This window comes from Oryza glaberrima, chromosome 6 (assembly GCF_000147395.1).
Source record: "Oryza glaberrima chromosome 6, OglaRS2, whole genome shotgun sequence".
NCBI lineage: Eukaryota > Viridiplantae > Streptophyta > Magnoliopsida > Poales > Poaceae > Oryza > Oryza glaberrima.
Window position 1 is genome coordinate 11,508,243 of NC_068331.1, and position 69,503 is coordinate 11,577,745.

General features: G+C 41.8%; 9 protein-coding genes and 1 pseudogene across 12 annotated transcripts in view; 8 read left to right on the forward strand and 2 right to left on the reverse strand.

Annotated features, from left to right (window-relative positions):
• The window catches only part of LOC127777837 (uncharacterized), a 788-nt gene extending 107 nt beyond the window's left edge, over positions 1 to 681 (forward strand). The window contains exon 2 of the mRNA XM_052304455.1: positions 212 to 681. Within this exon, the coding sequence (XP_052160415.1) occupies positions 212 to 585 (374 nt within the window). The 3' untranslated portion in view covers positions 586 to 681. The remainder of the gene's footprint in view (positions 1 to 211) is intronic.
• Positions 682 to 6,386: 5,705 nt separating this feature from the next.
• On the forward strand, positions 6,387 to 7,830 carry LOC127776036 (glycine-rich cell wall structural protein-like). The gene is made up of 2 exons (XM_052302353.1): positions 6,387 to 6,544; positions 7,280 to 7,830. The coding sequence occupies exons 1-2, from the start codon at positions 6,445 to 6,447 to the stop codon at positions 7,624 to 7,626; spliced, it is 447 nt and encodes a 148-aa protein (XP_052158313.1). The 5' UTR covers positions 6,387 to 6,444; the 3' UTR covers positions 7,627 to 7,830.
• Positions 7,831 to 14,231: 6,401 nt separating this feature from the next.
• LOC127776035 (uncharacterized) lies at positions 14,232 to 15,357 on the forward strand. The gene is made up of 2 exons (XM_052302352.1): positions 14,232 to 14,331; positions 14,836 to 15,357. The coding sequence occupies exons 1-2, from the start codon at positions 14,232 to 14,234 to the stop codon at positions 15,195 to 15,197; spliced, it is 462 nt and encodes a 153-aa protein (XP_052158312.1). The 3' UTR covers positions 15,198 to 15,357.
• A 9,109-nt stretch (positions 15,358 to 24,466) lies between these two features.
• On the forward strand, positions 24,467 to 25,520 carry LOC127777508 (uncharacterized). The gene is made up of 2 exons (XM_052304115.1): positions 24,467 to 24,613; positions 24,838 to 25,520. Exons 1-2 carry the CDS (start codon positions 24,514 to 24,516, stop codon positions 25,245 to 25,247), a joined length of 510 nt encoding a protein of 169 aa, XP_052160075.1. The 5' UTR covers positions 24,467 to 24,513; the 3' UTR covers positions 25,248 to 25,520.
• An 8,690-nt stretch (positions 25,521 to 34,210) lies between these two features.
• On the forward strand, positions 34,211 to 38,537 carry LOC127776709 (BTB/POZ domain-containing protein At2g04740). Of its 4 annotated transcripts, none has more exons than XR_008018225.1 (7): positions 34,211 to 34,791; positions 35,133 to 35,877; positions 35,960 to 35,996; positions 36,093 to 36,226; positions 36,308 to 36,697; positions 37,355 to 37,698; positions 38,271 to 38,537. XR_008018225.1 is itself a non-coding variant. In XM_052303232.1 (5 exons), exons 1-5 carry the CDS (start codon positions 34,278 to 34,280, stop codon positions 36,633 to 36,635), a joined length of 1,758 nt encoding a protein of 585 aa, XP_052159192.1. In that variant the 5' UTR covers positions 34,211 to 34,277; the 3' UTR covers positions 36,636 to 37,113. The 4 variants fall into 4 exon arrangements, 1 of the variants encoding a protein (XP_052159192.1); XR_008018227.1 differs by having other exon boundaries at positions 37,419 to 37,698; XR_008018226.1 differs by lacking the exon at positions 37,355 to 37,698.
• A 138-nt stretch (positions 38,538 to 38,675) lies between these two features.
• LOC127776710 (rho GDP-dissociation inhibitor 1-like) lies at positions 38,676 to 41,788 on the reverse strand. The gene is made up of 5 exons (XM_052303234.1): positions 41,353 to 41,788; positions 41,123 to 41,189; positions 39,420 to 39,641; positions 39,128 to 39,252; positions 38,676 to 39,020 (listed from the first exon to the last, which is right to left on the reverse strand). The coding sequence occupies exons 1-5, from the start codon at positions 41,671 to 41,673 to the stop codon at positions 38,940 to 38,942; spliced, it is 816 nt and encodes a 271-aa protein (XP_052159194.1). The 5' UTR covers positions 41,674 to 41,788; the 3' UTR covers positions 38,676 to 38,939.
• Positions 41,789 to 42,985: 1,197 nt separating this feature from the next.
• Positions 42,986 to 48,019, reverse strand: LOC127776906 (uncharacterized; annotated as a pseudogene).
• A 1,081-nt stretch (positions 48,020 to 49,100) lies between these two features.
• On the forward strand, positions 49,101 to 53,491 carry LOC127776907 (sodium/hydrogen exchanger 4). Its single transcript, XM_052303471.1, has 14 exons — positions 49,101 to 49,283; positions 50,281 to 50,399; positions 50,552 to 50,649; positions 50,848 to 50,907; positions 50,981 to 51,027; positions 51,119 to 51,313; positions 51,432 to 51,478; positions 51,569 to 51,635; positions 51,726 to 51,826; positions 52,050 to 52,151; positions 52,218 to 52,359; positions 52,468 to 52,530; positions 52,614 to 52,697; positions 52,796 to 53,491. Exons 1-14 carry the CDS (start codon positions 49,101 to 49,103, stop codon positions 53,114 to 53,116), a joined length of 1,629 nt encoding a protein of 542 aa, XP_052159431.1. The 3' UTR covers positions 53,117 to 53,491.
• Positions 53,492 to 61,937: 8,446 nt separating this feature from the next.
• LOC127778132 (carboxyl-terminal-processing peptidase 3, chloroplastic) lies at positions 61,938 to 66,201 on the forward strand. The gene is made up of 12 exons (XM_052304789.1): positions 61,938 to 62,351; positions 62,456 to 62,537; positions 62,662 to 62,792; positions 62,891 to 62,977; positions 63,059 to 63,137; positions 63,785 to 63,879; positions 64,036 to 64,077; positions 64,301 to 64,420; positions 64,918 to 65,004; positions 65,089 to 65,238; positions 65,336 to 65,443; positions 65,563 to 66,201. Exons 1-12 carry the CDS (start codon positions 62,004 to 62,006, stop codon positions 65,809 to 65,811), a joined length of 1,578 nt encoding a protein of 525 aa, XP_052160749.1. The 5' UTR covers positions 61,938 to 62,003; the 3' UTR covers positions 65,812 to 66,201.
• A 2,267-nt stretch (positions 66,202 to 68,468) lies between these two features.
• LOC127777404 (E3 ubiquitin-protein ligase makorin) overlaps positions 68,469 to 69,503 on the forward strand; it is a 5,774-nt gene continuing 4,739 nt past the window's right edge. The window contains exon 1 of the mRNA XM_052303988.1: positions 68,469 to 68,784. Within this exon, the coding sequence (XP_052159948.1) occupies positions 68,771 to 68,784 (14 nt within the window). The 5' untranslated portion in view covers positions 68,469 to 68,770. The remainder of the gene's footprint in view (positions 68,785 to 69,503) is intronic.

The window sequence follows — 69,503 nt, forward strand, 5'->3', positions numbered from 1 at the left end:
ATGACCCCTGTCTCCCTCTCTCTCCTTCCAATGGCTTAAATTAATATTCAAGCAAAGCTATCTATTTGAATAGATGATAATAAAACATGAATAATATTGTAAGTTCGGCACCAGTAATGTATGTGTTCGTATTGTTTATATTTAGGCAAGAGTCATTGTATGTAAAATATGACTATTAAACGACGAGTACTAAGAATCTTGTGTATGCAGAAATCTGAGGGGAAGAATGTGAAGCCTTCAGGGACGCCAGGGGTCGAGGATCAGAAGTGGGGAGGTGGATATCATCACGGTGGTGGGTATGGTGGAGGATATGGACGTCCTGGATATGGTGGTGGGTATGGTGGAGGATATGGCCGTCCTGGGTATGGAGGAGGATATGGCCGTCCTGGGTATGGAGGAGGATATGGCCACCCTGGGTATGGTGGTGGCTATGGAGGTGGATACGGTAGTGGATATGACGGCGGGTATGGTCATCCTGGCCATGGTGGAGGATATGGTGGTGGGTACGGAGGTGGTTACGGTGGTGGCGGTGGCTATGGTGGTGGTGGAGGCTACGGAGGAGGACAAGGTGGTGGTTGGCCTTGATAAGTAGCCGAAAAGAGACATATGTCTGTTAAATAAGTCAATTATGACAAACTTGTTTGAGTATGCATGTATCTTCCAACATGTATTCTAGCTTTGAGCATAATAATATGGTGTATTTGAAAATATTTATATCTCTCTTTTCTTTTTTCTTTCGAAAACATATATAGGAGAATTGCGCTTTATTTTATTAAGGAGAGAGCAAAATACATGTGCAAGAAAAAAGAAAAATAACAAAACCACTCACAAAGAGGAACTCATGTGACGCATGGGTGCCTGCTAAACACCACAAACTACTAGTCTCTCCGGACATGGCTGCCAAGACCACTGTAATAGTTGGGTTAGCTCCATCAAGCACACAGTTATTGCGATGCTTCCAAATTTTTTAAGCAACCAAAATGACCAAAGAGTTCAGCCCATTTCTCATCTCTTTAGGCGCTCTTTTGATCATTCTACATCAATCCTGCGAAGTTGACTCTGAAGGTTGAGGTGCAATAGCACCTAGGTTCAGTCTCCCAAGGATCAAGGCCCGTATTTGCCACGATAAAACACAAGAAACAAGAATATGCTGCATTATCTCTTCCTCTTGGTCACAAAGGGGGTACACGGCCAAATGAGGTAATTAAATTACATTGGGCTAAATGATTACTTGTCCAACTACTGATCTTACTAGCCAACCAAATGTAAAATTTGCAACGGAGGGGGTTGGGAGTTGCAACTCTTCGAAATTCTCCTCTAGGGTGCTAACATGATAGACCTGAGAAAATAAGCTTCATAGACCGACATACTTGTGTAAGAGCCAGCCCCTTGTCAGTTTCCATTTGTGCTCATCCAGGACCCCTTGTTGCAAGACCAATCCATCAAGTAAACACCAAATACCTAGGTACTCAAAAATAGTAATGTCTCCTCTAATATCCGCCACCCAAATCCTATTGCTCAAGGCTTGTGCTACTGTGCATTGTTTGCTTAGACTTCCTTTTTTTTTTGAACACGCTTGCACGTCAATATATTAGAAAGAAAACAGTTTTGTTACACAACGCAATCGGCCAGACTGGCCTATGCCAAGGAAAGGAAAAAAAACAAAACAAAAACCGAAGATAGGGAAGTACTACAACAGCTAAAAACCGAAGCTAGGGCAGAGCCATGCCAAACTCCCAAGAAATCCAGAACAAAGTATCCTTAGACTTCCTGGAAATCAAGTTGATAAGATGAGCCAATTCGGTGACAGTTCTGTCATTTAACCACCGCAAGTCCATAACAAAGTATCCTGGCCATAACGCTGAAGTGTTGAACAGTTCATAAGGCCGTGTACAATGGTGTGTAATAACAGTCTCTCTTCGTTGTCATGTAAGTAAAATTGATGATGTGGGAGAGAGAGGGGAGGAAAGAGAAAGATGGTTGCGCTATGCATGACAACAGCTTAGAATCGACTTTTAATTATTGAAGGAGAGAAGGATAGTAAAACAATATTTTGGTGCATTAATGGTTAAAACTTCTTGTTGTTTCAATTATTACAGGAGTATAGTCTCTAAGTGGTACGTATTAACTAAGAGACCTTACATCAGGTCTTACCTTTGTACATACCCTAAGCATCGCATGCATGGCACTTGAATAGGCAACCTTTCCAAGGTCGAGTACGGTCAGTAGTTATTATTATTATTATTATTATTATTATTATTATTATTATTATTATTATTATTATTATTATTGTTTGCAACCAAAGCCACCTAATACACAAAGCCCATCCAAGCCTTTCCAAGTTATGAATACCCAGGAAACAAGGCAGTACCACCATTCTCATTCTATTGCCCTTTCGATAGGAAACCCATGTGTCCCTTGTCAATAGCTTTGACAACCTATTTGGGTAGATCCATTGCCATCATCCATCTATCTATCTATCTATCTATCTATACCTATACTAATTGGGCACTTTCTACGAGCTTCCACGTTAACCAGAGAGACCTAGCCATTGATTTAGTTAATCACAAAATTAGAGCCACAGATCATGTTTAATATCATGGGCTTGAGTTGCAGGCCCGCATCAATCTGTTATTAAGACCTGAACGTATTGTACCTTTAGGATATTGTCAGTTTCGAGTTGTCTTGTTGGTTCTGGATGTTTCCTTCAAGGATTTGACTTCTAGATGATTTCTATTTATATGGATACTGTTGTTATGCTAATGTGAGTCAAGTTGGGACGAACTTGTGCTCAGAATATGGTTTCTTGGTTGTTGCATGTGTAGGTGTTGCTTGAGGCCTCGGGAGAGTATTGCCGATGATAGATCAGAGCCGGCTTGGGAGAAGTAGACGTCCAGAGATCATGTGACATACTAAAAGGCTAGAGACAAATGCATGTGGTGATGAAGAATCCAATGGTTTACAAGAGGGATTATGTACATATGAAAATATGAAAATAGTAGTCGAATTTGGAAGGGAGTCTGAATTCAGGAAGATTGATAGAGATAAGGAAATGGATAAGTTGTATACTTGCAAGAGAGGGTTTCTCGTGTGGTTGGCGGTCCTAAGTTGTGTTAGATTTGTGGGCTTTGCACAGCCTATCTTCTGTATAAATAAAGAGGTAGGGTGTGGCCTCCCGATATTGGTTTTAGAGATACTTGAGTTGAGAGAATGTTAGAGTTTTGAGTTTAGTTTGAGATTGCTGTTAGTGCACTTTGTAAACACTAGTTGATGCAATAAAGTCAAGATTCAATCTACATCTTCGAATTTGTCATCTACCAGTGTTTTCTAGATCCCGACGGGAGTGCGGCGGTCTAACTGCAGGTGCGCGCGTGGTCTGAGCGGCCAGACAACAGTGGTCTGGCCGGTGGGTAGTGGGCGGTGTGACCGGCGGTGACAAGACTTCGTCAACCACTCCGTTCGAGGTAAATCTTTTATTCCGTAAAAGATTTTGGGTTTTTGGTTTTCCCTACCATTCACCCCCTTTGGTAAGTTTGTTTGTTCTTATTCGATAAAAAAATAAATCAAGTGATGAAGGTCAATATGTCCTTGATTATTATTTTTTCCCTTTTTTTTTTCTTTACCGACGAATGGCCAGCTCAATCAATGGCTTTATGATTGTAGGAAATGTGAGATCAAGGACAACAAATTAGAAGGACTACCTAACAGGGAAAAGCTAGAGGTGCGATCGGATTGATAAATTTTAGAGAGGCTCGCTAGACACTTGAGGGGAACGTCAGTTTTCTTTCTCAAGTCCACAGATAACAGACTCGAACTACACGATTGAATTTCAAGATATATTTCGTAAACCTTTCATGATACATATGCTGCTCCCGCTGTTTCAAATTATTTAGCATTTTAATTTTTTTTATTAAGTCAGACATTACTAATTTTAACCACCAATTTGCAAAAAAAAATATTCTTTAGTATTATAAGGTTCATTTTTTAATTCACAATAAAAAACTATTTACATATTGTTAACCTACTTGATTTTTTAAGAAATTAGTGGTCAAAGTTAGACTTAATTCAAAACGCGGATATAGTACAGTCTAAAAGAGCGTGCGTAAAAAACACCAGTACATGGAAGTAATAATAGAAATGTCTCTCCGATCCTCGCTGTTAACTACACAAAGACATCACAACGCTAATGTTGATTAACGAGCAATATCGATTGATCGACGATTTAATTAACACTTCTCAAATTAACGTGTGGTACTAGTAGTGCATCTATTCATTTCACCTTTTGCCGACGCCGACTATTAATTTCAAGGAGGTAGCACGTACTTATACATCAGCCTTTTAGAGCAAGTTTCGTAACAACTAAAGTACACGGACGGTACATATAAACTTATGCCGGTGTAATCACCTAGTTCTCTAAATTCTCAGACTGCAATTTTGGTCTCTCAACTTGTCTCAGGTGTCATAGGTCTAAACGGACTCTAACCCGCTCCGTGTACTGATGTGGTATGTCATGGTGACGCCTACGTGTCGGTAGAACCATATATATATCAGTCACACATAGCAAAAAAAAATAAGAACATATTTTTTCTCCTCTCTTATTTATTTATTTTTCAAAATTTAAAACTTCATTTTCTCTTCCCTCCTTTCTTTTTAATTTTTTTTTCTATGTGACTGACATGTGGATCCCACTGACATGTAAGCGTCAGCGTCACATGCCACGTCATCTCACGAAGCGGGTTAGAGCTCGTTTGGACCTATATGATACCCGAGACAAGTTGAGGGACCCAAAAATGCATTTTGAGAGTTCAGGGACATAAGTGGCACACCTGCACAAGTTTAAGGACCACCGGTGCACTTCACTCTTTAATAATATAGCCAACTACTAGCTCCAAAAATTAAAACATCATCTATAGCTAACCTAATAGTCCACTCATACAATAGTTAGTTGTAGATATGTACTGCATAATTAATATCTAATCCACATATCTCTCTCACATAGTTTATTGGAGCTCGTGCTGTAGCTGGCTACTAAGAGCAAGTTTAATAGTAGGCTATAAGCCAACTATAAGCTTACGTGGAGGAAAGAGAATTTAAAAATGAAGAGGGTTGGCTATCATGTAAGAGCTAGCTATATATTCACATACTTCAAGATAAATACATTAAATGCATAGGTGAGATATAGAGAGAAGGAAAAAAATAGAGATAACCTAATAGCTCATCTACTATACATGTTAACTACAATATAAGCTATAATTAAGCTTATAGTTGGCTCTATTATTAAACTTGCTCGTATAGCCCACTACTAGCTCCAAATCATCTATATCCAATGTAATAGCCAATTTATACAATAGTTGCTTACTATACTATTAATATCTGGTCCCACCTGTCATACACATATTACGTCTTATAGTCCGTGATGCAGCTGGCTACAGATCTGTAGCCCACTGCTCTTCTCTTTCTTTCTTTCTCTTTAAATATATAGCTTGCTATTGTACCTGCTCTAATATGTAGCCATCTTTTCTTCTCTCTCCTCTCCTCTCTCCTCCATATAAGCAGAAATATGATGTGGCAACTTGTATAGTCCGCTTGCATCATCTTATTGTACTCGCCCTTATTTCATAGCATCATCCGATCGAGTATACTTATCAAAGTTATTAGTTATATGCCGTATGGTAAAGACCGTGGATGCAATTCATTTTTATCATTGAAAAAATCGATCGAGTACACGTATCTAATAGACTAATACACAGTCAAGCGCGCGTCGCACGCTGCATATGCAACTGAAACATGATTTGCATTCCCTGCATGGAATTTAATCAGAAGATTTAACTATTACATGCGACTAAAAATCAAACACTCCCTCCGTTTCACAATGTAAGCCATTCTAGCATTTACCATATTTATATTGATATTAATAAATCTAGACATATATATCTATGTATATTCATTAACATCAATACGAATGTGGAAAATATTAGAATGACTTATATTGGGAAACGGAGGAAGTAATTAATTAGTCTTTGTGGAAAGGGCCAGTTTACTGAAAGGGCCAGTTTACTGAAAGATATGCACTGGTTACAATCAGTTAGTAGTATCTAATGTGTCACTAGTTTGATAATTGACTTTACAAACAGATCAATTGTCTGTCATCTCAATCATCTTTTCTTTTTCCTTGTTTCGTCCTGATGACTTGCCTCGCTCACTATAATTGGCTACAAGGAAACTGAGTTGATGATGTGATATCTACCAAAAAGCAATTTGATCTCAATCCTAACGCCCAACTGTATTACTGAAATAATTATTGAACGTAGAAATTTTGGATCTGTTCATGAACCCACTGATAGGATCAAGAATAATGTGCATGCGTTGAAGCACCTATAAATAGCGCAGAGTGGCAGTGCATTCTTCTCATCACAGGCTAGCAAGCTCGACTGATCATCTGAAATGGCTCGCAAGAATCTCCTTCTGCTTGGTGTCTTCCTATCTGCTCTGCTTTTCTTCTTCCTGGATGTAGCTCACGCAAGAGAGCTCGCTGAAGTCAGTGGTTTGTATCTGTGACCCTTCTCTCTATCTCTTTCTCCCTCCTTCCAATGGCATAAATGAATACTCAAGAATAGCAATCTATTTGCATATGATAAATAAAAAATGAATTAAATTGGAAAAAAAGTATATGTTATTCCCCCCAATTATTTCACCAGAGCACTTAACCCCTAAAGTATTTTTTGACTCATTTTTACACCTCCAGACTATTGAAAATGGTTCACTTCAGTCCCGTAACGATATCTCTCTTTTTTTTCTCTCTGTATAAGTTATATTTTGCACTGAAAATTTGGTAGAATACAGACGTATTCACAACTTATGTCTCAACATTTTTTTTATCTTTTTTTCTCACTGTTTATGTAATTATGTAGGTTGAAAGCACATAAGACTTAAACATCAAAATTTTAAAATTCAAACAAACAAGAATGAAAAAAATGAAAATATTTTTGAACTTTGATAATGATGGCATCTATAGCTCTAACAAATTTCAGCTTAAAATACAACTTGTATAATGAGTATTAAGGAGTAAAGTGAACTATTTTAATAGTTTAGGGGGTTAAATGAGAAAAAATAGTTCAAGGGTCAAGTGATTCATTGAATTAGTTCGGGGGATTAATATGGATTTTTTCCAATTAAATTATATGTTCAGCACCAACGCATGTGTTTGTATTGTTTATATTTAGGTAGGAGTCGTCCTATAAAAAATATGACCATTAAAGGAAATTTCTTATGCACGCAGAATCTGAGGGGAAGAATGTGAAGCCAACAGGTGGGTCAGGGGTCGATGATCATAAGTGGGGCGGTGCTCATGGTGGAGGATATGGATATGGCGGCGGGTATGGTGGAGGAGGATATGGTCATCCTGGGTATGGTGGTGGCTATGGTGGTGGATATGACCACCCTGGATATGGCGGTGGCTACGGAGGTGGATACGGCCAAGGATATGGCGGTAGGTACGGTCATCCTGGTCATGGTGGAGGATATGGTGGTGGTTACGGAGGTGGTTATGGTGGAGGATACGGTGGTGGGGGTGGCTACGGTGGTGGTGGAGGTTATGGAGGAGGACATGGTGGTGGTTGGCCTTAATAGGTATTCGAGTCATCTAAGTACAACTGTTAAATAAGTCAATTATGACAAACTTGTTTGAGTATGCATGCTGCTAGTAGGAACATTGTATAGTAGCAAGAAACTAGAAGAGCATCATGTTTGGTCTCTTCTTATATATGTATGTTCCTTCCAACATGTATTCTGGCTTTAAGCATAATAATATGGTATATCTGAAAATATTTATATCTCTAGCTCTATATTTCTAGGCTATTGACCCTTTCGCTTATAATATAGTCTACTGGTAGCATAAGTTCATTTTTTTTAATCTAATGGGCCGTATCTCTTTATATTACCGTATCAACTACTGGTAGTAGAATATGTTTTTTCAATTGATAGTAGAACTTATAAATAATTAGTTGAGATTACTTCTACTATGATAATTAATACTGGTAGTAAAATAGTATCATTAGAGAGTATTGTAAAATTAGTCCTTTAGTTTTTGGATGAGCTTCAACATACTTAGATGTTCTTCAAAATATCCATCACCTCTTTCCAACCCAATCATTAATATTGTAGGACCTGTACATGGGTGTTCTCAGACAATGTATAGCAACCCCCACCCATCCTTCGATGGCAAAACATGAAACTGAAGCTGATTTGTTCCTCTCATGCCTAACCAAGGGTAGCCCACATTGCTAAAATCATTCGCCTTCCCCCATTTACCTCCTCTCACTATGCGATGCTTGGATGCCGCCGTACCCCATCAACCGGATGCAAGGGGGCAAGGATAATCAACAGCACTACAAGAAGTTTGAATTAGGTCCAACCAAGAACAGCAGGCCCTCTCCATGCAAGCATCTCTGCCCTGGGTGTGGGTACTTGGTGCATGTGCGCTAGGAACGAAAAGTAATGCACACCCATATCTCTTTATTCATCCACGCAAGTATGCGGCACATATAGTACCTCATCCAGCCTCATGGAGCCTAGCTTCCCAACTCATTCCGAGATAAAGGCGTACTCCGATTCTAAAATCCGCTCCAACCCCATGCATGATTTAGAACTCGCATCTAGTGCCTCAAACTTTTATCTCAAAAATCACAAACTTCCACCTCAAAAATATGAAACTTTCACAGAAAATCACAAGAACATTCAGTCGAAGTCAAAACTTTCATCTCAAAATCACAAAACTTCCAATTTGAAAATTTTGAAACTTTCATCTCGGTCACAAAAACTTTCAATTCAAATATAAAACTTTCTCTAATTAAAAATCTCAAAACTTTCAATTCAAATATTTTCAGGGTTTTTGTTGGAATTATTTGAGTAGTAGAAGTACTTTTAATAAATGAAAGATCATTTCAGCATTTATTGAAATTAAAAATCTAGTTATAATCCTCCTCAGCTTGGGCCGATTCCGGCCTATCTTTCCGCTCGACTCATCCCTCCTTCGTGAAGTCCAGTTTGCTTCCCCATTTCCCTCCTCTCTCTGTCATGTGGGAAACACGCACAGTGTCGTCCACCTCCAGCCATGCTCATGTGCACAGCCGTGAAGCCGATGCCGTGGCTTCCACCAAATCCAGCCTCCACTTTCCCGAAGTCGAAGACCCCTGGAAGTCACTCGTCACCATGGAGCAGATATATTCCAGCTTCAGCCGAGCCCTATTGGTTCCAGTCGTCGTTGGAGGTCGCTGTCATCACCATCGGCATCGCAGCATCCAGGAGAAGCCCGTCTGCCACCTCTCCTCCACCAAAATTCGCCAAAACGCTATCGTCGCCATCTTCCCAAACCTTCCATCACTTAGAGCTCATCACCAGCCATCTGTTGTTGCCGCTCGTCGTTGTCATTGCTTCGCCAAGGATCACCATGTCCTCCTCTTCCTCCCTATGCCCTTGCCTTTCGCCGTTGTGCCGTAGATCGCTGTCGCCCCACCATCCCGTGCTTGCCAGCCGGTGATCCCACATGGCATATCCACATCATCGCTTCATCATGCCCACGTCGATGCCACCTCACCTACCTTTGCTACATGGCATGCATCTAAACTCTAGATCAGATTCCATCTCACAAATTAGATCTCAGTCAACTCTATTCCAACAAATCCTAGTTGTTGATTCCCGTGGTCCGTTGTGGACTATCTCTGTGGACTTGATCCATGGTAGATCCGAGCCCCTCCTCTCTATGACATGTGGGTCTCACATGTCATTGACCTCGGTCTCCACTGATCAGGGCTGACATCATTAATCCTCTTTATCAGTATAAAAATAATTATAAATTGTATCATAAATATGTTTAATCCTTTTAAATAGGCCTTAATTGGAATAGATCTTCTAAAATTCATAACTAATTCATACGAAGTCGGAATGAGGCCGTTCAAGACTCCTAATTCATCTAAAATCAAGATCTCCATGCTTGTTTATTTTAACTATACTGTTAATTAGGTTTTTGTTAATATTTTTCCTCTTTTTACGTGTTAGCTTATTGTTTTCATTGTTTCGGAATATCGTGAGTGCGTCGGCAGAGATTCAAAGGATATATTGAACACCGATTATTACAAGGCAAGTCATATAAATCCCACAAATCCCAAACACAATCTCTTTGAGCATGTTGATCCTACATCTAAATTCTCTATTAATTTCAAATATGCATATATTTTTGAATGTCATCAGGTGATGTGAGCATATTCCTTTGTTATGGCCAATTTGCATTGATTGCACTATTCCTTGTTATCCTATGGGTTATAGTTTGACTAGCTTGGACCTTATATAATGGTTCGGCTAGATATTAGATATAATTTCTTAGTCGTGCTGAGAAACTCTAGTATCATTTTATGTGGGAATAATTAATGCTTCACTCATGATTAATGATGGTTAATTAAGGATATATCACGACAGTTGGTTGTGTTGGTCGTGCTCATGACAATTAAGGACCAGTTCGCGAGCTACTGTTGTGAAGCATTAACCATAATAACTACAAGGTACGTAGGCAACGATTGGACTTTACGTACATCATGATCCATTGTGGAGCACCAGATTCAGAAGTGGTAGATACAAGCCCACTGTGGAGCACCAGATTCAGAAGTGGCAGATATAAGCTAGCCCACGTTGGTCGTTGGGGAGTCTGTTTCGGGCTATATATGGAAAGACTACCATCCGGGAACGGTGAATGCTTTGAGTTGTGTTATGCGAAGGGTCTTGTCACAGTCTCTATTTGGGTACTTTTCGGTATCGCAACACGTGGTTGACACGATGTTAGGGTTGTGTCTTGTGGTTACAATGATACACCTTAAGCCAGAGTAAAACTATTCGAATAGTTGTGCCTGCGGTTATGGGTGAGCCTAACAATGTTTTTCATGATTAGTCTCACATTACTCATCAATGATAATAATCTGGTGATGGTAATTTGGTTGCTCCTGTAATGGAGATTGATATGTGCAAGATGGTTGGGCCTGTACAGCATTGGCAATGTTGTTGTGGTGATTGGTTAATATTGTTAATTAATTACTCAACTATTTTACTACTCTTAAATGTTTTGCTAAATGTTACCTTTGGAAATGAGCCCTATTTTGCCATCCTTTGTTATCTTTGTGCAGCTGCATACTTATTGTGTGGCTTGCTAAGTATTCAATGTACTCACCTTGCAATAATCAATCAAATCTCAGCTGAAGAAAGATTCCCAAGGAGAAACGTTTGGCTTATACCCCAGTTGAGCCGCCTGTGGGAGTAGAGCTGAAGCCATCACTAAATCGTTTATCGGCTATTGTTATATTTTCTATTTTTTAAGTGTTTAACATTATTATTATGATAAATCTATGTACTAAGTTGTTGATTTGTGTACATCGGCTGATTTCAGGACGAGGATTGTATACACAAATTAGTTCGGAAATTATTAGTGAATTTTCAGGTGTGACACTTAGCTATGCTGCTGAAATTTAGGGCCTCCTAATTTGGCAGCCACTCCAAAAGTATGTTAATGAGAATATGATTCAAACATCATGATTATTACAACTTTATATTGAGATCTTCAATTAATACAAATTTCAATCGGAATGTTAATCGTTTTTTAAGTTTTCTAGTAGGATTTGCGCAGAATACAAGCTACACGATCTTCTCTGAATGAACAACATGGTGGTATGGACATTAATGGGATGGATGGCATGAACTAATATCCCTCTTTGCGGAGATGTATATAGAGATGCTCTCTCCGTCCCAACCTCCTTCCTGAGTACATAGAGTACTCCCTTCGTCCCAAATAATAAGTTAATTTATAGATTTTTTAAAAAATAAGTTGATTTCTGTCATCTTACGGGCTTACCTACCCTAGCTTAGTTTTATCCTTTCAATACCTCTTAGCTACCTATCCACTCGCTTATTTTCCTATAGATGAGAGACACTTCAGTCTATTTCCTTAACTTTGGTCGTTGGTTGTTCTCACACGGGCTACGGTGCTGCTGTATAAGGGTGGGCAGGGGTTCAGAGGTTTTCTCGATCTGCATGAGAAGGTCTTCTTTTATGCAAAACGCCTGGAGGCTATCTTACACCCCGCAAGTTGAGTTGTTTAACTTTTTCTTGGGATGGTAGGAATAGTTTTATTTTAGGTAAATCAATGAGTATATATGTACTTGAATTGGTATCAAGAGCTGTGAAAGGGTTGTGAAAAAATAAGAAAAGGAGCTCAACTTGATGATTATTTTGGTTGCTTGGGAGTCTCGATCTGCATGAGAAGGTCTTCTTTTATGCAAAACGCCTGGAGGCTATCTTACACCCCGCAAGTTGAGGTGTTTAACTTTTTCTTGGGATGGTAGGAATAGTTTTATTTTAGGTAAATCAATGAGTATATATGTACTTGAATTGGTATCAAGAGCTGTGAAAGGGTTGTGAAAAAATAAGAAAAGGAGCTCAACTTGATGATTATTTTGGTCGCTTGGGAGATTTGGAAACATAGAAATGATTATGTTTTCAATGGAGCTGTCCCTAATGTGGAAGTTGTCCTCCAAGTTGTGGCTAGCGAGGGCTCCCTTTGGTGTTCGGCAGGGGCATCGGGGCTACGTGAGCTTTTCACTATGTGAATAGTGCTAGCTCCGTAGGGAGGTCGGCGTGGGTGTGGGCATGTGTTTGTGTTTTTTTTTTTAGTCTTGGTATTGTCTGTTGTAAGATCTTGGTGGGGAGTTTCACCCACCACTTATCTTTCTCTCTTAATGAAATGATATGCAAATCTCCTACGTATTCTTAAAAAAAAGCATGTACTTGAATTGAGTCCCAGTCAAAACTCTTGCCTTTCACAAGTAACTTACTTATACTTTCAAGATGAGATGTGCAATGGAACACATCTGATGGCAGGCTTCCCATTTGAGGCAGTGCCATATATGTTGCCTATTATCACATACACTGGGTTTGAAATATTAAATGCTGAATGTATATGTTGAAACTAATAGTAACTTGGTTTAATAGAAACAAATATACTACCACTTAGTTTTCTCATGAATAGACATTTTTTACAGTGTGATGGAGGTAGGATCAATCCACTTTTCGTTCATTTCTATTTCTAGATTACTACCTATTAAAAAATTACCAGCAGAGACCACCGTAAAAGGACTCTGTGTTTCTGTTCTTCTTTTGCATCTTATCATGATGTATCAGGTTTGGCATGTTTTGACATAACATTTTGCAAATAAGCGTATAGATGGCAATAAGGCCTGAGGCCCGACAGCATGACACAGCATGGCTGGTGTTGGACCCATGCCAGCCCGGCCCAACAGTTGGGCCGATGTCTTGGCATAGTGGGCCGACCTGGCATGGCACAGTCAAAGAAAACTAGTTGAGGGATTCAAAATAGACTTAATTTCAGCCTTATAAGGTACTCCAAGGAAAAGAGGGACACAAAATAGACTTATTCTAGCCATATAACACACAGCCCAAAGAGATAAGGGAGAACAATAGACTTATTCTATGAAGAAGCAAAATGTGTTGTCGTGCCTTCGGGCCGGCCCGGCACGGACTGAGTCTTATTGGGCCATGCATGGGCCGTGGTTGCAGCCCGTGGGCAGGTATGGCCTGGCCCGGCGTGTAGGTCGGGCGTGCTAGCCCGACTGACCTCTGCCTAGGCCCGGTTGTGCCTGGGCCATGCCGGGCCAGGCAGCCCATTTGGCGATCTATAACTAGACGTTATTCCAGACCAATACCAGTGAGTTTCTTCTTTTTTTAAAAAAGTACATCCTTAAAACTATACATCAAATCTAGCATGTTTTATTCAGTTCTGCTACCTTTATCACATCACTTGCACTGTTGCAGCATCAATTCAATGAAAAATTGCCATAAAACAAAAGTGCATATTGCTTCTTGAATCAGCTTCTCAAGCATAGCAGTTTAGACATCACTAGAGCCACTTAATTTGTTAGTTGACACAGATAAAGGTTTCCAGACAGTGGATAATTAAGCTGATAGCGAGACATAACAATCTCTTTTCTAAGTCCCTAGCTAGAAACCGTGCAACCATATCAGCTGAATTTGTTGGACATTTGATATTTCAGCTACAATATAATGTCCCATCCACTGTAGATCTAACTGATAGAGACATAAATGGATGTATATGCAAATGGAGACACTATAAATAGAGGAAAGGAATACATGTGTTCATCATCAGCTCATTGGCAATGGCTTCCAAGTCATTGTTGCTGCTTGGTGTGGTCGTAGCCTCACTTCTGCTTGTTGCACAAGAAGTCGCTGCAGCGAGAGAGCTCACAGAAGCAAATGGTTTGCAACTTCTCTCTGACTCATGTATGCATCGAATGAAGGATAGACGACATTAGTAGTGAAAGTATCAGTGGTAGAAGTCGCTTTTAGTTTTCAGGATGCATGCCTGCCATCAGAAAATTCGATGGGTGTGTGAATCCTTCCTGCTACATTATCCATCCTAGGTAGATTTTGGTGTACACATAGTTGTCTCTTCATAAATTCGTTCTGTCAGAAATCACAGTTATTATGTCCTTCAACCATCGATTCTTTTTATAATATACTATGTATATACCATTATGTAGTTAGGGGGTGTTTGGGAAAGAGGGAAAGTTTAGTCCCTCTCTCCCAAACACCCCCTTAATTAATTAATTGATTTGCCAGAAAAATAGCATTCACAATTTAACAGAAACAACTCATTCAACTTATTAGAAAACATAGATTACTATTACATATGGATCTATATACATGAAGAGAGCATATTAGTAGACCAATATAATAATAATAATAATTTCTTATATGCAGAAGCTAAGGGGAAGAACATGAAACCGGAAGTAGTCCATGTCCCTCAAGATGAGAAGATAGCATACCATGGTGATGGATATAGACATGGAGGAGGCTATGGTGGCGGTTATGGATCTGGGTACGGCGGAGGAAATGGTGGTGGGTATGGTGGTGGATATGGCGGCTACGGTGGTGGATATGGTGGAGGATATGGTGGTGGAGGAGGAGGTGGTGGATATGGAGGATATGGTGAATATGGTGGTGGCGGATACGAAGGATACGACGGAGGATACGGTGGTGGCGGTGGTGGAGGAGGATATGGTGGTGGTGGCTATCCCAGCGGTGGATACTATGGTGGTGGTGGTGGCGGTGGTTGGCACTAAGAAGCAAGGCTACATACAAAGAATACTATTTATGAGAAGAAAATAGACATATTTTCTTTCTTACATATTGTTTTATCTAGATGTTTGTTTCTATGAATTAAATTAATTTCACCTTGTATCTTGTATGACCAAATATAAGTGAATGGTGCATTTTATTTCACTAGTATATATTGATACATGTAAGGTATATTTAATTACGACAAACACCTTCATTGCTTGGTGCATATGTGGAAAGTCAGAGACCCATTGTATAACACATTTCTTGGGTAAATCCTTCCTGCAAAAACATTTACCTTTCTATCCCTATTGGTGTTCTCGGCTGATACAGTTAGATTAAGAAAAAGAACAATGCACCCTAGAGACTCCTCAACTCAAATCAGAACTAGAAAGCGCATCCTACTACAAGCAAAAACATACATGGTCTCCCATGATAAATTAGTGCTTTTTAGTTTTTCCAAATCCATCAAGAGAACTTGGCATTGAACCTATGCCTTCAAGACAATGTTGTAAGAACTCCACTCTCGACTCTCGAGCTACCTCTACAAGCTACCTAACTCATTATTTGATCGATCCTCGCTCGGTCAAAAACCGAAATTCCAATCTTGCGAACTTTTGTGGCAAAGTTAGACCCGTGAACATGTTTCCCTATACATGTTTACATACACATCGGACGGACTTTACATAATTTCCATATATATATATATATATATATATATATATATATATATATATATATATATTCTGTTTTCAGAAATCCACTTCTAATATGATTTTAGAATCTTCATCCTGAAATACTATCTTCTTTACATTTCTAGCTCAAATCTCCAAAACATTTAAACCTGTGGCCTTGAAAGTTGAGCCTAAATTCTCATGTTTATAGCATTTGGCTATGCATATCCACTTGTGAATATTGAAACCAAATTTCTATCCATTACCTTAAGAGAGATAAGCACAGCCACGGTAGTGCAGCCACGAGGGGTGCCTGGTAGGGCCTGGCACCCTCCAGTCTACTTGGGCCCAAGGAACGCCAAACCCTATCTGTTGACGTTTGATGTCCTTCGCAGCGGCGGGTTAGTTGATCCATGATGAAGCGTCACGTCTGACAACCTTGAAATCCGCTGCAGCGATGTCTTGAAGTTTGTCGATCTCACCGGATCGAATAGTTGATGGCGATGGTTCCGATCTCGTCGGAAGACGTACTCCGGTCGGGTTAGATCTCCCCATAGCCGACGTCGTCGAGTAGCTTGTTGTCGGAGAATCCGTCTTTTGAACCCATCTCGTCGAAATCCTGAAGCACCAAAATCCCTCTACCTGGCGCGCCACTGTCGACGTTTGATGTCGCGATTCCGATATTTGCATAGTATGGGGATCGTTGGTACTAGGATATAAACTGAGGTAAAAGAGACAGAGACAGGGATTTTTATACAGGTTCGGGCCCCTGAATTGTCAAGTAATAACCCTACATCCTGTTGGCCGAAGCCGGTATTGCTCTTATTCACTATAATCACACCAGTACAATATTTGGGGTAGCCTATCTAACTGTTGTCGACATGGCGGTCTGAAGGTCTGACTCGTAGTCGACAACAGGGTAGTCTTTCTCCTCGAGTTCGTGCCCGGCGAGATCAGAGATAACACTTTCGTCTCTCCTGACAGTATCCGGAGACACCGTAGGGGACTAGCCGTGCTTATCCCTGAAGTCAATATCCGGCGTCTTGTCTTGGCGTATGTTGGCTTGTATGTTGATCTTGTGTCTTGATCTATGGTGGGTGTCTGTTGATTGCGTTGGTTGTGTCCCCCCTCTCCTCCTAGGGGGCCTTGTATTTATACCCATAGGTGTCCCCTTGTCCAAGTAGAACTAGGGAAACTAATATGGATACAATCCGAGTAATCCTTGTCGTTTCCATGTAGAACTCTGGTTGTCTTTCTTTATCCGGAACTCCTCCTATATCCGCAGGTTGTTTCCGTATAGGACATGGTATGTGGTGGGCCCTGCCGAGATTTAGTCAACTACTATTAGGTATGTGGTATCCATAACCCTGACACTATCCATGTGTGCAAGCCCAATGAGTGAATCAGTTGATCCATTTAGCATGAGAGGATAAAAGAGGGATCAGTCGAAGAATAAGTCAGCGATCCATGATTCGTCTGGCTAGTTTGTTTGCACTTTGCATGCATCACATGATAGCTATGCACCCCCCCCCCCCCTCTCACCTCACCCTCCCCTATGCTATCACGTCAATCGGTGATCACTTCTCACCATTTGGCCATAGCCGCTGGCATCCACCAAACCACTACCACGGTTGTGAGTTCTTCGTTCCTATACCCTAAAGTCGTAACCTCTAGATTCCCTAGTCCCTGATCTGGAGATGGAATGAAGAGAGCCTGTGAGTACTCGATTTCGTGAGATTTCACATCCTTTTTTAACATTTCCAGCCTATTTATACATATATACAGTGATTGTTGTCGATATTGGTGTTGTGGCCTGTCCCTGTTGTCTCCCTATCCCCAAATCCTGGATTTGCCCCTGCACAGCCACCTAAATGTCCCTGACCCTTAAGTCGTAGCAGACCTGGGTCATTCCTAGAGGGGTCATTAGAGCAGGTACAATAAGGTGACATCAGCAGGCTGCAAAAGCTCCACATCAATTGTATAGATGAGTTGGAGGAGAGAAGGGGAGAGAGAAAGGGTGAATGGGCGATTAATTTGTAGCCGGGCTATATACACAGAAACCAAAATAAGCTCTGTGCATGCATGCTAACCTCACCAAACCCAAGGAAGAAAAGCACCCGGGAGAGAGAACTAATCCAGTGAAACTGGCTATAAGATGACCTTGAAAAAATTATCGCCGGTAGAAGACTACACTATTTTGTAATTTATATATGGAAAACAGATTTTGTAATTTATATATGCAAACCAAAATTAAATAAGATTGAAATATCATGATTATTACAAATTTCTATCAGGGTGCTGGTTTTGCGTAAAATTTAAAGCTCATTAGTAGGATTTGCATAGAACATATATATGAATCAGCTTGTCTGAAAGAATGCCGCAGTGGCATGGATATTAATGGGACGGATGGCGTTGACAAGTGTTATGAACTCTTCCTGGGATTTCTGTCGAACAGTTGGTGAGCAAGAGCGAGACAGGGAGACAGGAAGAATAGAAGAGTTCAGGACAGAAACAACAGAGGATTAGGAGGAGATGGGATTTGAATTATAGAGAGGTTTCAGTACAATGTTTTTCGATAACGATTCCCATAAGGCTAGGCCTTTATATACACAGGCTAGCCACTCTCTTACGCAACCCAGTCTGGCCCAATTATACGAGTGTTGGGCCGTCGCTGTCTTGAGCTCTTCGGCCTGGTCTTGACAGGGTTGGTAACATCCTCCCCCCCTTCACATCCGGCTTGTCCCCAAGCCGGAGCAGCAGGGTAACGCTCCTTGAGCCGCTCCAGATCTTCCCAGGTTGCCTCCGATGTTGGACAACCCGACCAGCAAACCTTGACTTGATCAACAGCCGCTGATCCCCGACGTACCAGTCTGCGTGCTAGCACTCGCACTAGAACAGGATCTGCTTCTTCCACCGCCGGAGGCAGGTTAGCGACCTCAGAAGATGCTGGTTCCGATGCCTTCCGAAGTTGGGACACATGCACCACGGGTGAATCATAGAAGAAGCAGGCAGCGCCAACCGATATGCCACCGCCCCCACCCGAGCAGTCACCTGAAAGGGACCAAAAAATCGAAAGGCCAACTTCTGATTAACTCGCACCGCCACCGAGGATTGCGCATGAGGTTGCACTTTCATAAACACCCAGTCTCCGACAGCAAACCGCCGCTCTGAACGCTTCTTGTCTGCTTGATGTTTCATGAGCTGACGAGCGCGGTGGAGATGTTGATGCAACAGCGAAGTAATAACCGTGCATTCCTTCAACCATTATTGCAAATCCGGCACTGCACAGGCTGCGATATCAACAATACCAAAGTGTCGAGGAGGATGGCCATACAATACCTCAAAAGGAGAAGTTCCCAAGGCTGAGTGCAGAGAGGTGTTATACCAAAATTCCGCAAGAGCCAACCATTGCGACCATTTCTTAGGGCAAGCATGCACAAAGCACCGCAAGAACGTTTCCAAACATTGATTGACGCGTTCAGTCTGCCCGTCGGTCTGAGGATGATAGGCCGTACTCATACGCAGCTGAGTGTCTGCTAATTTAAACAAAGTGGTCCACAGAGTGCTTGTAAAGATCCGGTCACGATCTGAGATCAAAGACTGAGGCAATCCATGGAGCTTATAAATGTTAGAGAGATAAGCTTGTGCCACATCAAAAGCTGAGAATGGATGAGCTAAAGGCACAAAATGGGCATATCTAGAGAACTTATCAACGACCACCATAATGCAATCAAAACCCGAGGAAGTCGGTAGACCTTCAATAAAATCCAAGGATACCATTTGCTATGCATGATCCGGAACAGGAAGCGGCTGCAAAAGGCCAGGGTAACGAACCCGTTCTGTTTTCGTTTGTTGACAAACAGTGCAATTGACCACATATGTCTTTACTGCCTTCCTGAGCCCTGTCCAAGCAAACAAACGCTTGATACGGGAGTAGGTAACCTGTACCCCCGAATGTCCACCCACTGCCCCAGCATGTAAAGATTGTAAGATTTGAGACTGCACGTGCGGGTTAGCACCAATCCAAACTCGCCCCTTATAGTGCAAAATACCAGATTCCAAAGAAAAATGAGGTAATGCATCAGATTTGAGTGTCAGTTGAGCCACCAGCTGAGAAGAATGAGGATCTTGATCATACCCCTTTTGAACTTCCTCAAGCCAAACTGGAATACAAACTGAAAGAGACAATACTTCTGTCGAATCATCGGCCACTCGTCGGGACAACGCATCAGCGGTGCTGTTCTCACTACCTTTCTTGTAAACCAAACGATACTGCAGTCCCATCAACTTAGTTAAGGCTTTTTGCTGCCAAGGTGTGGCTAATTTTTTATCTCTGAGATGAATGAGACTACGTTGATCAGTTCGAATCACAAACTCAGCACCCTGCAGATATGAGCGCCAATGATCAATTGCTAGGAGAATCGCCAAGCATTCCTTCTCATAAGTCGACAAGCCACGATTGCGAGGACCAAGCGCTTTGCTTAAAAATGCCAAAGGATGTCCCTCCTGCATAAGTACAGCACCAACACCCACAGCTGAAGCATCTGTCTCAATTTCAAATGTCTTTGAGAAATCCGGCAATGCGAGAACTGGAGCTCAAGTCAAGGCAGTCTTTAGAGCATCAAAAGAAGCTTGAGTTTCAGCAGTCCAATGGAAAACAACATTCTTCTTGAGCAAATTAGTCAGGGGGCGACTCAGAATCCCAAAATGGCGAACAAATTTGCGGTAATACCCCGCTAACCCAAGAAATCCTCTGACCTCCTTGACATTAGAAGGCACCGGCCACTGCAGAACTGCCTGAATGTTCTTAGCATCGGTTGACACCCCTTCAGCACTGATGACATGTCCCAAATAAGTGAGAGATAACTGAGCAAACACACACTTTGATATCTTGACTTGCAACTGATTGGCAGAGAGAATATCAAATACAGCCCTTAACAAGCGCACATGTTCCTCCAAAGTCCGAGTGTAAATCAAAATGTCATCAATGAAGACTAACACACCTTTACGCAAGAATGGCTCAAAGATTGTATTCATTATACCTTGAAACGTTGCTGGTGCGCCGGTCAATCCGTAAGACATAACCCAGAACTCGTAATGGCCATGATGTGTCTTGAAAGCGGTTTTATGTTCGTCTTCTAGCTTCATACGAATTTGGTGGTAACCGGCTCGCAAGTCCAAACTCGTAAACCAACAAGCTCCTGCCAACTCATCAAGTAACTCATCTATAATGGGCAGAGGGTACCGATTCTTAACAGTGGTAGCATTGAGATGTCTATAATCAATGCAAAATCGCCAAGTACCGTCCTTCTTCTGCACAAGCAACACGGGAGAGGAGAAAGGACTGGCACTGCGTTGTATCACTCCTTGTTTGAGCATGTCAGCAACTTGTCGTTCAATCTCATCCTTTTGTGCCGGACTGTAATGGTACGGTCTCAAATTTATTGGTTGGGCTCCAGGCAGCAAGGGAATAGAGTGGTCAAAAGCTCTTGGTGGTGGCAAACCAGAGGGTTCATCAAAAACCTTGGCAAATTCCTAAAGCAATCCCTCCACTTCACTTGGCAGAATAGAACTGACTGCAACAGCTTCACTGGTACAAAGTTCAACTGTGTGTAAGACTGCATTATGATGGAAGAGACCCTTAAGTTGATCAGTTGAAATAACCGGGCAACAGCTAACATCCGGCACCACACCTTGTAACAGAACCTGCCTGCTGTCCAACACAAATTGTATGGTCTTAAGCTTCCAATCAATTTGCATTGGACTGTGTTTCTCTAACCAATCCATGCCCAGAATGACCTCATAACAGCCCAACGGTAACACCTTAAGATTAGTGCTGAAGGAGTCCCCTTGTACCCACCAATGACAATTAGGGAACTCCTGACAACATTGCAAGACACCCCCATCCGCGATTTTCACCTTCAGAGGAGTCAGCGAGCTGCGCACACCCTGCAGTTTATTAGCTAACTTCTCACTGATAAAGCTGTGAGAGCTTCCTGAATCAACCAACATCAAGACCTCATGTCATTGGATCAATCCTTGCAAACGCACCGTACGAGAAGACTCAATACCAAGTACAGCTTCTCGAGAAATGGCCAATAACTCTCCATCATCTGATTCAGCAGGGGGGCTAGTAGATGATTCCACTTCCTCAGGAACCTCATCAGAAAATAGCTGCAGCACTTCTTCAATCACATGCAGCTGCACAGTAGGGCCACAACGATGATCACGACTCCACTTTTCCCCGCAAGTGTGACAAAGCCCCTTTGCTCGACAGAAAGCCCTGAGAGCTGCAACTTTATCAGCAGCAGAAACTTCAGTAGTTAGCTTATCATCTCCCTTCGGCACAAAAGGTCCAGCACCAGTGCGCAAGGGTCCTCGGGCTCCCCCGGTTGGCTCAAAGCGATGCCCCTCCTTGCGATTCTGTTCCGGTACTTCCTCCTACAAACAAGCTAATTCCACGGCAGTATCCAAATCGGTTAGGCAATGTAAAACAACAGCAGATCTCACTTCCGCCTTCAACCCATCCATGAATTGAGTAACAAAGAAAACCGAATTCCACGAGGGATGATGCACATGTAACCCATGCATCAACTCGTTGAACTTTTCTGCATATGCCCACACAGTTCCAGTTTGCCTTAACCTATTGAACTGTTGAATCAAACTTTGGAACTCCTCTCTACCAAATTTCCCACACACCCAGGCAGCGAATTCCTCCCAACTCCCACTAACTTCATGAGCTCGGGTCGACTGCAACCAAGTCAATGCAGTACCCGAAAACTGGAGTATCGCCACACCAATCCAGTGATCAGAGGGAGTTCCACACAACCCAAAATAAGTCTCACACTTCAGTTTCCAGGCCTTAGGATTTTCCCCTGCAAACTCTGGGCACTCTACTCTAGATGCAGAAATTTGACCCCCAAAACTGAACCCACGGCATCCCCCACTCGACTCAGGAACTGAATGGAAAGGGGAAGTAGAGTTATACGCACCCTTGACCGGGGGAGTTCGTGGGGAGTTGTTTCCCCACACAGCCTTCCCCCGGTGATTCGAAGCCTCGTGGTGGCAAAATTGCCCAGGCGCTCCTTCGCCGAATGCCAACGTGGAAGGTCGGTCCTCCACCGTCCTCTCCGGCAGCCGCTTTGCCCCAGGCGGCGTCGGAAGTAGTGGAGCCATTTCTCCGGCTTGACGGGATCCGGCTTGACGGACTCCGACTTGACTTGATTTGGAGACGACGCAGGCTGCTTCACCATCTTCTCGAGCTGAGCGCGGATGTCGCCCACCTCGTCCCACAATTCCGCCACCGCCTTCTCAACCGTCGGCTTCCATCCCACTAGCTCCACGACCATCGGCTTGATTTCCTCGATGGATCCCACCGAAATCCTGATAGCCTCGTTCTGCTTCTGAATGGAAGTCATCGCAGTCATCAGCTCGCCGAGTTGCTGCTCCATCTCGTTCGCCTTGAGTTGCGCTTGCGAATGATACCGTGGCTTCTCTAGATAATCCAAATTCGACTGCTCTGATACCAAATTTGTTATGAACTCTTCCTGGGATTTCTGTCGAACAGTTGGTGAGCAAGAGCGAGACAGGGAGACAGGAAGAATAGAAGAGTTCAGGACAGAAAGAACAGAGGATTAGGAGGAGGAGGATGGGATTTGAATTATAGAGAGGTTTCAGTACAATGTTTTTCGATAACGATTCCCATAAGGCTAGGCCTTTATATACACAGGCTAGCCACTCTCTTACGCAACCCAGTCTGGCCCAATTATACGAGTGTTGGGCCATCGCTGTCTTGAGCTCTTCGGCCTGGTCTTGACAGGGTTGGTAACATCAAGTCTCTAAAGATACTCCCTCCGTTTCAAAATGTTGATTCATAGAGCTCAAAATTATTTGTCCTAAAATAAGTTGAGTTCTCACTTCTTACGGTTTTAATTACTTATGCTCAAGACACAAATAAAGAAGTTTTATTTCTTTGATACTCCTTATCTACCCACATATCAATACTAATTTCCTACTCGGTTTAAACGAAACACATGTAATATCACTTAGCTTTTTCATGAATGGACAATTTTTATGGTGTTCTATAGTAGAGTCAATCGACTTTTCATCAAATTGTCATTATATATCGCGTGCCACTGGTAGTAGAATACTACTGAGCTTTTGAAATTTTTTTCACGTCTTATTAAATGATGTATCAGATTTTTTTTGCATGTTTTGACAAAAAAAATTTTGCAAAGGTTATTTCTGACCAATATCAGTGAGTTTCCCTTTTTTACCTAACTGTTTAAAACTATGCATCAAATCTAGCGTGTTCTATTCAGTTCTGCTACCTTTATCACATCACTTGCACTGTTGCAGCATCAATTCAATGAAAAATAGTCATAAAAACAAAAACGCATTGCTTTTTGCTTAAAGGTTTTCAGACAAATGGATAATTAAGCTGATAGCGAGACATAACAAGCTCTGTTCTAGCTAGAAACCGTGCAACCATATCAGCTGAATTTGTTAGACATTTGATATTTCAGCTACCATGTCCCATCCAAAGCAATGCAAATGGAGACACTATATAAGTAGAGAGGAGATGAATAGCAAGTGCTCATCATCTCATAGTTAGTAAGCTTAGCAAGCATAGCTAGCAATATTGGCAATGGCTTCCAAGTCATTGTTTCTGCTTGGTGTGGTTTTAGCCTCACTCCTACTCGTTGCACAAGACGTCTCTGCTGCGAGAGAACTCGCAGAAGCAAATGGTTTGCATCTTTTCTCTGACTCATGTATGCATCAAAATGAAGTAGAGACATCTGTATATACCATTATGTACTTAATTATTTGGTTTCCCTGAAAAGTAGCATCCATAGTTTAACCTAAAAAACTAATTCAACTTGGAAGAAAACATAGATTGCTATTATATATTGATCTACTTATGTAGAGAGAGCATGTTAGTAGATGAATAACACTACTTTCTTATATGCAGAAGCTAAAGGGAAGAACATGAAACAAGAAGTAGCTTATGGCCCTCAAGATGAGAAGCTAGCACATCATGCTGACGGATATGGACATGGGGGAGGCTATGGTGGCGGCTATGGATCTGGATATGGTGGAGGAAATGGTGGTGGGTATGGCGGTGGATATGGCGGCTATGGAGGTGGATATGGTGGAGGATATGGTGGTGGTGGTGGAGGAGGAGGAGGAGGAGGAGGAGGAGGATATGGTGGATATGGTGGATACGGAGGATACGGTGGTGGTGGATACGGAGGATACAACAAAGGATACGGTGGTGGCGGTGGTGGTGGATACGGTAAAGGCTTTGGAGGAGGATATGGCGGTGGTGGCTATCCCGGTGGTGGATACTACGGTGGTGGTGGTGGTGGCGGATGGCACTAAGAAGCAAGACTACATACAGAGAATACTATTTATGAGAAGAAAATAAGACTTATTTCTTTCTTATGTTTCTATTAAAACATGTCATTATTTAAAAAATGAGCTCGATTTTATATGGTTTTATCTAGATGTTTGTTGTGGTGAATTAAACAAATTTCATCTTATACCTTGTATGATCAAATATTAATGAATGGCCCATTTTATTTCACTAGTATATATTGACAGATCATGTGAGATAAAATAATTACCATGAACATCGCCGTTGCTTGGGTTATATACAGAAAGACATAGACCCATTGTATAACATATTTCTTGGGTAAATCCTTCTAGTGGAAGGATTTACCTTTCTATCCCCAGCTCCACTAGATCTAGAGTGAGGTGAAAAAAATAATGCACCCTAGAAACTCCTCAACTCTAATGGAAACTAGAGAACACCTCTAGTACAAGGAAAAATATACCTGGTCTCCCACGACAAATTAGAGCTTTTTCGATTATCGACATTCAACAAGATAACTTGTCATTGAATCTATGCCTTCAAGAAATGTTGAAACAACTCCACTCTCAATACTCGAGCTACTTCAACAAGCTACCGCACCAATTGTTTGATTGAATACTAACTACCATGAACACCGTCGTTGCTTGGGTGTATATGTGGAAAGGCAGAAACCCAATGTACAACATATTTCCTGGGTAAATCCTTCTAGTTGACGCATTTACCTTTCTATCCCCACATTTGAGATCACCAGATAAGAAGTGAGATGAAAAAAAAACAATGCACCCTAGAAACTCCTCAACTCAAATGGAAACTAGAAAAGGCCTCGTAGTACAAGCAAAAACATATATAACTAGTCTGCATGAAAAATTAGAGCTTTTTTCGACATTCAACAAGATAACACACCATGCATTCAAGACAATGTTGCGACAACTTTCGACACTCAAGCTACCTCATAAATTTTTTATTTGATTGGTCCTAGTTCGATCTCAAAAAGCAGATTACTAGCTTGCGAACTTTTGCAGCAACTTTAGACCCATAACATAATTCCCTTCACATGTTTACGTAGATATGGGAACATCAGATTGTACGTAATTTCTCTTTCTTTAGTATATATGTATTTTCTGCTTATGGAAATCCACTTCTAATATGCCTTTTTAGAATCTTCAACTTAAAATAGAACCTACTTTACATTAATAGCTCAAATCTCCAAAATTTTCTGCTTGTGGCCTTGAAACTTTCGACTTAAATCATAGTAGTTCATGTTCAAATTAAAGTTAAAACTCTCACATAAAACTAAAAAACTTTATGGCCATAATCTTTAACTTTTTTCTTGTAACTTTACACTTTCAACTCGATTCTCATGACCTTAAAATTTTGACTCAAATCATTATTTCTAAATAACAAACTTTCACCAGAAATCTTAAAACTTTCTGGTCAGAATTTTTACCTTCTAAATCAAAACTGCGCGATTTTCCACCTATAATTGGTGGGACGGTCTTAGATCTAGAACCCCTGCTAATGGGTATGGGTAACCAGATGTTGTGATTCGTTAGGAAGATTAGTCGCCGCTACCAATGAGGATCGGAGATTAGGAGGAAGATGGGGAAGTGAGGGGAAGAGCCATCGATCGGTAGTTGTAAATCAATACTGACGTGATTTTCCACCTGTAATTGGTGGGACAAAGATCCACTCGCTCCTGCTAATGAGGACCAGAGATCGGAAGATGGCAAAGTGAGGGGGAAGAGCGAATGGTATCAGAGCTCAGAACTTATCAAGATCAAGTGGTAGGCTCATGCTGTCAGAAATGTCGTTGGGGGAATTGAGAAAATGGATTTGTAATTTGTAAATCATTAGTGCTCTAACTTTGTAAGCTCCTCAGGACAAAAAAAATTGTTGTTTAAGACAAGATATAGTCAACTTTGTAAAACTATGACCATCAATAATTTCGTTAAAACTAAAACAAATGATATACATAGATTTATCTCGAAAAGGACTATCATAATATAAAAACAAGTTAGATGTTATAAACTTATTATAAAATTAGTTGTCAGAATTTTAAAAGATTACCAAATCTTATTTTAAACGATAAATATTTTTGACCGGAGGAGTACTATAGTGGTGTCTCAAGTCCACACAGTGACATCCATAGTTTGCGAAATTTTACTCCCGCTAGTATTAATAAGAAACCAAACTTGAGTATTGATGCCGTTGTACTGATTGTTCTATGGGAAAATATGAGGTGGAAATGAACTACATATGTATGTATGTATACATAGTGAAAACCTGAAAACTCTCGTTGGATCAAACAATAAACGTTCGAGATTTGTCTACGTCATCACGAGTAAAAATTTTACTCGTAGATTTACTCATTTCTAAAATTTTACTAGGAGTAAAATTTGTTACTCATGGTGATGTGGGTAAATCTCAAACGTCTATTTTTCGATCTATCGGTAATTTTCATGTTTGCATTACATATGTGATTTTTGCACTACATTTTATTTCGCCTATTCTTTTTATAAGAACCAAAGCTGAGCACCGCAGTAAGTATTGTGCGTAGCTCAATCAGCACTTCTTATAATTATTAAACGAAAATTCACACTAAATAAAAATCTTTTAAAGAAAGGGCGAGCAATTAATTAATATCTCACACACCATCTGCTCATTAATTATACCTACTTTGTTAGTTGAGCTTAACAAACAGTCTGCACCCTAGCACAGCTAATTACACTGACAATAACATATACTAAGATCAACCTGCATGCTATAATAGTCCTAGCAATCTGCCAATCTATCCAACCTGACCAACTGTATGTACTCTCAACTGTACCGTATCCAAACATGCCCGTGTTCCTGAATGTATTTAATTGCTCGCCCTGCTATATATAAGGCACTATTACAAGATTGTCATGGCATCCAAAGCTCAGTAAGCCATATATATATATATATATATATATATATATATATATATATATATATATATATATGGCTGTCAAGCTTCTGCTTGGTGTTGTCCTGGTCTCCCTCCTTCTTGTCTCTCAGGATGCAGCTGCTGCCAGAGATCAGTTTATCAATGACACCTGCTTTCTGTGCTAATTAACAGGCAATCCCTAGCTTGTATATCGTTTTGATCGCACATACAAATATAGGTCAAAATGTGTGTCATTATTTGGCCAACATCTTGTGCTGATCTTCGACCAAAGTAAATAATGTTTGCCATTTTTTAGTCCTCGAGGTGTGATTTCGGCCATATTTTTTATTAGAATAATTTTACAAAATCAATTAAGTTTACGAGATTACAAAATTACTTTTCATGACTAATCTACGTTCCGTTTTTATGCCTGAAGCTAAGTATTCTAAAATTTATTTGTAGTCAAAGTTTCAAAAGTTTGTTCAGCTCTTGTAAAAAAAGTGTCATATATTTATGAATAGAGGGAGTATAAGTTAAAATTATGGCTCCATATACAGGGGTATGACCCAATTTTTAACTTAAATATTTGTATGAATGTAATTTCTCTGGATAAGTGGGTGAATTCAATAATAGAAGTTGACAAATGGGCTAGGCACTACACGGTCTTAAAAAAACTTGATTGCTAAAACTTGCTTGATTAATTACTTGCAGAGGTCCAGTTAAAGAACATGAAGTATGAAAATGGGGCTGGCTTCACTGATGAGAAATTGGGATATGGCGGCGGTGGTTATGGTGGTGGGTACGGTGGTGGATTTGGTGGTGGCTATGGCGGGTATGTACCTGGTCGTGGCTGGTAACGACCTGGTACGGGGGTGGATATGGCGGTTACCCTGGCTATGGTGGTGGGTATGGTCATGGTGGAGGTGCACGGTATGCTGGCAGATATGGTGTAGGTGCTGGCTATGGTGGTGGATATGGGGGATACGGTGGTAATGGTGGTGGTGGTGGAGGTGGTGGTGGCGGCTGGCACTAGGAAAAACAAATGTGATTTGTCTGCGCATAGCATACCATACATATATGGTAGTCATTAATGAGAAGAACTAGATATGTTTTATCACTTTCATGTATTAAAATGTTGTATATCCTCATGTTGTGTTATCCTATATGTATTGAGGATAAAATTGAATTTACTACAACAGAAGAATCATTTCAGATCTTAATGTGACATATGAAAATAATTGAAGATTTCCTTAAGAAGATGTTATTTTATATCTCTTCATGCCACATTATCCAGTAAATAAGAACCGCTAGATTAAATATTGATCCAACATCAACTAATGCACAACCATTCAAATTGATATTTTGTTTCCTTAAGAAGTTTTAAAAATTATCTTACATACTCAGTTCTAATCATATCCTTGAGTTAATTTGTGTTTTGTCATCACTACCATATGATTAAAAAAATGCCATATAAACTTGTATAGGACAACTATACTAAGTTTATCACAATACTTTTATTTTGCAAGTACCCCTTATCTTCCCTTAAAAATAACTTGTAATTTTTTTTCAATGCTTCTTAACAATTATTATCTAGTTTAGTTACTCTTGCCTACAGCTTTTCACAGGACTCAACTTTCGTTCTCTGAAACACCTAAGGTGCGGACAATTAATTTGTAATGGATCTACTGAAAATAGCCACCGTTCAAAAAACTTACATATAGACACCAACAAACAAATCTTTTTGCATAATAAAAAGAACCTCTAAAAAGGCGAAATTGGTTTTATAGCATCGAAAGTTTTTGTTTTGTTTTTGTTTCACTGAAAATTTATGGTTCATTTTAATGGCACCCAAAGTTAATTATCTCTGTTCTCTAATTTAGCATTACATCCAACCTTCTGTTAGATTTCCTTTTCTTTAAATCCTTTTTCTTAATAAAATGAGATAATATACCAATACTACTCTATTCCTCCTCCTACCATCGTTCCCCTCCCTATGTGAGCTCAGACAATCGGCCATGCCACAGCCCTGGTGCACCTCCATTCTTGAGCTTGAAAACCAGCCACACCTCAAGTTCGCCTGGACGAGCCCGGGAACTCGTCAGCCGGTTCCGTCGAGCTTGCACACCGCACCGCCCTCGGAGCTCGCTGACTCTGTCGTCCTCAAGCTCAATGGCTCTACTGTCCTCCAGCTCGTCTGCCTGCGCCATTGAGCATGCATGCCGTGCAGCCATCGACCTCGTCCGCCGGCTCCATTTGAGTTTGCTCAGCACGCTGCCCTAGATCCCATCCGCCGACACCGTCGAGCCTTCCTACTTCATCACAATGGGTCCGTCGGCACCGTCTAGCTCGCGAGCTCACGCTGTCCTCGAGTTGTTCTGTCACGCAGCCTTTCAGTTCATCTGGATGTGTTGCTGTCGAGTAGGGGTGGACAGGAAGCTCGTGGCTCGTTAGCTCGCTCAGCTCATGACAAGCTTGGCTCGGCTTGGCTCGTTTAATTTTCCTAACGAGCCGAGCTGGCATTTTAGCTCGTTAGAGATAACGAACCAGCTCGAGCTAGCTCGCGAGCTGCTTGCGAGCCTTAACGAGCCAGCAGTCCAACAACCAACAGCAAAGGCCCAGCAGCCCAAGACAACACCAAGGCGGCAAGGCCCAAGCCCAAGACAACAGTCAACAACCGAACAACAAAACCCTAGGCGCACCGCGCACACACGGAGCCACGTTCGCGCTGGATCTTTCTCTCTCTCTCTCTCTCTCTCTCTCTCGCGGTCTTCTCTCTCGCGAATCGTCACGCCGCATCCCCTTCTGCCCTTCCACTATTTGCTTGTTCCGCATCCACCGCCACCAGCTAGGGACGCCGCCGCCGCCAGCCGCTAGGGCCGCCGCCGCCGCTAGCTAGGGACACCGCCGGACCTCCCCTCCTCGGCTCCTCCTCTACAAGCTACGAGCCTGTGTCTATGATGGAGCGTGTGAGCATGACGCTGGCCTCGTCGAAAGCAGCGGCGGCGAAGGCGGGAGCAGCACGGTCATCTTGTTGTCTTGTTGGTTTGGATCGCGAGCCTAACGAGCTAGCTCGAGCTTTCAAACGAACCGAGCCGAGCCGGGTTTCAAGCTCGTTAGGATAACGAGCCGAGCCGAGCCAGCTCGTTATCCTAATGAGCTAGACCGAGCCGAGCCGGCTCGCTATCCGCCCCTACTCTCGAGCTCATTGTCCAATGCGGCGATGTGTCAATCTCACTTGGAGGTCCGTTGCCTTGTTATGTTGGGTGTGGATCAGGAAGACGGGGAGTGGAAGAAGAAGACATGGGTAGGCTGGGGAGACGTGTAACAACAATATTGACAGAATGCTGAAAGAAGTAACAGACGTAACTTTGGGGTTCTATTAGAGTGAACTGCGAATTTAAGGTGCTACAAAACCAAAAATGAGAACTTTCGATACTATAGAACCAATTTTGCCCTCAAAATAGTATTAACTAATAGAGATCTGATCTAACCGACATTGCAAAATAGTTCCACCGCTAGTAAACAGTCAGTCTGATTACTGATAATATCTCACTTTGACCGCTTGTACACCTCTAGTCTGAACACAACTTAACATGTACAACTCTTCACAAGATGTCAACTTTAATGCATTAAGAGGTGTTTGCAAAGTGCATCCAAAGCATTCCTCACACAACTTTCAAACACAAATCAGAACGCAAGGCTAAACCCTAATTTTTCTCTCTAAAAAAATGTCGCACCTAAGCTTCAACCTCTATCTATTTAAACCCATAGGTGGATGCTCGAAATTCAATAATCCTACTTGAATTAGGAGTTCTATCCCATAGGAAACCATCTAAACAAAGAATACAAATATCCCTTTACAAATTTAGGCGTAAATCCTACTCAACTTAGATACCCTCCAAATTTGACTCATTTTCCATACCCGCAGTACACTTCTCATGTATGCCATATGAAAACTTTACATCCAAGTGTACTGTTCTTTAGCCCCGCGATCTCCTTAATTGACTAGACATCAACATCCCCCAATTCAACTGTCCATCCATTACTAACAACAATCCCATGACCTCAAACAACGCCTACACATGAACAAACAAGCAGTTTGAGCATAAGTTCTTTCCCAACTTAACTCACATTTGCATAAGCGCATCATATGATACACATATGAAACAATTAGAAGAGATAACCATTGAAGAATTAACGTGAAAACAAAATACACTTTGAAACCAACTCCCCTCAGTGTTGTGTCAGCCTAACCATCATGATGTCTGATTGTTCCCATGCCATAGATTAGACTGCAATGCACGCTGCGCCAACCCACCATGTACCACTAGTCTGAATAGCAAAGCTCCTAGTCAAAATGCCAGTGCGTTGACACATAACCAACAAAAAAATGCCACACAGCGACAAACATATTAACAATCACCATAGCCAACTGTTCATCAGAAAATAATAATCATGACAATGATTTTATAGAGACCTTATGAATTTTGTAAAATTTATTCTTCTAGATTCGATTCTTAACTGCCGAATATATTGTTATATAATAATCATCCAACCAGAAAACAAGAGTAAGAATACTCTCATAACATGGTTATAGTTTGATTTTTAGTTTTCAATTACTTTAGACTATATTTGTAAGTGCGAAGGGAAGCTCGTATTTGCAATTTGGTTGGTCCACAGAAAATACTTTTTGAATAATTATCCTTAACAAAGCATTATAATAGGGCTTGCATAGTTCAACTATATTTAACTTTCTGAAGAAAATGTTCTCATATACATATAAAAGTCTATTACTATATATTTCATTAACAATTAGTCAAACTACATATTTCATTAATAAAGATCACACCAATGGGTCCATATTTCAAAATACTTTTGCACAATTTTGATTCCATAAATATTAAAAAATTGTGAAAAGTTGATGGTTGTATCACAGTGAATCAAAACCCTCGAACTTGCAAGGCCTTCTCTATAATAATACTCCAGTGTAGTGACGAGGGGATGGGGTCTATCTCTCATTCTATCAATCATTTAGGGTATTAGACTTGTTAGGTATTATCTTTAATCTATGGAGTTAGTTTTGTTTATGTCTTTGTTAGTGACTAACTACTTTGTTTGAGCTTATCGATAAAGCCCTAGAAAGGCGTCTGTTGGGTTGCCAATGTTCCAATTGGTGTTGTCATCTTTGGGTTACCAACTGGTTTTGATGCTGGATTACTAGGAATGAAAAATGGTGTCCGATGTGTTTCTTCATATGATTTTGTGTATCCCGAGTTTGGTCAATGTTATAGTTGTGCTTGCCTGCTATATCTCTTGTATTACAACAATCTAATATGTGGGGATGTCTATGTATCATATTTTATATTCTTAAATTCATATAACAACAGGTTATAACATTTTTCTCTTATATGTTTAGCTCTATTTTAGAAAAAAGATCAGCGGTGACCATTTAATCTCAAACAAATTACACAAGGAAATTAATAGTTACATAAAAATCGACGTATACAATACAATTCAATTCAAATTTTCACTACCTTTGTCTCAAATATATAGGAAAAAATATGTTATGAGACTGAGAGTATTACAAAGAGCCATAGGGTGGCTTTGATACTCTCTCTTTCCAATCTCTGTCATATCATCTTTTGTGAGCACGCTTTCTGAACAATTAAATGATGTGTTATATTTTAATTAAAACTATTATAATACACAATACGTCAATGAGCCACCTATTTTAATGTGCTTGAAGAAGTTCCCAACCCTAAATACAGCATTGGATGTGCTCAGTACCACTGGTCGAAAACTTTTCACCTCCACACAGAAAATGAGGCTTATTAACACATGGTTAATTAAGTATTAACTATTTTATTTTTTTTTTACAACAACATACCTGTAGAGAAAATTTAGAAAAATCCAACAGTTCGGAAGCGTGCTAGGAGGCAATAAACGAGAAAAGTTGAGAAACTTAAAGTTCCGAACACTGGACCGGGGCCCGCGGACTCGTGGACTACCCAAGCCCCACGAAGCCCTGAACCCATCCAAATCCCGCACAGGGAGATATTTTCCGCGAACCCATTCCCACTCTCCCTCCCTCCGCCGCCAAATTCGCCGGAGAAACAAAACAAAAAAAAAAATGGACCGCCCGCGGCAGCAGCACGAGCCGGAGCATCTCGGCGGCGGCGGCATCGACGTCGAGGTCGAGCTCGACCCGGAGGACCTCCAGCCGTCGGTGCCCCTCAAGAAGGTCCCCGCGGGGGACCTCTTCGAGGCGGCCCGCGCGGGGGACTGCGCCCGCCTCGCCCTCCTCCTCGGCGGCGGCGCCAACGTCAACGAGCGCGACCGCTGGGACTCCGTCGCGCTCTACTACGCCTGCCTCGCCGGCCACGCCGACGCCGCCCGGATGCTGCTCGAGGCCGGGGCCGTCTGCGCCGAGCGCACCTTCGACGGCGACCGCTGCCACTACGCCGCGCTCAACCTCCGCCTCCGGAGGCTGCTCAAGGCGTTCGAGGCCAGGCCCCCGCCGCTGCCGCCGCTCCCCGCCGCGCTCAGGGCCACGTTCCTCGCCTGCCCCGCCAACCGCGCCGCCTTCCTCGAGATGCTCCAGTGGACCGCCGGCTCCGAAGCCGCCGCCCTCGCCGCTGCTGCTGGTGAGTGCGTCTCCTTGGATCGCTTATGCTGATTGGATGTTTGGGTGCAATTTTTATCTACCGGTGACATGGGATTGAAAGTTGAAGCTCCTTGTGGAATGATTTATCATGAATGCCAGCATTGGATGATTGAGTGGTGAAAATACATGGAGTTTGGTAGCTATAGTGTGATTTCAATCGAACCTATGAATTCACATATCGTACTAATATCGATTTAACATTTGAAATGCACAATCGCAATTGGTTCGTCCATCTATGTGATACATCAAGATACTATGATATACAAGCCAAAGGTTATTTGGTTGATAAGTGTTGTATTCCCATATTTTCTGACTAAGCAGGATTTGGGCCAACGGACAATCCATCAAGTACTAGCCTATTCCCTCCGGACATTACATTCTACGTGGATGGAAAACCAATTGAAGCTCATCGGGTCATTCTTTGTGCCCGGTCATCCTTCTTTCGGAGGAAATTCAATACAGACTGGAAAGACAGGAAGGAAGTGAGATTTTCTAGCCAGAAGTTATCTTTTGGTGCCTTGTACAGCCTTGTCCATTTCTTCTATTCTGATAGACTCGAAGTGGATGTGGATGATATGGAAAATTTGGCGCGGGCGTGCAAAGTTTGTAAGTGTGAGGGTTTGCAAAAGATATTGATTAAAGAAGCTACTCTCCAGAGATATGCAGAACACAAGTCACCGAGAGATTTGGACAGTTCACAGAAGAGGTTCATTTTACATGGGCAATCCTTGCCAGAGGAGGATCGCCTTCCATCAGCCCTGCGGCATATTTTAGAGGAATGTCTAGCTAACTCAAGAGAACAAGAATGTTATAACAATGAATCAAATGAAATGAGCAGAGACTCTGGTGTAGATGCTGCTGCTGATCTTTATATAAAAGTATGTGATAAGGTTTTCCATTGCCATCAGGTGATTTTAGCCTCAAGATCAGAGTACTTTAAAGCTAGGCTATCTAGAAACATGGATTTTCTTGAAGTCAAGAGTGGGCTTCAATCAACTCAGAGCCTTCCTTTTCTTGAAGAGCATGACATGAGTACAGAAGCATTTGAAAAGGTGCTTGAATACATGTAAGATCCCTTTCTCTACTTCTTTGACCATCATGTTACTATTATTATGCTCTTATTTGTTGCTTGCTTATGTCAACTTTAGGTATACTGATAACATAGAGCATATGGATCCTAATCAGGTGAGATGTGCAAAAGAGAAATATATTATGTCTTGTAAAAAGGTTCAAGTGGGTTTGTTTTGTTATGAAACTGATTTTCATGTACAACTTTGCCAGGCTGAAGAACTATTTGATATTGCTTCGAGATACCTGCTATTCCCCCTTAAACGAGTTGTGGCAGATATACTTTTGCCTTATCTGGAGCATGTTTCACCTGCAGAACTATGCCACTGGCTAATGTTATCAGACATGTATGTGTGATTACCATTTCATCTATGCAAAGATTATTTACTGTATCATATAAGGTCAATACATTTGTTTTCCAAATGCAGTTATGATGTTGTGAAAATAAGGGAGTATTGCTTGGATATCATCGCTTGCAATTTTGAGATGTTTGCGGACACAAGAGAGTTCAGGGCATTGCTTTTGACACTTCCACCACCATCTGGAGATGACTCACTGCGAACAACTCGTCCCAGTGAACCTGGTACTGCAGGCAACACTGACCAAGGCAACCTTCTTGATGATTTGCGTGAGAAATGGTTAGAAGCAGAGGCTGCTGAGCTAGACGAGAGAGATGAGAGTGCAAAGCTGTTTGACAACCGATTGGAAATGCTTATGCTTGTAGCAGAACAAGAAGCCAATGATGGCAATGTTTGACTCCACTGAGAATTTGCACTGTACCTTCTCGTGTAGCTCTGTTTTTGAAGTCTTCACTGAAGGTGCTTTACTGTTTCTCAGTTTATGAACTTGCAGTCTTCACTAAAGGGTTATATTTTTGAATTATGAATCTATCTTTTGTCGCACAACATGAAACTGACACTTCAACTGGTATGGGTAGAATAATGAATATTAGTGCAAATTTAGCATGCCTGCTCTTTGTTGCATAAAATCTCACTGCATATACACTGTAAAATACAAAGGAGTCCTTGATTGCTTAAAATGGTGCAATCCTGCTGTTGGAACCACCATGGCCCATGGGATGAGTATTGTTCATCTTTTTAAATATCTAATATTTTTCGCATAGGAAACTCAAATGGATAAATCCACACAAGAAGAAAGAAGTAAACCACATTTCTGGAAAAGAATAACCTTTTTAACATACACAATTCATGGCCCCTGTTATGACACTACAAATTCACCGTATGTAGTACATCATAAAGATCAAATTTAATGAACAGATATTATATATATATATATATATATATATATATGTTTTTTCATCTCATGCTTATTGTCAATTGAGACTTGTACTAGCATGGTAACCCTATGTAATGCTGGACACAGAGATACTAAATCCTATAAAAACTGGGCTTCTCCTTGGTTGTAATAACTTTATGTGTGAAAAGGTACTGATATCCTGAAACATCATACTGCAGCCATAATATCACCACTGTGTGCCTGATGTAGCATCATTTGTGTTTAAGTTGGACATACTGTCAGCCAAAGAATTCACAAATGAAGAATCCTAAGTAAATCATCTGTGGTCATCGGGAGGACACGCCATCAGGCAGCCTTGTTCCCCCTCTGAATTTTCTGCTGTTGAACCATGATCCTCTGAAGCGATTTCAGAGGCAACATGTGAAGCCATAGTTGATGATTCTGATGATTCAGAGGCTGTGGCTGTTTCTGCATACTCCAATACATGATGATGACTCTGGCTGTTTCTGCTGAATCCAATCCATGATGCCAGTCAGCGTTAGGATCGGACCTTTGGGCTAAGGTACAAGGCAAGAAAAAGTGTTCATTTATAGGATAATACTGTTGTGATACAATGAGTTCCAAGTAAAATAATTTGGTAGTATCTGAAATAATTTGGATGATACAGAGGGTAATAATTTGGTAAGGTTAAGATTCTGGAAAAAAAAAATTGTAGGATCATGATCATAACATCCTTCCAAAATCTACTGGTTATGTATACTTGAGTATAAAGAGGAGGGTAGCAAATGTCCTTTTATTATTAGGCTGCCTTGGAAACCCAATTTTAGCTTAGAAACCCTCGACATTATAATCTGTACACAAATTATGTCCATTGTATTGCTAGCCTGCGATAAACAACCTTAGAATAGGAGACTGTAACCAGTGTCAGATGATTAAGCAAAACTGCAACCAGGACAGAATCACAAATTCAGAAATGGACCAAAAACAACACTGTCTTCAGCCTTGGTTACAGCCTCCCAGTTCAGAGCCCTTGGCCCGTTGGCCGTACTCTACTTAAAAGTTCATGGAGATCACCTCATTTATTACACCTCATTAGCGCAATTTCTTAATCGATCAATGGCTTTCGCGTTTCAGATATGATGGGGCCGATGAGGATGTGGTGGCAACGGAAATCATGCCCATCTGAAACTCTTGAATTGGAAACTTGGGGACTGTTTAACCACGCTACTTACATGTGGTCACTGAATTTCAGAGGTATCCTTTGGATTGGCACAGGATGAAATGAGCGATTTCGTATGAACTTTGTGGATTCCAATTGCTAATTTCTGTTCTTTTCTTAGAAATTTCAACACTTTTTTAATGTTAAAAGTGTGCTCTTGTACAGATCCAATTTATAGCTTCCTTTTAATTCTTTTTATTCTGATATACCTGTTATTTTGTACCACATTTGCATGTACCTGATATAATTTGGATTCAATTTTCTGAGAACTCAAAACCTGTAACGTTGCCATTTGCCTATCGTTGTACACAACGAGGCAATTCAACCTGCAACCGTTGCTTGAAAACGGAGCTAGTAGCACAATTCTCTGAACACCCAGCATTCCAAGTTTGCAACTGAGCTCGAGCGACAGGCACAGATTAACAATGCTGACCTGACAAATGAATCTACTATGTGTCTACAAACAATCGTTGTAACCAATCATCCTTACACTCTGAAAAGATCAGAGCAGACAGGGACAGGGCAGCCTGAACATGCCTCTTTCACAGATGCCTGCCATCCTCTTCTGCTTGGTGTCCAGCTTCTCAGGACTTGCAGGGCCAGTCCCGGCGGATGTCGAAGGTGTAGTTGATCTCCAGGTAGCACTTCCGGTCATCATCGACAAACTGGTGATGGAGCGAAATCGAAACTTGATTCAGTTCAGTGGGCGCAGGAAGCAGTGATCGGCATTCTGGTTTTCTCAGAGGTGTATCACGGTATCAGATTTCATTACCTTTGTTTTTGCAGAGTATGATCCCCGAGCAAATACTCCCGAGGGGGTCGTCTCCTCAGGCGTCACATAAGTGTACGGCTCCAGCTGAGGGCTGAACGTGCCAAGCATCTCCTTGGTTTTGTCCACTGCAATGAGCAACATTAATTTCAAACAAATCAAACTCAGGAAATCTTGCAGGAAAGAAGAAAAGAACAGGAGTGAATTCAAAGGCCATATGTTGCAGGAACTCTACGACAACACAATGAAGCAGTTCTGCAGAAGAAAGTGGACAATGAGGATGGCGATGGTGCACCTCGGATGCCGGCCTTCCATACGGTGTTGGTGTAGCGGAGGCCAGAGACGATGTTGCTGCTGACAGAGAAGGTGAACTTGAGCCTGTACGTGCTGCCTTCCTTGAGGGTGAACCATGGTTCCTTGGAGTTGCTCGGCTCCACGGGCAGCGGCAGAAGGACGTCTGGCTGCCCCGGTGACAGGATGCACAGGCTTGTGATCCTCACGTCTGGCTCCAGTGACTCTGCCACATGAAAACTTCCCATTAAACTGCGTGCATTGCTTCATTTCCTTCTCTTGCACCTCCCATCAAGAATTCAAGATGCAGATTAATGTGCTCCCTTCATTCAGAGCACAAGACTACAGTTTACTACAGTCATACAGGCAAGAATCATCGTTTCTTTTCTTTCCTTTTTTTAGCAGGGAAGAATCACCCCATCATTTCTATATTAACTATAGGGATGCATCACCTCAGATTGTGCTTAGTGTTGCGTGCTCTGTTTTAGGAAGACACTGTATCATTGCCCTTATCAACTTTTTGACCACTGCTTTCTTTTGTGCATGAGAATCCTAGGCATATGCACTAGAATGGGAGACTGCACCAGCAAAGTGCCGACCAAAAGCATTTGCACAAGCTCAGACCTGCAATCTTCCGTTTTACAATTTAGAAATGATTTGTTCGCATGAAAAGATGGCAACTTCACTGCACACCATGCACCATGACTTTTTTTTCTCTCTTTTCTGGCAAAACGCACCTTTCCCTTGGCGGGGCCTAGATGTACAGACTGGAACATGTTCCAGGAACCCACCATGGAATTGTGGAGATTATTCCAAAAATCACATGCAACAGTTTCAGAACTTCTCCCACAATCTCATATGTAGTATAGAGGAGATGATGCTATACAACCATTTAAAATCTAGAGGCCAAACTGGATTTAATTCGTGCGAGATATGCATTTGACAAACTGCAAACAAATATCAGGATGAACAGTGTTTTGAACTAAAAAAATGTATTGTTGTTCCTTGCTTGTAATTTAATGCCTTTAATTTTGCATTGCAGCATCACCTCCTGTGCATATAAGATTTGTTTACGAACTTGTAAAACTTCACCAAATAGGTGAAGTTCCTATGGTAAATCTCTACTTCTAGAGTGCACCAGTGAGATTGTCATGCAGAAATTTAACGCAAAATTAGCTGGCACTAATTATAGAGTGCACAGTGAGCCCACTGAGCAACCTAATCAATGTGGTAAAAAATCGTGTGTCGCACTTAAAGTTGAAAACTATATAAATTGACAGTGATAGAACCAAATATAAATTGACACTACAGTGATAGAACCACATAATTTCTAACTCAATGAATGAGCTCCTTTACACCGCTGAAACATATCCAATCAAAGATTATTAAAAATTTACTCTCCAGAAAAGATGTTCCCTTTTTGACCGTGTGGTTGCTGGCATTGCAAGCACTGCAGTACAGTACAGCAGCATCAAACAACCACCACCCAGGATCACACAGTAAAACGGCGGAAACCAAACCAACAAAAGAATCCGATTGATTAAAATTGATTGGGCGCGGTTTTTGGAAAGGGAGCACAGAAGAGATCAAATCCAAAATCCTCAACCAGATTAAGATGGTGCGGGTACCTAAATTAAGGGGGCGAAATGGATGCGATTTGGTGTGGATTATAATTGGAAACCATCTACTGTTGATAAAAAAATTTACCTCCGACTGAGTTCAAATCGACGCTGCCAAGAAGCTGCTCCTTCCATCTCCGAAGGCTCTCATCCTCCTTCCAAGTTGCAATCAGCAGAGATCACCATGTGAGGAACAAATAATTATCGAGCACTAGTGGTAAATAATAATTAACTAAGCTACCAACAAGCAAAAAAAATCTTGAGAAGGGATAAGAAAAAAAGAAATTGGAGCGAGAAATCGGGGGAAGGAATGGAGACCTTGTCCATCTCGAGCTGCTCCTTGATGCTGACCCTGGGGCCGAGGTCGATGGCCTCCGCCACCTTCCCCTCATCTTCCTCGTCATCGTCCTCCTCATCCTCCACCACCTCCTCCTCCTCCTCCTCAGCCTCAGCGGCGCGCGAGGACGCCTCCGTGAGCTCCTCGGGGCGCGCGGCGGCGGCGGGCTCCTCTTCCGCGACTCGCCGCAGCTCCTTCCCCTCCAGAGACGGCGGTGGCTTCTCGTCGTCGTTGGAGGAGGAGCAAGAGATGGCGGCGGCGGCGGCGGAGGAGGAGGAGGGTTCACCGGCCGCCGAAGACATTGGTGGCGGCGGAAGAGGGGGCGGGGGCGGAGGCGGAGGCGGAGGCGGTGGAGGTGGTGGCGACGGATGGAGATGCAGGAGCGTGCGAATGTGCGAGAAGAAGAGGTGGTATAGTGTTAAACGAAAATGTTATATACACGACTGTCACGTACGATTCTTGTCCGACCAGTTTTTAAGCTACTAATTGCCCTGGCCTATATGGAGAGAAGCTGGTCTGGGTGAAGCGAAACGCTTGGTAGGTGAGGTTGGGTCGGATGGGAGTCGGACGAGGGAGTCGGACGTATAGCAGTGCTGCGAAAATGCTATACACACGACTGTGACGTACGACTCTTGTCCGACCAGCTCTTAGCTGCTAATTGCCCTGGCCCACATGGAGAGAAGCTGGTCTGCGTGGAGCGAAATGATTGGCAGGTGAGGTTAGGTCGGATGGGAGTCGGACGAGGGAGTCGGACGTATAGCAGTGCTGTTAAATAAAGCGTGACAAGTGGCGAATCAAGAGGCGTTGTCAGCTGTGGACAAAGGAAGACGGAAGAGCAGTGTAGTAGGCCGTGTATATTGGCTCCTTTCAAATTTTAAGGAGTTCTATGGCTTAGAGCAGGTACGATAGCCTGGCTTAGCCGGCTCTAAACTAGTATCATATCATATGTGGAGTAAAAAGAATGGTACGAGGATATATGTATAAGCCTTTCGATTGAAATATATAGAATTTTGTTCAGTAAATCAGCTAGGGATTGAAAATATTATATTGGAGGGGTAGGAAATTTTCCTTTCGATAGATTCCTTTAAAACGAATGACGGTTTAGTGATGTTGCATCTTACTGTTCTCTTTTTTTACGATTCCTTTAAAACGAATGGGCATCTTATAGACTGGATCAAACTTATAAATACAAAATGATAATAGATTAGGATAGGGAAGCTCCGCCTTTATGAAGCTCTATTATTATTTAGCAACATTCAGTTCGGTTCAACTCCAGCTCCAATAACCAAAGGATCTAGGAGCTCACATCCTGCCAAATACATGCCCTTAAAATTTTTCTCTCGCTCGGATTGGCCATCCAGCTTGGGCCGTTAGCATGTTCGCTTCTAAACTATAATAACTAATGGATTTATCATACAATTACATGGAGATGTCATATAAAACTATTGGTTTTAGGTAACTCACCATAGTCATCCTTCATCGCTTGTAATTATATTTACTTGTAACTTTTATCGATTAATCTACACGGTTATATCTTAAATGACCCACCACAATTAAATAGTGCGCATCTTTCTCTCTTTTTCTTTTTCATTAATGAGGAGATATTTAAGTTTTCTAAGCTAATGTGATGGCTAGACTTTCCTTAATAATATACTCTGCAATAGACAAAAGTTCAAATAACCCATTAAACTTTAGCTAACATACCATCTAACATATTGAACTACATATTAAACTAAGTATAGTGAGCCAGCGGCAAAGGCAGCTCCCGGGCAGGTCGGGCGACTCCCGGGCTTAGTCGCTGCCACCTTCACTATGGATTGCAGAATCGGTAGATCACTAAGAAACACCACTAGCTGCCTAGGTTCGACGGCGTGGCTGGCTCCGCCAAAATATTGAGCCCTTCAAACTTTATCATTTGGTACAGATAACCCCATGAGTGAATTTATAAAGTGGTTTTCATTGTGAAATACTACTCAACAATTTGTTTTTGCCAAGTCAACACACTTGTTAGGGCACGTGATAATGAATATATAATGAGCATCCGCACCTTAAAAAATAACTGTTAGTAAGTAAAAGTGAAGCATCATCTCTACAATTTTTGCTACTAGTTTTTTTTTATTTCGTAGTGGTATAAGCATATTGCCATGATGGTAAAACCATAAAGTTAAAATCTCAACATGGTGAAACCATTGAATCAACGCACAGGAGGTTGGGTAAACTAAAAAGTTCAGATAAATGGTTTAATAGTTTATGGCTTGTTCGATTTGCGGGATTTTTAACACGTATGAATAAGGAAAAGCATAGGGATAGCATGAGAATACTTGTGCAAACCTAAGGATTGAAAAATATAGGAAACTTTGTGCCGCAAACAATTCAATGGATTAAAAACAACTTGTATTAAGTTGCATGCACTAGCCAGTTGCACCTAAAAGCCTAAGCTGATAGGGAAAGACGGGCAATTCACTTTATACACTCCAACACTTCCCCTCACGTGAGACCCCCTCAAGTCTCAAGCGTGGAATATTGGAGTGGACTGCAATTATTTTATTTAATTGCGTGCTAGCCAGAATTCGAACTCAAGACCTCTGGCTCTGATACCATATTAATTGCATGCACCAGCCAGTTACACTTAAAAACCTAAGCTGATATGGAAAGACGGGCAATTCACTTTATACACTCCAACAACTTGAACTGTTTTTTTCCTTCGTTTCTCCCCAAAAGTAGAGGGGTAGGAATATTTATGGATTCCTTTCAAACGAATCACAGTTTAGTGACCATTTGAAAGGATTACATATTATTGTACTTTTCCTTTACAATTCTTTTGAAAAGCCCTTAGGTGTTAGGCGGACTGAGGTAAAGTTCAGACTACACAGCTTGTGGCCTCTTGATAAGAGACCTAAGTCTTTCCATAACTAGTATCTCTTTCTCACGTGGGGAGTATACAAGTATGCAACAATAAGAAAAGATACTCCTAATAACTAAACTTTAAATAAACTTTTCTTTCAAATTACATCTTCGATCTACAATCTGATTATACCATTTAATTCGTTGTAATTAAATCTTTATAATTAACAAGATCTTACACGATTATATTTTGACAAAAAAAATATATATGTTGTAAATTACTTTTATTATATATGTAAGTTACTTTTGTCATATATATAAATTAATTTTAGATTTGATTAAATTACTTTTTTACATTCAGTGAACAATTTACTTTATGGTTAATTCTATAATATGTTGATTAAATTTAATTTGGCAAAATTTGCCGTGGGACATCTAAAAAACGTGTAATTAGCTGGGAGACACCGTAAAAACGCTTATTTGCTATAGGACACCACAAAAAACTGGTAATTAGCTGTTGGACACCCGCGAGATTATTTTATTATATCCGGAGAAATTGGAGAGAGAAACAGCTGTGTAAGTACGATTCTACCCTTTTAATTCTTTTTCTTTTTTTTCTCTATCCTTCTCTACTCCTTATTATTCTCTCTCTCTCATTCTCTCTCTCTTTAGCCCGAGGGAGTGCCGGTGACCGGCGCGGGCCAGTGCGGGCACCTCGGTTGGGGCGGCGTTGCGCGGGCACCTTGGTCCACCGGAACGTCGCCAAGTTGTAGATGAAGACGGTGGAGAGCTTCGCGTACGACAGCCTGAAACGCGACCGCGTGCTGCGGAGGTCGCCGGCACCGGCGCTGGAGTCGGGCCCCGTGAACATCCCCATCACGGCGGTCAGTGGCGACCCGATGAGTAGCCCATCGGCGCCGAACTGCGGCCCGCGCGTAATTGAACAGCGTCGCCCCGCTCCCGCCCACCTTTGGCAGCACCACCACCACCGCTGTCGCTGCGGCGTCCGTGTCCGTGTCCGGCCAGTAGAAGAGGAAGGCGTCGAGCGTGTCGTAGTAGTCGTCCGTGCTTTGGTACCCCTGTAGGCTGAACCCGCCGAACATGACCCCGCCGGCAGCAGCGGCGGTGGCCGTGCGGCCAATGACGGTGGAAGTCCGTCGCGCTGAAGCCGTCCACGTTGGCCTTGTAGCAGCATCTCAGCTCACGACCTGCACACGGAAATTAATAATTAACCAAGAATTACTTACTAATCAGTAATTGAGCAAGAATTAAATCATCATCAAGAAAAGATGATTTTGGTTTTGCCTCTGAGGTGGGTGTTGGCGACGAGGGACATGGGGAACGGCGGAGCGACGTCGTGGTACTGGAACTCCGGTGGCGGCGGCGCACTTCTGCCGCAGTTGAAGAGGCTGCGCGGGGTGACGAATCTCGCCGCCGGCCAGCAGCTGCAGGTCGGACTCGAACTTGGAGAAGCCACCGTTTGGATTCCTTTGAGCCAAGGGCAAACTTGTCTTTAATGATTATTTCTCTCTCCAATTTCTCCAGATATAATAAAATAATCCTGCGGGTGTCCAGCAGCTAATTACCAGTTTTTTGTGATATCCTATAGCAAATAAGCATTTTTGCGGTGTCTCCCAGCTAATTACACGTTTTTTGGATGTCCCGTAGCAAATTTTGCCATTTAATTTCTAGACAAACTTATGTTTTTTACCCTACAATAGATTTGCTTTTAATGACGTGACAAGTTAATTTCCTTTTAAGTTACTTCTATAATATATGTAAATTACTTTTAGAATTTATTGAATTTAATTTTTATATGTCTAAAAAGTAATCTAATGAAGTCTAAAAGTAATTTAGATATGTTATAAAAGTAATTTATAATTTTAAAAATAATATATAATTATGTGAGATCTTGTTATAATAGTCTAATTGTTACGAACACAACGGTGTAATTAAATCGTAGATCGGATGAGTAGTTTAAGAGAAAATTTTATTTAAAACATAGGTGGTAGGAATATTTCTCTACTTGCTTCATGGACTATTACTATAGTTAGATACTAGATAAGTGTTGAGGTGTCTCTTGTTAGCACTAAAATTGAGAGGCCTCGTGATTTAGATTTTGTCATTTGAATTCTTTTTCCTAATATAATACATATAGATGTGATGAAAAATTTAAATAGGTAATTTTAAACAAAACTCAATACCTGGTATATCTTGTAGAGTTATATGCCTGACACCAACTCTACCATGATCTTTTTTTTTTCCTGTAATTCAAGTATAGGCGGGACTGTACTTTGAGTAACAATAATAACTTGACTGTATTTACTCATTTATCATCAACACTCGTTTAATTTATAGATATGCGTAGGTACGCATATATGATGGAAAATACAGAGAAACCTTGATTCTCTATATGGATGGAGCCACGGACGGGAGAACGCGCGTGAGTCAATCCACTATACTTCCCACGTTCGCTCCAAAGGATTTATATAGAAAAAGAAGCATCCAAGGCATAAGCCAAACTCTAAACTTAATAATAATACTAGCTTACTTTGTCAGGGTGATATTAAAAAAACTCATTATCCCGAATGATTAGGTCGACTGATTAGTTTAAACATAGTTTGGCCCGTATATATGGACTAGCACACGAGAGTGTCATTGTTTCACAGCACTCTCTAGGAACTCTGACAGGCGAGAGCGGCCGGCCATATTTCAATTCGGCTGGGCATGCGTTGAACTGCATAGTAGGTGATTCCCCGTGCTTTGCTGTAGAAATTACTAAGCAATTCTTAATATATATTCTTTTACAATCAAACTAGGAGTAAAAAGAAAAAATAATAAAACATTAGGGTTTATTTGTCAAATGATACATGTGTTTTAGTGTGAAACATATTGATATGTTAAATATTATAAAAGTGTGAGATAGATTTGTTAAAATATTGTGCAAATGATATGAATGGTAATGATTGGATATGCATGCATTTTAATTTGTAGAATTAAATAAAGTGTAGATCATGTTGTATGCTTACATGAGATTAAATATGCTAGTGGGTGATGATGTGGCATGGTTGCATGTTGAGCTTTAGATTTAGTGGGCTTTAATTTTATAGAAATCATAGATTTGAAATACTACCTCCGTACGATATCATACAAATGACTTTTTTATATAATAGATGAAGAAATTCTATTATATTCCTAGGCAAAGGTAGTAGGGGCAACTATAACTATAAGGTAAAGAGGATCTGAAGAAGCAAATTATGGTTCTCGATGTGCCTAACTACCACGGATAGAACGTTGGTACCTTTTGTGCCCTCAAAAATTAATGAAAGGTCATGCTTCAAAAGAACTTTACATCTAACTAAACAAACAAAATCCAATCCAGTAACTCAACAGACACAGTCAACCAAACAACACGATTGTATCTCCCTATAGCGTAGAGCTAAATTTAGCTTACTAAGACACAAGTTTTTACAGTTAGGATAAATACGTGCAGGCAAGGGTAAACCTACTTATTAGACAGGGTGGATCAGCCGGCCTAGCTATCACCTGTATGATCTCATACCCTAGAACCCTTATAGTATCGGGCCATCCATATAGTCATCACCCATAAACCTATAAACAACCCAAATAAGACATATTAGGCGGTCAATCATTGTTTCATCTTCTAACTTGTGATCACATGCCCCTTCACCCTAAGCTTTTGACCATTCATCTTCATTGCCTCCTGCTCGAGGTTTGTCCTCTTCGTCACGTCGTTGACTATGTCAACCGCCGGTGCTACTCTACGTACCGTCGACGAGCCATGCGCAGTGGCCCTGAGGGCGCGTCCGGCACTTTGCTAGTCTACCTTGCAGCTTGCAATGTGGTGTCCGACTATGGATGTCCCTAGCCAGTAGCCGGCTAGGGTTAGGTGATTTTAGAATTGTACTCCATTTTAAATGTTTGGATGTTCTTTTTTTTGTCTTTACTTGTTGATTGTGCTATTTTTTATGTGATTAAAATATAAATAAGGTACGATACATGATACGTTATCTTTTCCTGAGCATCCTGCTCCATCTTTATTTTAGAGTCGCATCCGTCGAGGTATATAGACAATCAAATATACATCCCAAGTTAGTATAGAAAAGAACATATGTTATAAGGCTGTGTTCGGTTTGGAGAGTTGGAAACTCTCCCCCTACACGTAAAATAGAGCGATCTATTATTGCATGATTAATTAAGTATTATTTTTTTAGAAAAACAAAAGATCAATATGATTTTCATAAAGCAACTCTCGTATATAAATCTTTTACAAAAGTCATATCATTTAAGCAGTTTGGGAGACGTGCGCATTTGATTCGAAAAAGATAAATCGGGAAAGCTACTAATAATCAGTTAAAAACGAGTAATTAAATTAATAATAATTTACCTCTACCTACCTATAGAACCGAAAATTCTCCACCGAAAGCAGAGTCCGTAGTTCTTAAAAAAAAAAGAAAAAGCAGAGTCCGTGAAGCATTTACGCGTGGTCTCTGAAGTATATAACGGTCTGTCAAATGTGCACTGCAAGTCTGCAACACGTCTGCGCGTTGAGCACCGAGCATGAATACCAAAATAAGCATGCCAGCATCAGCATATATCCCGTGCATACGCATATACGTGGCACCATCTGACGCCGCCAGCTCACCCTGACACGCACGCCCCCCCCCCCCCCCCCCCTCCCCCCACGTGCGCCACCGCCGTCCCCGAGGCGCCCCCCCCCCCCCCCCCCCCCCCCGGCCCCCGCCTCGCGCCAAAATCCCCCGTCACGCCGCTTCACCGCAGCGATACACGCAGCAGAGAGAGGCTACTACTGACGAAAAATCTGGAACTCAGAAGCAGCAGCAGCAGAGAGGGGAATGCGAGGATGGCGTCGTGGTGGTGGTGGTGGTCGGAAGCGGTGGTGGTGGGCGGAGGGACGGGCGGCGGGAGCAGCGGCACGGTGGTGTCCATCTGCGTGTTCACGGCGGTGCTGTGCGTGTGCCTCGTCGCCGGCCACCTCCTCGAGGAGAACAAGTGGGTCAACGAGTCCATCACCGCCCTCCTCATCGTACGTCCTAGTACCTCATCACCCCTCCTGATAATTACCCCCAACCACACGTACACAACACATGCATATATATATGCATATTGCATAACCTGTCTACGACTCCCTCATCAAGCAATTAATTAAGCCGTTCGAGCTCTCTCTTTTGATCATTCATAACCTCAACTCAACCGCGCCGTACGCGCGCGTTGCTAGCTGTTTGTTCCACAGATACTCTCTGTCCTAAAAGAAACCAACATAGGTGAGGATGATATGACCATATCCTCATTGTATAAAGCTAGCTACATCGTATTTTCATCTAGGTTGGTCTTTTGCCAACTTCTCGTGGCTATTCACAAATACGATTCAATAATTGTGGTTTCTTTATCTTGTAGTGTTGGTATTCATTAGTGTGTGTTTGCTTAATGTATGTTAGAGTGTGGTTGTGACTCCCTCTTCTGAGAACGTTTTTGGGCGTTTTTGGGCGATTTTTTTGTAATAATTGGCTGTACCTCTTTCAATAAAAGCCGGAATGATATTACATTATCTAAAAAAAAATTAGGATGGATTGAGCGGTCCGTTGTCGCATGTTCAGACTTCGGAACGACTTTTCTTTTTCTGGGGATTCTACTTGATTTTCCAGCTAGCTAAATGTGCTTCACTGAAACTGCAGTTTTGTTTAACTAATGTTTAATTAATACGATATATTTCTAAGAACTTGGTAGCACATCAGAGGTGACAAAAAAAGTGGAGTGCTCTTCCTTAATTAAGAAAACAAACAGTATTTACTCCAAGGACTGCTGGTGAGAACATTTATTCAGTGCCTTCCTTTTTATTATGCTTGCAAAGGTATCAACAGCTACTACTACTGGTACTATTTATAATTTGCGCAGGACCAGTTCCAATTATTTTAGTACTATTTCATTCAATTCCTAGTAGCTTATTAGCTCCTGTTACATTCCAATGATGGTACGATTAATGACTCCAGTTATTAAAAAGTGTGTGTGGAATACTCTTGCAGGGTTGTGTTGTAGGTGCTATCATATTTCTGTTGAGTGAAGGCAAGAACTCGCGAATCCTGAGGTTCGACGAGCAGCTCTTCTTCATCTATGTACTTCCTCCCATAATCTTCAATGCAGGGTATGTGTGCGAGTATGACATAGTACTAGAAATCAAATTCTTGCTTTTGGGTTTACAGGTAGTCAACACTCAACAAGAGATAGTTCTTTCAGATTTCTCCCATTGAGTGTTCATGCATGCATGACATATTGACATTACTTTTGCCTTTTCAGCTTCCAGGTCAAGAAGAAGCAGTTCTTTCACAATTTTCTCACCATAATGTCCTTTGGGATATTCGGCGTGTTCATCTCAGTTGCGATAGTTTCAACAGGTAGTTTGTTAATTTATAAACCTTTATGCATGTACACACTGCTAAAAATAACCATTTTTTTGTCTTTAAGATATGTCAACTGTAATTTTGAGTCTAACTGCCTAAATAATTTTATTTCACCATTTGTCAATTTTATTGGTAAATGATGGAATACTTTCAATTAAAAAGAAATAATGATGGGATACTTCTTGATACCAGGTTGCTACTGGCTCTTCCCAAAAGTTGGTTTTGGGGACCTTGGCGCGGTAGATTTTCTAGGTGTGTCTTTATGTTTTGCAATTTGTTTACGTTCTCCTTTTTACTTCAGATCTAATCTTATTTACAACTACAGCTTTGGGAGCAATATTTTCCTCAACAGATACTGTCTGCACACTGCAGGTTCGTTATACAGTTGTGTTACAAATTTTGAATACATTTTGTTTATTCTAACTTAGCTGTTGCAAATAAAATCATCCGATCTCAAATTCAGGTCATCAGCCAGGATGAGACACCTAGATTGTACAGTTTGGTGTTTGGGGAAGGAGTGGTCAATGATGCAACCTCAGTTGTGCTTTTCAACGCTATAAAGAATCTGGATATCACTCAGCTCAAAGGCGGGGTTGCGCTAAAAGTCATTTCAGATTTTCTCTACCTGTTCTTCACTAGCACTATGCTTGGAGTTACAGTAAGCAAACATCTTTCAGATATCAGGTTTTTCAGTATAACAATGCTGTTACTCTGTTTTTCTCAGAATTAAGGTGACCAATAACTTTTCTTACTTCTGTTTTACTACTAATTATCAGATTGGGCTATCAACTGCTTATGCTCTCAAAGCTCTGTATTTTGGTAGGTAAGTATAGCAAGCCATCGGATCATGATCCAACTTTGAAGTCATCTTGTTGCACTGTTTAAATTTGAATATCTCCTCTTATTTCTGTAGGCACTCCACTGATAGGGAAGTAGCTTTGATGGCTCTCATGGCTTATTTGTCATATATGCTGGCAGAGGTAAGGGTGCCTTGAGATAATTGTTGGCATTTTAACATTTGCTCTGATAATGTGCCTGACGGGTAAGGTGTGTACTATCTTTCTGAGCAGTTTCTTGATCTGAGTGGGATTTTGACGGTGTTCTTTTGTGGCATTGTTATGTCCCATTACGCATGGCATAATGTGACGGAAAGCTCAAGAATCACAACCAGGTATTATGAAGTCAGTACCACATTTGTGAAAGACTATATTAATTTTTAGAGAAATTTATAGCTGTGTTAAGCATTATATTTGAGCAATTTTACGGTCGTTGAGAAGGTACTATGAGGTACCAAAAATTTAGTGTAAAATTTGTTACCTCATAGTACCTAGGTTGTAAATTAAGATTATGAAGTAAATTAAATGACTCATTTGGTGTAATGGATGCAATCATAGGCACATATTTGCAACGCTGTCATTTATCGCCGAGACATTCATCTTTCTTTATGTTGGAATGGATGCACTTGACATTGATAAGTGGAAAACATCAGAGACAAGGTAATCACCGAAATGCACATTTGTTACAAAATGGAAGGAGTAAACATCATATTATCATTTTGGCAGCTTTAAAACATCACTCGGTATCTTTGGAATCATCATATCGCTCGTTTTATTGGGAAGAGCTGCATTCGTTTTCCCTCTATCCATTATGTCAAATTACATGAGTGGGAGTTCTGAAAAAGCGCCAATCACATTCAATCACCAGGTTTCTTCTCAGCCGTTGGTTTCAATTTCATACAGTAACTCTTGAATTGACTTGTAGGGAATTCACAACGAATTAAAATATGTACTCTAAATTCCTCAAACATTCAAGGTAGTGATTTGGTGGGCGGGCCTCATGAGAGGAGCTGTTTCGATCGCACTAGCATATAATCAGGTACGATTCATATTCAGTGTCAGGATATACATATTTGACAAGAAGTTGATATACATTGATTTGTCAAACTTGCATGCTTTCAGTTCACCTTTTCAGGTGTAACTTTGGATCCAGTTCATGCAACCATCATCACCAGTACAATCATTGTAGTATTTTTCACCACTCTGGTATAAACCTTTAACACTGACGGCTCTGCATATGATGTAATCTAATCCATAAAATGTTCAGACATGAGGCATCTGAGACATCTCCATAATTTCATCAGGTGTTTGGCTTCTTGACAAGGCCACTCATAAGTGCCATACTCCCGCATCAACACCGGCAATCAACGACACCGGGGACCGGAGGAGGAGGCCGTAGCACGGGCAGCAACTCCCCGAAGGACGACTTCATCATGCCGTTCCTCTCGCCTGATGAAGAGGCGTCAGGGAGCGGCAGTGGGTTCCTCCAGGCCAAGAGGAGCATCTCCATGCTCCTGGAGAGGCCAGTCCACACGGTGCACATCTACTGGAGGAAGTTCGACGACAGGTTCATGAGGCCCATCTTCGGTGGACCGATGGAGCGCGATCGCGGTAACTGTTACTGATCGAGCAGAAATAGTTGGCACATTGCCACTGGAGGTGGAAGATCAAGTGCAGGAAGAATGGGTGTTTTGTTCATGTTCAGTTCTTCAATAGCTCCAGTGAGCATATATACCTAAGAGATTCTACTGATAAGACCTGTGAGACAATCTCTGAAAATCTGAAATTCTGAATTCTTCTGTCGTTTAAGCTTTGTTACCGTAAGTGTAAATATGGTATGGTTGGAACAATTTCAAGCAATTTCAGGCCACTCTTTATCCTGATACTTAACATCAGCTAATATCGCAGTTCCAGAGTGAACTGATGGAAGTAGAAGTGGAAGAACCAGACAAAGTGCGTTTTGTTGTGGGTTGAAAAATACTAGTACAAATGCTCCAGCCGTCGTGATCACTTGAGCTGTATTCCTTGAATTACTCTCTGATTTGAGCGGTTGTTTCACACCATACTTATTCCCAAAGACGAGCTGCAGCAAGTGATCATAGCCGGCAAGCAAGGGTCTCTGCCTGACGGTAGTCTCCCAAAATCTCTATTTTCCTTAAACAGTGCAGATTGTTATTCATGTAAAATCAAAAGTGTTTTTGATTATTATTCTGTGATAACAATTGGCATCGGAGATTATTAGTTCTGTTATTTCGAATTTATTTGCGAAGTGGTTTTGGAGATGATTGGTTTTCACAGGTAATCTACAGATACTGTTGTCTGTTGGACCGGTCAGACCGGGCAGGTGTTGCCGATCAGACCGGCGTGTATCGCGTGGTCAGACCGGCGCAGCTCGCGGTCTGACCGGTTGACTCTGTGTCGGTTTCGGTTTCGGATTATTTGTTTGGATATCCGTGATTGTTCATGATTATGGCTTCTAGATGGATACTATGCGTATGTAATACTGTTGTTTGCTACTAATGAGTCAAGTTGGGGATAGCTTGGTCTCGGAATATGGTTTCTTTGTTTGTTCTATGTGTAGGTGACTCGAGATGCCGGGAGAGTATTTGTGGTGATGGACCGGGAGTCGGCTTGGAGATAAGACGACGTTCGTGGTGGTCAGAGATCATGCGGGATACTAAGGCCAGAGTTCAATACACGTGGTTGGTGAAGATTCCATATGGCATACGATGGAGGTATTGTGTACGTATGGGATGCGGAGTCGAATTTGGAATGAGTCCAAATTTGGTATGAATGGTTATGTAAAGTTTGTTTCTTGTACTAGATGGTTTCCTAGGGGGATTAGGACTTCTAGTATGAGTTTGGTTCGTGGCTTTAGGCTGCCTACCTTGGGTATAAATAGAGAGGGAGCGTGAGGCTTCCCGGTATCGCTTTTGAGAGCAATTGAGTTGATGGTTGAGTTAGGGTTTCGAGTTTAGTCGAGATTTTTGTAAGGAGTGTTGTTGGTGCACTTTGTAAATACATAGAGAATCAGTAAAGTCGTCGTCCACTTTAAGAGTTCTTCGATTTGTGTTTCACCGGATTTCGGCGGTCTAACCGGAGACACACTGGCAGTCAGACCGGCGGCATCGCGGCAGTCAGACCGGCGGCGTAAGGGCGGTCAGACTGTCGGCGGCGACAGGCGCAGGCAGGCGATTTCGGCGGTTCGACCGATCGATCTACAACGGTCAGACCGACGTGTTCCAGGCGGTCAGACCGGCGTAGCTACTTCGGTCAGACCGCGATCCGTCGAATTTGAGGGTAACTTTTATTTCCGCTAAAAGTTTTGGTTTTTGGCATACCAAGCATTCACCTCCCCCTCTGGTTGGCTTAGTTGTTGTGTTTCGATCCTACAATTCAGATTATAAAACTAGATTGTTATTCAGATTATAAAATTAAATTCGGTGGTAGTAGCTAACTAGAAGCTAGAAACTTTCTAAAACAGATCTTTTTTTTAGAACAAACTGAGGCTACAGCCTCAGATTAGAATTTTATTAAGCAAGTTGAGAGTATAGCAAGTCTTACAGGGAGACCCCTGACAGATGGCCAAATTACATTTTAACCCTGAAATATGCAAGGAAGGACCTAGAAAGAAACAGAAAAAGCAATCGGGTCCTTCTCTTTGCCATGTCCACAACAACGAAGGCCAGATCGACGCACTGAACGACGACAGGAGCTGATAATCCATGGCTAGCTGCATATAATGATGCCTGGATGTGAACCCAAAAGGGGCCTCTCTATGGAGGTTGAAGCATCTAAGGCAAACGGAGAAACACATCAGCCGCACCTTGTAAAGCTAACGCCAAAGACGAGTAAGAAGACCAACATAGATGCAGAAAGCTCGCCGGAGAAGAAGCAAGTGGCCAGCGCTACCTTCTTTTGAGCAAACCCATCGTGCTCTTAGCTTCGGGCGTTAATGGTGAACCTGGAAAATGATTGATAGGGAATCTTCACCGGAGAAAAAGCCGACGAGGACATCCATGGCAGAAGCAACCAAGACGAAGGAGCCGGACGCTGACGACCCCTTCGAGCTGTACAAAAAGGGATTAACCCAACAACGGGAGATACCCGAGAAGTCTAAACCAAGGCTTACTAGTGAAGGAAGGAACTAGACCCCCTCCCACCCCCCCTACCCCCTTGCCGGCCGCTGGGAAGCTGCCGGGGATGGAAGGGAAGGGGCCGGAAAGGAGGGGATAATTTTTTCGCTTGAGAAGTTCCTTGAGACTTTGAGAGACGAAGGAAGCTCCTAAAACAGTTCAGATTCTCACCCAAATTCTAATAATTAGTAGTTAGTAACTATGGAATCTAGAATGTGAAAGTTTCTAGATTCTAGTTCAAATTCTTGATATCGACGATTGAACCAACAACACCAGGATCCGGTAGGGGTGGCAAGGGGATCGGAGACGGAGGCATCACGGACAACTGGAGCCAAAGCCGATCGACGTAGTCCCTGCTTGATTGCTAGTCCATTGAGGTTGAGCGGATCCGGCAACTTCCACTGCCCCGGCCAACTCCACCGGCTCAACTGCTCCCTCAACCGTCCCCCACTTTCATCTCTGTTGAATAGTAGAGGAGGAGAATACTGCGTGTAACCGGATGATTGTATTGAGTTTCAGAGGCGGTGTATATAGAGAGTACAAGAGATAAGGAAGAGGATCTACAGATAATTAAGAAAAGACTCTAAACAAATCAATCCTATCATAATAATCATCTAACTAGCATATACTCTAACATTCCCCCATAGTCCAAGAGTGAGCAGAGCGGACGCTTGGACTGAAGAAGACACCGATAAAAGAACTCAACAATGATAGCCCTTTGTGTCGTTATCGAGGTAGCCAAAGCATGGGACACGATGGTGATCAAGGTAATCGTACGTAGAGTAGCCATGGTCGATGTAGCCGAAGTCACGGTACTAGTGTCGAGGTAGCCAAGCCACATGGCGTGCAAGGGGCGCCAAGGAGTGGTCATGGACGCGCTGAAGGGCATCATGGACCGAGGTGCACAGCGATACGCTGAAGACGAAGACGGTGACGCAATCGTGGCAGTCGTTGAAGAAGATGGCATCGAATAGCTGATGTTGTCGAATCGTGGAGGACGAGACATCACACCGGGTTTGTCAAGCTTGAGGACGACTTGGGACAAATGCGCGTAGTGATGTTACCAATACCTCACAAGGCGAAGGTAGACGAAGACGAGGCAGCGGGACCAACGGCCTGGAACGATGACATCAGTAACCCACGCAGGGTCGGCTGGACCACTGGCCTGGGGCAGCAATAGTGATAGCTTGGAGATGTGGTGGTGATGCTCGAAGTAGACGAAGAAGACCTTGACGGTTGATGACGACAAGTGCAGATGACGAGGGTGTTGATGCACGAACGGCGATGAAAACAACGAGAGCGGTGATGCTGCGGCCCGAGGAAGGCGACACAATGGCAACTCCAAGCCAATGCAGCGGCAAGTGACCATGAGCAACGACATTGTGGTCCAGGGGAAATGACAGAGTGGCAATCCAAAGTTTGGAGTGGTAGACATGCTCCATCCCATGAAGGCTTGTCGCAGACGGGCGCTCGATCGAGTGATCAGGCCAATCGTGCGTAGTGCGACGCAACAGTGAATGATGTTGCGTAGATCGGAGTCGAGGACAACGATGTTTGGGAAGATCGGAGCAGTGTAGATGACGACGAACGACGATGGGCGATGCAAACCTGTTCTCTAATGGGAAAAAAATACAATCAGCAACAGTACGTAGCAGTCTTGATCCCGATTCTCCACGGGAATGAACAGCAGTGACCAAGTCAACAACTAGCTTGTAGCACCCATCTCATCTCTGTCTACTCCCTTGCATGTTTGAGGATGCTATTTTTAGTTCTGGTTTTCTCAACAAACAAAGTTTCCATGAAGTATTGCGATACAAATGACATCTATGGTATGCTATCGTTTAAATGTTAGTTTTGAACTGTAGAGTGGAATAACTTAAAATCATAGCTGGAAGGGGTTTATTCCGATGAAGGGATGGGAAAAATCTATGTGCTTTTGAGAAGGCATCGAGTTCTCTTCTCCTAGCTGAATTCTTTTCTTTCATTCAGAGGGGTACTAGTTTGAAATCCTGTTTGCGCTCACTTAACGGTGAGTACATATGTTTCTTCTGCCCACTTAATCCTTTTTTTAACTCTTTTTTTTATGTAAATCATGACCAGGGCTTTGCCCAGTATTTATACATTAAAATAAAAAGAGTTATTTACAAAGGGAGGGAGGAGAGAGAGGGCGGCGGGGGCGGCGGCTGAGGGCGGCAGAGGATGGCAGGAAGCACTGCAACCGCGAGCTCACCAACGCGCAGCTCCACACCGAGGCTGAGGACGGCACGCCGCCCGCGGCCGTGCAGGCCTCGTCCGCCTCGCCAACGCGCAGCTCCGCGCCGAGGCCGCCGCCCTCAGCCACCGCCCCCGCCGCCTCCGCCTCCACGTTGCCGTCCGCCGCCGTCGCAGCTTCGCACCGAGGCTGCCGCCCTCAGCCACCGCCCTCAGCCGCCGCCTCCGCGTCACCATCCGACGTCGCCGCAGCTCCGCGCCGAGGCCGCCGCCCCCGCCTGCCGATGACCGTGAGAGAGAGAGGGGAAGAGTGAGAGATAGAGGAAGGGTGTATAACAGGTGGGTCCCACAATTTTATATATATATATATATAGAATGCTGACTAGACTGCCACGCGTACGCCACGTAGACCAAAACCACTGCGGATTGGATCGAGGGGGGTAATTCGTCCGGTTTGTATAGTTGGAGGTGAAGAATGTCCGGTTTTATGGTTCAGGGGGTAATTCGGACGACCGCTATAGTTTAGGAGGGTAATTTGTACTTTTTCCTAACTTAAAATCATAACTGGAAGGGGTTTATTCCGATGAAGGGATGGGAAAAATCTATGTGCTTTTGAGAAGGCATCGAGTTCTCTTCTCCTAGCTGAATTCTTTTCTTTCATCTAGAGGGGTTTTGGCTACTAGTTTGAAATCCTGTTTGTGCTCACTTAACAGTGAGTACACATATTTCTTTTGCCTACTTAATCCTTTTTTAACTTTTTTTTATGTAAATCATGACCAGGGCTTTGCCCAGTATTTATATATTAAAATAAAAAAGAGTTATTTACAAAGGAAAAAAGAAAAAAAACAAAAAAAACCCTTGAAAATTACAAGCCTTGAAACCAGCTAATTAAGAATGGATGAGCTAAGAGATACTTTTTTTTTTAATTCTTACTTTAGGGCCCCTTTAAATCGCAGGATTGAGAAAACGTAGGAATAGGAAAAACGTAGGATTTTGATAGGAATGTAAGCGTAAAACGGAGGATTGCAAAACGCAGCAAAAACACATGAATGGCCGTTTGATTGAACCATAGGAAAAACACATGAATTGGATGAGAGAGAGACTCAAAAGAAAGTTACCAAGAGGTTGAAGCTCATGCTAAAATTTCCTCTAAAATCTCTATAAGATTGTCCATTCCATAGAAATTTGAAAGGATTGGATAAGATTTAATATTTTGTTTCAAAGGGCTTTATAGGAAATTTTCCTATAGTATTGAAATCCTCCAAAATTCCTATGCTTTCTTGCACGATCAAATTAAATTAACAACAATGTTTATGCTTTTACGGCTTGTTTGGCAACTTGAGGGAAGGGGATTGGGAGTTTACACGAGGGAATTGATGGTGAGATTAAAATGGGAATTTGATTTTTCATCCCAGTCTCTTGTTTGGTAGAGGTGGTGGAAATTGATAGGGAGTTTAGTTGGAGATTAGATCATTAATGAAAACGGATGGCTGAGATTTATTTAGGCGAAGTAAAGAAGGAATTCCCTCCCAATTACCTGCCCCTACCCAGGTATTGAAAAGGAGGGAGTTCATTCCTCAATTCCCCATCCCCATCCCACCAAAATTCCCATGTCCCCCAACCAAACAAAACAGTTAATAGCATCATCCCTTTAAACTCCCAATCCCTTCTAGAAACTCCCTCCAACCAAACAGACTGTTAAGATTAACCAATTATGTGTCCTGAGCTCACTGCTATATGTCTTAACCCTTTTCACCATCATTGTGGATATGTTGTTTATTTCTAGCTTCACCAGAAATCCATATATGGAATCCAATGTCGTTTACTTTGACTCTTGAAAAGTATATGTCACTCCAATTTCAGATAATGCAGTTTCCCTAATTTGAGATGGGTTCCCTTTTTCAATCTAAAAGTGGATTAGAGTTTCCGTTCTTTCCTTGGGTGGAAGTCCATGTAAGACATTGATGGATGCCAATTCAATTGTAGGTCTATAATCTATGTGTATTTTAACTATCTGGTCTTTTAAGATTAATATTGTGATCAATGAAAAATATAAAGGTGGTTTTAATAACCTTCTGATCCAATGCACATCAAAACAATTTTTATTGGCTTATGTGCATATTTAACAAGTATCTCCCACTTAAGCGGTCAAATGACTTTCTAGATTTGACACTTAAAATTGCTAATAACGGAATAGCAAAGATGTAGGACTATTTAAACTAATCCTATATAAGCAGGAAAACAATTTGAACATGTTAACTGAATTTTTACTCAATAAAGTCCGTACTTGATATTCATAGTTTCACTTAACGCTTCCAGCCTTTTCACACTTGTCATCACATTTTTTACTTCAATTAAGGCAACTACTTCCTCCGATTCATATTATAAGACTTTATATAGCATTGCCCACATTCATATATATGTTAATGAATTTAGACATATATGTGTGTCTAGATTCATTAACATTTATATAAATGTGGGCAATGCTATAAAGTCTTATAACCTGAAACGGAAGTAGTATATGTTTAAGATTATTCTGAAATACTATTGTGAGACGATCTTCTGGAAGTGAACGAGATTATAAACTTCCATGGTTTGTAGACCATATAAACTTCTATGTATCAGATGACAGGAGATATAAATTCATTGCTGATCATGTAAATGCTACTCTCTCCATCCCAAAATATTTGACGCCGTTGATTTTTTTAAAAATATTTGACCGTTCGTCTTATTCAAAAAATTTAAGTAATTATTATTTTTTTTCCTATCATTTGATTTATTGTGAAATATACTTTTATGTATACATATAGTTTTACATATTTTACAAAAGTTTTTGAATAAGACGAACGGTCAAACATGTTTAAAAAAGTCAATGGCGTCAAAACATTTAGGAAGGAGGGAGTATTTTAATTGCAGATCAAAGGGACATATCTAATTAATTGTGCGTGAAGGAAAGCTATTATGTAATATTGATGTCTTGCATTCAGCTTTTCAAATATTTATCAAGATATGACAAAACTATATATTTGGTGCCGTTGGCTGTTTTGCTTATTCAAAGCAAGTGTGTAAAAGGGAGTTGTAAAGATAAGATTACGTCATATTGGATATAACGTGCTTTGTGATATACATTATGGGAAAATTGGTACAGTAATTTTTTTAAGCGTGTTTCATATAATTTGGGAAACGTCCATTACACATGAATGATTACTAAGTAGAATTTAAAAGTTAGAGTAGATGGAAAACTCATCTTTTCCATATTGTCACAAACTACAAACCAACCTACTAGCTAGGTTTCAAAACAGAATCTCATAGATCATTTAAAACCTAGGAATTTCAAAGGTTCTTTTTTACGTAAATTGGTTGAAGTCTTCAAAATCTCAACGAAAATTCCTCCGTTCCAAAAGAAGCTCAAGAGGAAAACTTCTAAAACTGAAGAGATAAAAGTAATCATCAACTACAATTCAACTTTAAAAGCTAATCTGTACAACTTCAATGAAAATGAGTGGTAATCAATCAATTATTATCATATACTCGCACTGTCTTTTTAATAGATTAAGTCATTAACTTCTGAATTAACCATTTATCTTATTAAAAAATTATACAAATACATAAGATATAAATTATATTTAAAATACTTTTAGTAATAAAGCAAGCCCACGATAAAGTAAATAATAACTACTTCCTCCATTTCATATTATAAGACTTTCTAGTATTGTTCATATTCATATAAATGTTAATGAATGTAGACATATATGTGTATAGATTCATTAATATCTATATGAATGTGGGCAATGCTAGAAAGTTTTATAATATAAAACAGAAAAAGTATATAAAATTTTCAAATAAAATAAAGTAGTAACAACACCATCTATTAAAAACATTTTCAATAGAGTAAAAGAGAGAGCAAACTTTTGGGTGGATAGGGTGACCATGCAAATGCAGTGGAGTGTAGCCTACTCCGACATAACGGGGGATACGTGGACGAGCGCGCATCCGCGACGTGGACGCGCCAGGAGAAGATCCCTCCACACGGATCTCCTCCTGTCCACCAGCGCCATCGCCGCCAACCCCCACCAGGAGATTCCTCCCCTCGACTCGACTCGACTCGATTCCGCCCACTTGTATATCTCCCGCGCGCCACCACCACCATCGCGCCATCGCGTCCATGGAGATGGTGGAGTGCTCGCTGCCCGCCGCCCGGGCCCCGCGCCCGCTGCCCCGCCGCCTCCCGCCGCTCCCCGGCGGCAGGCCGGCTCTTGGCGCCGCCGGGAGGAGCGGCAGCCGGCTCCGGGTGCGGTCGGAGCGGACGAGGAGGAGGGACAGCCCGACGATGCCGACGGCTGCGTCGGAGCGCGACGGCGGCGGCCGTGCCGCGCTGGGCAAGGCGGCGGCGGGGCTCGCCGCGGCGGCCGTGGTGTCGCTGACCGGGCTCGCCGCGGAGCCCCTCTCGCCGCCGCCGCCGGCGCGGGCCGAGTCGCTCACCGTCGCGTTCCCTGTCTCCAAGGCCCGCGAGGTGGGTGGGTCCCGACTCCCGGGGCCGCGGCCGCCGTGTTGTTCATGGTGATTTTGTTTTTTTCTCTTCCACCTCGTATGAATCTCTCTTCCTGTTCTTCGCAGGTGAACCGGGTGCAGAGGACGCTGGTGGAGGCGTGGGGGCTGATCCGTGAGACCTTCGTGGATCCCACCTTCAATCACCAAGGTACACACAATCTGGGACGAGTTGTTTTGAATCCATTCATAAAATTCTAATTTGGGGGGAAATGATTTTGAAATGCAGTGAAATTTGCTAACTTACTTACCCCTCAATATGTGAGATTATGCAGATTGGGACATGAGACTGCAGCAGACCATGGTGGAGATGTTCCCGCTGAAATCGGAGGATGCCGCCTATGGTAAGATCAGCGGGATGCTGTCCACACTCGGCGATCCGTTCACCAAGATCATCAGCCCCAAGGTGTGTGTATGCCTGAGGATTGTGTCATTCTGCCGGGATGGCGCATACGAACCCAATCTGCGTGTGCGCTGATGTATACTTGGTGAGAGCTGTTGCAGGAATATCAGAGTTTCAGGATTGGAAGCGATGGGAGTGTCCAAGGGGTTGGGGTGTTCATAAACAAGGAGCCTAGCTCTGGACGCTTGGTAAGTTAGAAATTCGCTGTCAAATAGGCAATCATATAAGGTAGTGTCACTATTGTTTATATAGCTCCATGACTCTTCCAGCTTGTTATGGACTGCATTGAAGGTGGCCCAGCAGATCGAGCAGGCCTGCATGGAGGCGATGAACTAGTTGAGATCGATGGTATTTTACTCGTTTTCTGTTGTAATATTATGTCTTTGTGAAATATACGGTGCAAACGTTACGGTCTTCTTGTGAATTCAACTTTATCTAAAGCACACCTGTAGTGTAACCTTTTGTTTTACCTGTTTGCTGCACAACAATTTTCAGCATTAGTGCATTTGTCCCCAACAGAAGTTCTTTGGGGGCAACCGCACGAATTTAAGAGCTTTTCTGCGGTCCTTGAATGATACTGCACCTTTTAGTTTTCTTTTGTACTTCTTTAATACTAGGAAAAGCGATGGCTCTTCGAAAATTGAGAAGGAACTTCAAAATTTAAAGGTCATGAAAAGCTAGTCAGCTAGACTTCAAGGTTTTTTTCTATTCCCTTTCTATCAGCCAACGTTTCTGAAGCTAACAGAGGTGTGATATGGACATTGGACAAGCCATATGATCCAAATGTGTGCTTCATAAAATTTGAAGCCACAACCAAGAATCTGTTTAAAAATTATCACAAGCAAGTTCCCCTTATTCTATCATAACTGATAGTGTGTAAACTTTGCATCATTGAATCTTCATGAGCTCTTCTTCTGTCTTTGGAAAACGAAGTCGTTGAGGAATCAGATTTCATGCCCAAGAGGCATTGATCATCATATGTTCTGTTTGTGTAGGGAAGAGTGTTTCTGGGTTGGATGGAGAAGCTGCAGCTCAGAGACTTAGAGGTCGTGTTGGAACAACTGTGAAAGTGAAAGTGAAAGTGTTGGATGTATGCACTCATCCTCTGCTTCAATTTGAAGTATTATTTAGAGTTTTTGACATATTACAATTACAACCCCGTGATTTTATTTTGTCATTCAAAAGAAAACATGTTCATATCCTTTTATTGTATTTTCTTTTCTAACTGACACCACAATATCTCCAGGGCACTGAAAACGAAAGGAATGGTAGGATAAGACAAAAGGAGGTACAATTTTTCTCTGAATAACATGCAATGCCAACCTTTTCCCTCTATGCTGCTTGGAGAGTAATGTCTAACTTATGTCTGTCTGATTTGAATAAGCTTGTTACATTCAGTTAAATGCCTAAAAAGCATAATGGTTCACATTAACCAGAAGGAGAATTGTTGTCCTCTTAAGAATATGATATTCTTTGTATCTAATGACAACTACAACTTTTCTTTTCAAAAGGTCCAGCTATCTCGTGAGGTTATCAATCTTTCACCTCTATCAACAGCAATTATCTCTCATAGGTCGCACGATGGCCGTGAGTGCAAAACTGGGTATGTTAGGCTAGCTGCATTCTCTCAGGTAAATACCAGTATTTTATATGTTTTGGTTCTCAATTTTGCAGGCGAGTTTCATGGTACTAAGAAAAGTTGGAATAATTGATCTCAGTAACAAACTGTGTTATTCAATATTGCTTTCTGTACGAATTGATTAAATTGAATGTTTACAAGTATTTTGAGGATTCCAGCATTCAGTAATACTGAAAATGGAAGAATATTCTAAGTGAAGATATTTCCTGTTCAATATTGTTTTTACCAAAGGATCGGCCATCTAAATAATTTGATCGTTACCATGTGTCCATATACAACTGCAATATACTGCTAAAACCACCAAGAGCACAAAGCAATAATATTTCAACTTCAGATTTCAAGGTAGGATTGAAAAAACTGCCTAATTTTCCCTCGAATAAATCTGCCTACTTGCTTTTTCTTGTTTCAAAGAAGGTGAAAAATTATCGATATAACACGTATGAGTTATTTTGGTTCTTCATATCATTCTCCTTTCTCCTTTCAAACCAGACTGCTGCAGCTGAAATGGAAAGTGCCATTAAGAAGATGGAGGATGAGGGTGTCCAGTCATATATTTTAGATCTGCGAAATAATCCTGTCAGTGTACTTTTCTGACAATTGGTCTGTATAACTTCAACAAAAAAAATATTTTCTTGTAGTGATCTTGTTATTTTGCTACAGGGTGGTCTAGTAAAAGCAGGTCTTGACGTGGCTCAAATGTGGTTGGATGGAAATGAAACTCTTGTCAACACTGTTGACCGTGAGGGAAATGTCCTACCAATAAATATGGCCCGGGGCCATTCTTTAACACATGATCCCCTTGTCGTACTTGTGAGTCTCAACTCTACATCTACTATGTGCTTGATTTTGATTCTTTATAGGTACAAATTTTCCTAGACAATCATAATTATGTTGTATGCACATATAGGTCAATGAAGGAAGTGCAAGTGCAAGTGAAATCTTGGCAGGAGCATTACATGACAATGGTCGTGCTATTTTGGTCGGCCACAGAACTTTTGGAAAAGGAAAAATACAGGCATGGACAATTTCTCTATACGCACATTCTGCTTTTTGGTGTAAAATGCTTGACTTTTTGCATGCTTCTGAAATATTTAAATTAGTACTAAATATGATCCCCAATATTCCCTGGAACAGAGTGTGACTGAATTGGATGATGGATCTGCTCTGTTTATCACGGTCGCAAAATATCTCTCTCCAGCACTGCATGAAATCGACCAAGTAGGCATCCAACCTGACATACAATGCACCCCTGAAATGTTATCTTTGCCAAGAGCACCTTCGCTAAAAGAGGATGACAAAGCCACAAATCTGGAGATGGATTCATGTATCATGGTGGCAGAGCAAGCATTGGAAATTGAGAAATCAAAGGGATCTGCTTCGTAGGTACTTCTGTAAGCCAGAATCCTTTGTATGTCCACATTTAGTTGGTCAGGTTCATAGTGGCATCTGCAGATGAAATTCAGCATAGCTCCATGTATAATATTGTAATCTACCGTAGGTTGTATAGTTAGTATAGGCTGTAATGATAATATATATAGGCTGATAACTGTGATGTTAGATTGTAGGCAAAGAAGCACCAGAAATTAGTTATCTCGTCTTCAGGGGCCAAATGCCCTTGTCATTGATTCGAGATGTGTCAATAGGAATTTGTAATTGTCACTTGTTAATCATTGCATATTGTCTACCAATGCCAGTACAACATATTGCTTCAACAGTTAATTGTAAGTGAGATTCCTCAAAAAGGCACTAGTCATTACATGCATGAGATGATCATACCCATTTGGAAGGCATTTGATGCCGCAGTTATATGTTTTTTTATGTTTTCTGAATTCCAGTGCAGATTTCATTTGTTTTCTTTGATGTGCCGATGCTCATGACCAGTGCAGATTGGCACTTTGCTGCCAGGATGATGTCAGATGTCGAAATGAAGTTGAACTTGAACCCCGAGAGTACGCAATTGAATCCACTGACCACTGTATTAGTTCCAGTATGGAAGTTTTCAGACAAATGAAGCTTTTAGTGCTAGTATGAAATATGGGAAAAAACTTCAAATATATCTATACTCCTTTAAAAAAAAACTCTTAATGATGATGGTGAATGATAAATTTGTCACCACTGCCATGAGGTCCCCAAACCTGTAAGGTAGGTGGACTTCTGCCCCTTCCAAATCCCAAACCATCAAACAGGAAAAAAAAAATTAAATGTGGCATTGACAAAGTTTGAAAAGGTTCATTTTAGCAGCAATCTAAATAGGTCCATAGACCTTTCTATGATAGATGACAGATTTCAAAGGGATTACAAGAGTGAAAGACTCCTCACTCCTCTAGTGGCAGTGTGGCACCAGGGTCCTCCAAAGATGTAGTGATGCACGGGATCTAGCAAGAAATTGAGAGCTTGAGGTGAAGGCAACATAGTTAAGAAGTTTGAGGTGGTGGAGGCAATGGCAAACGGAGTTTGAGGTGAGGTTGCAATGGTGAAGAGCTCAAGATGGTGATAGTGATAAAAATTACAAAAGCTTAAGATAGAGGACGACAACAACTAGAGCTCGAGGTGGAGACCATGAAGAGCCCAGGTGGGAGATAATCTCAACAAGCTTAAAAATGTGAGAATGACTTGGATATAGCGGTGGTGCCTCAAGGAGCTTATGGTGGACGCAGGAGATCGTGCTCGCGTTGGTGGCGCTATCGAGCCAAGTAGTTGAGATAATTAATAAGCAAATGTGGATCTTTTTTTCTTTATGGAAGTTGTAGAGAATTAGAAACATCTCTACTTCTTTTCATAACAAATTAGTTTTTTTTCCTTAAAGGTTAGGTTTGCCTACTTTCTTTATTCCAAGCTAGCTAAATTATATCAAATGAGCAAATATCTTCATAGATAACCTCACATGTAAAAAGTGTGACACGGAACACAATTGATTACAAGAAATGGTACAAGGTACATCTAACCTAAGTCATCAAAGTTCTCGGGTCGATGGATTGAAATTCTCGAGTTGATGGGTAGAAACCTAAATAGTTCAATAAGTCACAAACAAGATTATCATCCTATCCCCAATATTGACAAAAACAAATTAACAACTAACGCATGATCAGTGGTGGAGCCAGGATTTTCACCATAGGTGTGCCCACACAATTGTAAAGAGTCGGCCAAATCAAGAACATCAAACACAAAAACACAATGAAGTCTTAATTTATTCAAGTACAATATAAGTACTTCAAATTTTAGTTTTATCAAACCATTTAATTGCATCGTCATTTAATTGAACTCACTCCATTTTTCAACTTTTAAATCGAATACTCAAAGTGAAATACTGAATCTGAACTGTTGTACATAAAGACTGGAATGCTGGGCATTGAATGCCTGGAGATGGATACTTGGAGTGCTCGTTGCCCATGGTTGCCTTGCGGTTGCTTGAACTGGATCAACCATGGCGGTGTGCTGCACCTCCGTCTGGCGCACCTAAGTGCCAGCTCCTCCACCGACTATATGGCTACCACTGTGGCCTTGCCATCTCGAGGATAATGCGCCATGCTCATGCCGCCGTGGTGCCGCCTTGCCATGATATCACGAGAAAGGAGAAAACCTATATGTGTGAGAGCGAGACATAGAAGACAAATGAACTCATTGCAATTGCACACATATTTTACTCGTTTGGTGGGAGTGTGTAGAGCCAGGATGGATTCTCGGACCTTAGTATTTATTCAACAAGGCACCCATATATTGTTTTCATATTTTCTGGGTAAGCCGGTACCCACCTGGCACCCCGTGTCGTCCTTACGCATGATAAAAATAAGATATAATTATATACTCCATTTGACAGTTCTGTAAACGTAAAACACAATATACAAAATAAAAATATTATAGAGAAAATGTCTAACTGTCAACCGCCAATTTACGATATCAACACGAATTACCCCCCAATACCCACATCTCTTCAACATGCGTTCACCCTGGGGGGGGGGGGGGGCAATCCCGTCATTTCCTGCGCTGCCGTTTTTAGGAATCATTCCCGGATACGATACCCCCCGCAAAGGCAGAGAGAGAGAGAGAGAGAGAGAGAGAGAGAGAGCGCTTCCCTTTTTTCCCCCAAAAAGCGAGACGACGACGCGCGACGGGACAGGACAGGGGTGGGAGACGCACGCGACGCGGGCGGAGAGGAGACACGACCCACCCCCGCCACCGCCCGGAGGAGCCACGAGCGAGCAAGCCCTAGCCCCCGGGCGCGACGGCGGCGGCCGCTGCTGCGTCGACCGTCTCTCTCTCGTGCTCCGGCGCTGCTCGTCGTCTCCTTGGCCGAATCCAATCCGGGAGGTGCGGGGGCCGTTCCGATCGAGTCGGTCCTGCCATGTCGACCAAGAGGTAATCTCGATTCGATTCGATTCCTGTTGGGTCCGCTGTTTTTTGGACGATTTGGAGCCAAAGTTCGGTGAGAGGCCGGGCGTGTGAGCCACGAGCTTTTCAATTTTGTTTTTGTGCGGGGCGGTGGTGGAGCCGCGTGTGGGATTCGGGCGCGGTGGTGGTGGGTTTGAGCTTGCCTAAGACCTAGGGTTAACCTCCTCCGGTGATTTGGATTTTGCTGAAGGGCAGAATGGTGGTAAGGCGGGCTTTGAGCTAACGCGCTGCTCGTTTTGGGGCAATTTGGGCATAGGGTGTAGCTTAGTTGATGTACGCTAATCTGCCACATTAGCTGTAATTTTTCGCTTTCGTGGAGTTTCACTATCTTCGTAATTTAGCATGGGGGAAGAATCCGGATGGCGGTTCAGTTGCTTTTGCGCTTCCATTACCTCTGGTTGCTTCAAGTCAAATATGTTGCGTTTGCGCCTCCATTAACTCTGGTTGCTTAGCCAAATGTGTTATACCTGCTAAACGCGTTGAAGGCCCAAATGTCGCCCTCCTTTTAGGGCTTTAGGTATGGTTTGGATTATGAATTTGTGATGTGTCCGCGTTTCGTTTGATTGTTGTGCTGGTAGGTTGAATAAGGGGAGTGCTGGAGTGGCTTGTGTTTACTTCGCTTTTCTGCATATTTTGGTTCTCCGCACTTTACAGGTCAAATGAGAGTATCAATTTTGACTCTGGTG

Excerpts from the sequence above, each read along its gene's own strand:
- LOC127776035 (XM_052302352.1), top strand. The coding sequence starts at position 14,232 with ATGGCTTCCAAGTCATTGTTGCTGCTTGGTGTGGTCGTAGCCTCACTT. Across the intron at positions 14,332-14,835 it reads AGAGCTCACAGAAGCAAATG|AAGCTAAGGGGAAGAACATG; the intron begins GTTTGCAACTTC and ends TCTTATATGCAG.
- LOC127777508 (XM_052304115.1), top strand. The coding sequence starts at position 24,514 with ATGGCTTCCAAGTCATTGTTTCTGCTTGGTGTGGTTTTAGCCTCACTC. Across the intron at positions 24,614-24,837 it reads AGAACTCGCAGAAGCAAATG|AAGCTAAAGGGAAGAACATG; the intron begins GTTTGCATCTTT and ends TCTTATATGCAG.
- LOC127776709 (XM_052303232.1), top strand. The coding sequence starts at position 34,278 with ATGGACCGCCCGCGGCAGCAGCACGAGCCGGAGCATCTCGGCGGCGGC. Across the intron at positions 35,997-36,092 it reads AGCATATGGATCCTAATCAG|GCTGAAGAACTATTTGATAT; the intron begins GTGAGATGTGCA and ends CAACTTTGCCAG. Across the intron at positions 36,227-36,307 it reads TGGCTAATGTTATCAGACAT|TTATGATGTTGTGAAAATAA; the intron begins GTATGTGTGATT and ends TTCCAAATGCAG.
- LOC127778132 (XM_052304789.1), top strand. The coding sequence starts at position 62,004 with ATGGAGATGGTGGAGTGCTCGCTGCCCGCCGCCCGGGCCCCGCGCCCG. Across the intron at positions 63,138-63,784 it reads TGAACTAGTTGAGATCGATG|GGAAGAGTGTTTCTGGGTTG; the intron begins GTATTTTACTCG and ends CTGTTTGTGTAG. Across the intron at positions 64,421-64,917 it reads GGCTAGCTGCATTCTCTCAG|ACTGCTGCAGCTGAAATGGA; the intron begins GTAAATACCAGT and ends CTTTCAAACCAG.
- LOC127776907 (XM_052303471.1), top strand. The coding sequence starts at position 49,101 with ATGGCGTCGTGGTGGTGGTGGTGGTCGGAAGCGGTGGTGGTGGGCGGA. Across the intron at positions 50,908-50,980 it reads TGGCGCGGTAGATTTTCTAG|CTTTGGGAGCAATATTTTCC; the intron begins GTGTGTCTTTAT and ends TTACAACTACAG. Across the intron at positions 51,028-51,118 it reads ATACTGTCTGCACACTGCAG|GTCATCAGCCAGGATGAGAC; the intron begins GTTCGTTATACA and ends TCTCAAATTCAG.
- LOC127776710 (XM_052303234.1), bottom strand. The coding sequence starts at position 41,673 with ATGTCTTCGGCGGCCGGTGAACCCTCCTCCTCCTCCGCCGCCGCCGCC. Across the intron at positions 39,253-39,419 it reads ATGGAAGGCCGGCATCCGAG|TGGACAAAACCAAGGAGATG; the intron begins GTGCACCATCGC and ends TGCTCATTGCAG. Across the intron at positions 39,021-39,127 it reads CATACTCTGCAAAAACAAAG|TTTGTCGATGATGACCGGAA; the intron begins GTAATGAAATCT and ends CTCCATCACCAG.
- LOC127776036 (XM_052302353.1), top strand. The coding sequence starts at position 6,445 with ATGGCTCGCAAGAATCTCCTTCTGCTTGGTGTCTTCCTATCTGCTCTG. Across the intron at positions 6,545-7,279 it reads AGAGCTCGCTGAAGTCAGTG|AATCTGAGGGGAAGAATGTG; the intron begins GTTTGTATCTGT and ends TTATGCACGCAG.